Source organism: Anser cygnoides, chromosome Z, assembly GCF_040182565.1.
Source record: "Anser cygnoides isolate HZ-2024a breed goose chromosome Z, Taihu_goose_T2T_genome, whole genome shotgun sequence".
NCBI classification, from domain to species: domain Eukaryota; kingdom Metazoa; phylum Chordata; class Aves; order Anseriformes; family Anatidae; genus Anser; species Anser cygnoides.
The window spans coordinates 67578700-67650286 of NC_089912.1; the positions used below are offsets into that span (position 1 = coordinate 67578700).

Genomic DNA, 71587 nt, shown 5'->3' on the forward strand with positions numbered 1-71587 from the left:
GTTTATCCTTTTGATACAGTTAAGCTGCTGGAATGTGCATTTGTGCTATGTTGCCAAACAAATTACACTCAGGCATAAAAGTTGCTATTGTTTTTTCTTGCACTGCAACAGATTTCAAACACTTCAGGGCATAATGATCAAGGTACTTTTTCAGATAAACTGTGTCACTGAAAAAAGGAGAAAGAACTTGATCGTTGGTCAGAAAAAAGGCTCACAAAAACTGGAAAGTGTGACGACTTCCCCCTAGATCAATTAGCTAGCTTTCTTAGTAACCCATGTTAAATCATTTGCTGCTCTCTTGTCCAGTGAATTTGACTGGAAAAAGAAATTGCTGAAGTTTGACATTTAGAGCATTTCTAAATCCTGGCTGTTCCAGTGTAGCAGGGTTTCTTTGGTATAAATAGAAAATTAATTTGTAAATAGCTGTGAAGAATCAGAAACTAAGGCTATTTATCAAGGCAAAATAAACATTTGTCATGCTGAGAAGAACATAACTATGTCTTCATGTTCGTAACACAGACAGCCAGTGAAAGTATGCTGGAAAAGTGGAGCTTACATCTGGAAACCCAGTACTAGGCACTGCTGGAAAACCTGAACTCTGTGTTTGTCAGAACCTTCAGGTCCCTTAAACCTAAGTACTTTACAGAGATTTTGTGGGTAAGGACAGCGATTAAAAACAAGATGCAAAGCAGCTTGCTTACAGTCATGTAAGAAAGGCAGCCCATATCTCCTAATTAGAGTTGAAGCAAATACCAAAATGTTCAAGGCTTAAATACAACCTGATTTTCTCCCTCTACTCATAAGAAAGTGCAGACAGTTGGGAGGAAGTCAAAAAATCTGCAAAAGGATAATTAAAATCAGACTTTACCTTCCTGTTCAGTAATCAGAAAGGTATTGTGTATAGTTGTCAGCACACAAGAAGTATTAATAGACATATTAAAGGAATATATAGAATAGTTTTATGAACAAAGACCACACTACCACTTTGGATAGATTTGTGCTGCATACTTGGGTGTATTTCTTTCATGTTGATATAGGCAAGAAAATTAAGACTTAGAAGAAAAGGAAGTTTTTGTAATGCCGACTAACAAAGAAAGGTTATATCTATATGGTCAAAAATAAAATCTGAAGAAAGTGCTTTTAGAATGAAAATACAAAATAAATCTGTGTTTCTAGGGAAAAATGGAAAATAAACACAACAGATATATGTGCATTATTTTTATAATGAGATGAGGAAGATACATGGGTTTACTTAACATGTGGGTCTTACTGCAAAGGCATAGTATCTAGCTAACACTGTAAAATTAGAAAAAAAAAATCAAATTCATTTCTTACAGGAAATATTTTGAAAAAAAATGTTGGCAACATAATTAAAAATTGGTCTAGATGATCTTTTGCCTTTTGCAATGAATGAAAATATTTCCAATATGTGTTTTCTTTTCTTTTTTTTTTCTTATTTTTCAAGAAAAACAATAGGAAAAGAAAACCAAATTCTTTTGTCACCATTTTTCCTGTATGAGTCCCATACAGTATTCCTGAGTCTCCTAGCTGACTGCCTACACGCTGCCCTTCAGGAGTGACCACTTATGACTGGCTTACAAATACTGGTGTGAAAAAAATACATTCACTAAGGACATTCACTCCCTGTTGCAATGCTCTAGGCCCAGAAGATTTTTTCTTTTTTTTTTTTCTTTTTTTTCTTTTCTCTACTCTTTTAGTAGGTTTTAAGATGCTGATAGTATCAGAAATATTTTCTACTGTATTTGGGAAGAGTGGCAAGCCAGAGGATTTTGGCTAATTAAACAAAAGCAGATCACGAGGATGCCAATTATGTTTTATCATGAGATCTGCTATTTTAAAGACAGACTGTGATTACAAGGGACACTTCAAAAGGCAGACTGCATCTCTCAAACAATGGAACTGACTCATGCTGAAAAAAAATCTGCATTCGTAGCTCAGCCCCAGAAGAGACACCAATGGTGTGATCTCACAATTGTTGATGGTGAAAAATTCTGCATCATAATGCAGAGCATGCTTAAAAGTAAAAGCAAGCTGAATAACTGTACCGCTGCTGTCAGAACAGGGCTGTGAGAACACTTTGTCCCACTGCAACCTCAAATCTGACATACAATTCCCAAGCATTATATACACTTTTCCTCCACATGCTTCTAAAAAACAGCTCTAGGTATTACAGCACATTGAAGAAGAACAATCGTTACAAAAATCAGCATTTGCAAACCCATTTTCCAAGCATAAAGGTTGGACAAATTAAGCACAGGACAAAATCAGTTCTGTGCCACATGCAGCTCTCAGAACTTGGGCAGTTTAGGAATGGCACTACCTGTTCCCTGTTCAACCTTACCCATCCCCTGAGCTGGTAAGGTCAGGGTAGGTACAAAGAGGCTACAAACATTTCATCTTGTGCTGAGCACAGATGACAGGAGATATGCCTTTCATGTCTGCACATTGGACTTCTACCCCTGGCTTTCCTGTCTGACTGTGACTGAAACCTTATATAGAAAAATAGTGGAGGCTTTTTCTTAGTACTGGAGAGTTCTGTGCTGCTCTATGTATGGAACTGTATGGAAATTAAACAGCGAGTTCAGATGTACAAATGCACTTTCTCATAAAATTGAAATTCTAAATGTGGGTGGATGCTGAACTAGGTAGCCAAAGACCTGCTGTGGAACAGCAAAGTATAGTAGTTACTATTCCTGACTCTTGCGTGTCTGCACCAAGCTGCATTTTCCTTAGCTAAAATGATAGAAAGGCTGTGCTATCCATACTGGGCTGAAGTAAAGACCTGGGCACAATTGCTAGAAGTCTCCAGAACACATCAATCATGCTGAGATTGGACAACTTGTGACAAAGCTGCTGAGTACACAAATGTCACACAAGATAGACAACTTCTGGCAGCACCACTCTTCTCTCTTAAAGTTTTCAATTTAGGAACAGCCACAGTCATATCCTGTAGCCTCTTCAAGGTCATTTTTATCTCTCCTGCTTACACATGCACACGCAGATAAAGATGAGACTTGACATTTGTGCAGGGGAGTTTTATTGCAGATGAAAAATTCAATTATTTCTGGCAGGCTGCACTCTTCCTAACTTCTCAGAAGATTCACAGGTGAACTATTACACTTCCTTCAACCCTATTCCAGCAATTAAACTGGCGCTGTACTTCCCACTTTGTCCAGGGATTATTGAGTATTTGTGCTGCTGATTAGCAGAGACAGAGTTGTGGCTATTCATGCCCATATTAATATCTCACTTGAGAAGCACAAACAAGATGCTGTATGTATAGCTGCTGTGTTGGATCAGTTTGGATTTTCAACTCCTGTAGAAAGTTGATCAGCTCTGGTATCACTTTCCTTCACTATTACCAGGCTGTCTGTGTCAAAGCACACAGCCATTGAAAAACTCTGCTTCTCTTGTCACTGCATCTTTGTAGTAAAAGGACAAAAATACAGTATTTATTTCAATTTACCATCTCTAGTCTCATACAGTACAATCAGCCCAGTGTTGGTAAGATTTTTACTATAGGCATTTTTTGCTTGGGCTTGAGTTTATAATTTCAGGGAACCTGGCTTCCCTGTACTTTAATATTCCTTCAGTGAAACCCGAACACTTTTTCCAATGTGTTTCTTTAAAATCCTTCTTGTTCAAGCTGTTGGAAGCACCTGATATGTTTGGTTACCAGTGAAAAGGGCAGATGTAGAGGATGAGAAAAAGTAACTAAATACTGTCTGTACAAGCGAAAAATCTGTATTTAATAGAGAAACTGAATCTATGTAGCAAATGATATTAAGAAAGTCCTGAACTAATCACATGCTAAAGCAGGATCTCCAGGTTACTAATAAACAGAACTGGAAATTCTCCTGGATAAGGGAATTGCAGTCTCCAGGGTTGATTTACATGACTGAAATGTAAAGTCACCTGGTAACTTTGGTAGGGCCAGTGGAAAAGTCCTGTACAGAAGAGATTAACTGCTCTGGAATTACTGCAACTTCAAACAGAGGAATATGCATATGAATCAGTTCACTAATATAACCCCGAAGAAAGTACCACTGAAGGTCCATAAGGAGTGCTCATCCTAGAAAATTATAATGAAACATTTTGTAAACATTCAATTTAGTGGGAGACTGTTGCTAGAGATGTATGCTGTGTTAGAAGATGGATGCTAGATGCCTTCTGCAGATGCAAAGCAAACATTGTTAGAATTTAGGAAGTTTACACCAAACTCCTTTCATCACATTTAAAAAAAAAACAATAGAGAGGATTAATCACTGAATTAGAAGCTGAGATTAGAAGTCTTTGCCTGACCTGCTTATTTTCCATTATGACAAGCATTTGTCAGACAAGAAGAGTTCTAAACTTGTATACATACATAGACCCACACAAGTACTCATTTACCAGACTTGAAGAAATTATTATTAGGGAAAAAAATAAAGAATAGGGACACTAATTAGAAAGTTTTTACAATGTATTTATTATTTAGTCATTGACTGGTGGTAGGAATATCTCACACTGAGGGAGTTGTTACACTATTATAGAGCCACTGAAAGCAGCCCAGAATATGAATCCATTCACCTCTTCCAAAGGATATGAATACAAACTGTGACTTTTTAAGATGCCATGAGTACCCATGGTAGTAATAGCAGCCTAATGGTTTATTCATACTAGAGTAACCTGAAGGGCATTCGAATGACATGGGAAAAACAACACAGAAAAGATCTTTTAATATTCTTAGATTGCGACTGGTGATTGTGATAGATAAAGACATACTTTAGCCAAAATACAAATCATGCTTCAGTAAAACTTGGATCAGACGAGGTTAAGAGATTTAACAGGTTTTCATCTATTAGGTCATACAGATTTTGAAGTCTGTATATAATCCTGCAGATATACAATTTTCTGGATATAGAATATAATTCTCCTTATAATTACTTGTTCAAACAAAGAAGCAAACAAACAAACCAGATGTTTTCCTCACTGTTTGCTGGTCACCTTAAAATGTCTTTATTGTCTCCTGTCTCTCCTGCATGGTTTCTTCCTTGCCCATCAGTCACACAACTACACTCCATTTATCCATAAACATCTACTGTTCTGTGAGCTACTGGGCAGATTTCATAGTAGCTTTCAAGGCATTTTATTACTCCAAGTTACCACAAAGAAATCATGCAGCCATGGGCAACCACAACAGAGTTATCATGATCTTGTGATCCCTTTCTGTTACTCAAAATGAACCAAAGCCAGTGCAACCACAAACTCTTCAAAGTAAATCTAAGCACTCACTTGAAGCTTGAAAGATTAAAAATGTCAGCTACTTGAGAAAGAGATGACTGGTCTTTCATCATTGCTATTTTTCTTTCACATTGCATGTGTAGGATAGCTGCAAGGTAACATTCATCAAGGCCAAAACAACAACAAAAAATTGATAAGATCAAGTTGACATTCATGTATTTTCACGTAGGGTTTATGCATCCTGCAGAAAGCTTTTTGGGTGAATAGAATTGGTGAGAAGGTAGATGAGGTGGCCTTATGGTAAGAATTAGAGGTAACATAGGTTTGCTCAGGAGTATTTCATTCTCATGAGGACTGATTACGTAAAGTTCTTATACTTACCATTCTTATACTTACCATTTCTTCTGGGATAATGCTTCACAAGAATGATTAAGCAAAATAAATGTGTTTTTTATACAAAAGGTATGACTTGCAATTGCATAAAAGGAAATTTACATGAATTTGAGGGCACTTCTTGATTTCTTCTCTATGCCTGCTAGGCATAAGAACAACAATATTATACATATCAAATTACAAGCTGGTAACTGGGTGGTCATTCAATGCCTGGGACAGGATATAGAAGTTGATGGTAAAACAGTGGATTGGTAAGGACGCAGAAGGGATTGCCCTTCTGCTGTTCAGAGAATCACATGAAGAAACAGTGTAAAGAGCAGAAAGATGTTGAGTGGAAGTGAAAGAGCATTTTCTCTATGATTATGTCAACACGGAGTTAAACTTTGTACTTTAATGATTTAAATGGGTTCAACAGGTAATTCTGAGTCATAAGCCATGGTAGCAAACCTCCAGTAATGATGAGTTCCCTGGTATAATCTTGATGCTACCATATAACATAGGGTATGAAGAATAATCCCTAAAAGGAGATTCCTAAAAGAATGAGCCAATGCCTACTACCCAATCAGCAAAACCAAACTCACTCTGTGACATTAATTCAGCAGAATAAACCTAGATACACTAATAATTTGTCCAGTTCTCTTAATGGGTATTTGATTCATATCACCATATCACCCATAATTTTTTCCACCTGTAAACCATTTGCTGATAAATTTGATGATGCTCTTAACTTTCTCAGAAATCTGCTATGCTTCCCACACTCTTCTTTTCTAAGATATCTCCACTTAGTCACTCAGATCAATAACCTAGAAATTATCATTGACTGCACTCTCCAATGTCTTTACTGGCAGGCTAGGTCTAAATTTTAAATATCCTTTCCACATAACTTTCCTACAACTTACACTTTTCTATCCACATAGCTAGCTAAACATCTTCTGAAGGTTCTTATCTCTCATGTCAGTCACTAGCGAATTCCCCTCTCCGGCCTTGCACAGTTTGACATGCTCATATCTATCCAGTATGCTATTGCCAGCATCTTGTCATTGTCTTTCATTTTGACTGGTTACCCTTCTTCCTGTACCACACCACTGACTTCCCTTCTTTGTGATATCAAGCATCTTCACTTTGAAGGTCTTCCTTGGACTATTTCAAAGACAGGCAACCTTGTTGACCCTTAAACCAGAGGGCTAGGAGCCACAAGACACTTACCATATCCCTCAGAGAGTTGAGTAGAGAAAGAGCATAGTTCACACAAAGATGACAGTGGCTCCCCAGAAGGCCCACAGTTCTGTCTGTGGTTTGGGGTTAAGCTGGGTCGTAGGATTACCTCACAATGCCAGCTCCAGAAACCCCTGCTGGCTTACTGTCTCCCACAGACAGATACTCCTTCAGAATACTCAGTAGCTTGCTCCAGCTTAGCCCTGTTGACATGGCATAGACCTATCATGGAAGCCATAGTTGAACGGTTTGAGAACCAGATGTACTCTGTTTGCTTCCACAGAGCACCTTCACATGAAATATCATAAGGTCACTGAAATTTCATTGTTGAGACTTCCATATAATCCTGTTACTGTAATTTATAACAAACATTGTTTCTTTGTGTTTCCCTTTCTGCATATCATCATCATCTGTCTTTTATGTTATATTTCCACAGATGTTTGGGGTTTACACTTTGTCCAATATTTGTGCAGGACCTAGCACGGAGGAGATTAAGGGTTCAGGAGAGAGATCTCTCAATAATTTAATCACCTATTGCTGGCTTTTTCATCTGAGTGCCTTACTACTCAAACTTTCTGCATGTATCTCTTATTATTACACTGTACAAAGTGTGTGGACACTGACTCAGTAAAACTGGTTCAGTGGATCGAAGTAGGAGATATTTGCTGTTCTCAGGCAGCATCACCTTGGTTCACACTTCTATATCCACCTAGTTCCTTTCAGTTGTTTTCCTGCAGGATACTACTATCATTTACCTTTTTTTCTGGTTTACTCCTGCCAGAAAGAGTTTTGCAGTATACGAAAACACCACATAAAGCTGGCATGGCTCTGGCAATTTCAAGAATAGGTATCCTAGCAGAACATTACCAAACTGGACCTAAAGAAGCCCCTTTCATAACCCCATGACAGGACAAGCAGCTTAACGTGGAACAATTTACAAATATGAGCTGTGAGACTTGAAATGAGCCATGTGCTGTGATTCTTGAGATTTCTGCAGAATTAGCCTGCTAAGCAATTGCACTTCTAGCTCAGAGCAGAGCTTGGCAGCAGAAAGCTAACACCAATGTGTCTGCACACAAAGAAGTAGGCCACTTCAAACTGACATGCATGAAGATATCCTATGGATAACCTATAGGACATCTATCCTCCTATAGGACTAAATCGTGGTGAATGGTGTAAATCCACCACACAAGGTTTTCATTGCCTCTTGTTCTGTGCAATTTCTCTGTGTTGTCTATAGCTTTTGCTCTTATTCTGTGTCTTAGGGCAGACAGAAGGTATTTTGCTTGCAGACACTCAGCTCAGCCTTGTGTTTACAGAGCATCGGTAACTTCTGCAAGCCATTTCAGGAGTCGAAATCTTAAAAAAAATAAATAAAAAAATTGAAAGAAGGAAACTGATTTTTCCTACTCTCCATTACTGCCTGGATGCTAATAGCTTTATCCTGCCAGTGGCTGAGAATCTCCTGCTAGGAAGTGAGTTTCCTCATTATTTAAATGTAATTTGAGTGCACTCAGTGCCTTGCTGAGGCACTTGACACCTCACAGGAGCAGATGCTAAATGTTCAGTACATTAACCATCTGACCGTTACCCTCAACCTTTTTGATAATTAGGGTTATATAAAATTCCACATACTGCTGCTCAAATATTGATAACTCATCTCCTGACCTCTTCTAAAGAATATAAATAACTCATTAATCATCACTTAGTTATCTTCTGCAAATAACAATACATGAGACAGAATACATGAGACAGACACTTATCTTGAGCTTTTTATGTAAACACTATTCTCTATCTGAGACACGAACAGTTGGCTACAACCCAATTTGGAAACAAAAAATTATTCCATTTAACACTAAGTATCTTCACAAAACTGTCCAGGTAGTTCCCATTTATTTATTTATTTATTTTTATATTTTTTTTTCCAATCAAAATGGCTATTTTTTCACTACTAGGCTCAGCTTTTTTTTTTTTTTTTTTTTTTTTTATGGTAAGAGGCAAGAGTATTGAGGGCACTCTAATAGTGCATTTTCAGATTTTTTTCCTTTTCCATGGGAGAAAAAGCTGACATTGAGGCTTTCTTTAATGTTTTGTAAGTATTTGGAGACAGTGGTTTATTAGTATACAAAACTTCTATAAACACACCCCTGCAGTGCTTAAGAGGGCAGTGAGAATGAAATAAACTCCAATTTTCCCAAATTAGAAGCAGCCAAACTCTGTTTACCCTCAGCTGTACTTCTGCTTGGAAGGCACCACACAAAAAATGAGAGCGGTTTTTTCGGGGGGCAGGAAGCATCTTGAATGCTTTTCTGTGTGGACTTTTACTTAGATGAGTATGAAAATGCATGAATCAGGAAGGCCACAAAAAGCAGTGATGTTCTTCCACATTAATCAATGTATCAATGCGTCAGTAAACATATGAGGCTGTGGAAATTTACAGGAATTTACAGACCTTAAAGCAGCTGAAAAACTTTAGTGTATTAGCGTACTGCGCCACCTAGCATTGGCTGGAGGGTATTTACTCTTAGAAACTGCTGACATTGAACAGCATATCATCCAAGAAGTGCATTTAAATACTGAGTACACACTGAAATACCTCTCCGAGTGACACAATCTAGCATGAGGGTGATATTTTTCTAGCCTGTGTTTCTTGCATGAAAAGCATTAGAACTAAATCAGAAAAGGTACTCTTGTAGAGTAAGACCTGATCTGCACTATACATATGTCAGAAGAGGAAAAAAAAAATCATACTGCCAAGTGATACAAGTATTGCAACCTTGTGCGTGGCACACAGCCACACACCTTACATCAGCAGAAAAGCCACCAGTCGGCAGCACTTACTCTTCTCTGAGAAGCAGTGTGAGCAATGAAGAGAACAGAACTTTTCTCTAGTCTAAATTGTACCTGCCTCAGAGTATTGCTGATTTAACACCAGGGCTGGAATAACTGGTGTAGGAACGACCATAATCCCCCTAAACATGGACACCTGTGAGTGTAGCCACAAACAGCTATGCTGACATATTCTCAGGGTTGTTTCTTCCAGAGTCTGCATCCCCACTATTAATGATTGTTACCAGCATCAGCAGCTACAGAGACCTCAGCTCCCAGTACTCTACAGAGTAGCTGACTGCTTTGTGTTCTCAGTCCACTGCTCCATGGTCTGCTTCCAACTGCTCTTATTCCGCAAAAGCTAGGCTTTTCCAGCCTTGCCTAGAAGCACTGCTAAACCCAACAAGGGGATGAAAGAGTGGACAGTGAGGTGGATTGAGAACTGGCTGGATGGCAGAGCTCAGAGGCTTGTGATCTGTGGTGTTGAGTCTAGTTGGGGGCCTGTAGATAGTGGTGTCCACCAGGGGTCTGTACTGGGTCCAGTCCTGTTCAACTTATTCATCAATGACCTGGATGAAGGGACAGAGTGCACCCTCAGCAAGATTGCTGATGACACAAAACTGAGAGGAGTTTTATAATACAGCAGAGGGCCGTGCTGCCATTCAGAGAGACATGAACAGTTTAGAAAGTTGGCCAGAGAGGAACGTCATGAAGTTCAACAAGGGAAAGTGCAGGGTCCCGCACCTGAGGAGGAATAACCCCAAGCACCTCTACAGGCTGGGGGCTGACATGTTGGAGAGCAGCACTGCAGAGAGAATCCTGGGAGTCCTGGTGGACAGCAGGGGCGTTGGACTAGATGATCTTCAGAGGTCCCTTCCAACCCTGCCCATTCTGTGATTTTGTGGTTCTGTGATGATTCTATGATGACACCACCACTTCAGGTAACCAAGAGATGCTCTTCGATTCTACCGTCCTCCTTGGACAGCCAATAGCTGATGATGTTCCTGATATTCTTTAAACATCTCTTGATTTCTCATGCATGTTTCCACTTTCTCGGGCCAACCTCCTCATGCCCAGGCTCTTTCACCTTCCCAGACGATAAGTTGTTCCCCAGTTTCTTATCGTGTCCTCCTCGACGGTCTCTTCAGGGCATCTCCCATGCTCATGTGTCCAGCTGCACACCAAGGATGTCCCTGGCTCCCAGGCACAGTTCCCAGGACGAAGGCCAAGCTCCTGGCCTGGACCCCAGCATGGCAGACATTGCTCCTCTCAGTGTGGAGAACCCATTTCACATCAGCACTTTCTCACAACAGTCATGTTAATTCCCTAAGTGCTGCCACCAGGGGCACCCCAAGAGCCTTGTGATGTCACCAGAGAATTGCTGTCACCCTATGGCCTCACAAAAGGCAGCTGGCCATAAGTGCCCTGAGCATCCAGCCTGTGTCCAGTCCAGCTGGTGGCACTCGAGAGGTCGAGATCCTACTGCTGGAGCGTGAGAGTTGGAGGTGTTGCTTGTGGAAGGCACGACGTCGCGGTCGTTCTGGTGGCACACGAGACGTCAAGGTCCTTCCCGTGACACGAGAGATGCGAGGTCCTTCTGGTGACAGGTGACGCACCCCAGTCCTTCTGGTGGAACACGAAATGTCAACGTCCTTCTGGTGCCACGTAAGATGTTGAGATCCCTCTGGTTGCAGGCAAGACATCAAGGTCTTCCTGGTGGAGCGTAAGGCATCAAGGTACTGCTGGAGAGCTGCGGCTCTCTGAGATTCTGCCAGCGACCCGCAAGGGAGGTGCTGAGGACCGGAGGTGCTTGATACCTGCTTGTCATCAGAGCAGCGTCCCGCAGAGGACAAGCATCTCCCCACCAGGACAGAGGCAGGCACCATGAGCCAGCCACGCCAGGAGCTGCGAGTGGAGGCGCCCAGAGAACAGTCATGCACCATCTGCCTGGGCCCGCTGGCTGACGCAGCTCGGCTGGACCCCTGCGGGCACTCCTTCTGCACGGAGTGCATCCAGCCGTGGGCTGCCCACAGAGCCTCCTGCCCACTCTGCCAGTGGCCCATCCTAGCCATCATGAGGCTGGTGCCACGCTCCGTGTGGGACACCTTGGCTCGCCGGCCCCGGGGAAGGGCCCAACGCAACGCAGGGCTAGGGCGACGGCAGCAGCAGGGGCGGCGGAGTCCCTCCAGCTACCGGTCCAGCAGCGTCTCGCCCAGGTGCAGGGAGCGCAGCCCCTCCATGCCACGACAGCTCGTCCGAAGCTTCTCGTGGCACTGAGAGCAAGACGGGCGCAGACGGCCCCGGTCCCCACTAAACACCAACGCCGGGGACACGTCATGGCTGCATAGGGTCCAGCAGGAGGAGCCTGGGGCTGGCAACCACAGAAGCCGCCAGGCCAGGCCCCGCATTTAAGGAAAAAATAAAAATCCTAAAAAGCAACACAGATGGAAGTCATTTGGGGGATGGGAATTTATCATGGGACTCGGTAACTGGGTGAGGGCAGAGTGCACCCTCAGCAAGTTTGCTGACAACACAAAGCTGGGAGGAGTGGCTGATACCCCAGAGGGCTGTGCTGCCATTCAGAGGGACCTCGACAACCTGGAAGGTAGGACTGAGAGGAACCTCCTGAAGTTCAACAAGGGCAAGCGCAGGGTCCTGCACCTAGGGAGGAACAACCCCAAGCACCAGTACAGGCTGGGGGCTGACCTGCTGGAGAGCAGCTCTGCAGAGAGAGACCGGGGAGTCCTGGTGGTCAGCAGGCTGACCATGAGCCAGCAATGTGCCCTTTGTGGCCAAGAAGGCCAACGGTATCCAGGGCTGCATTCGGAAGAGTGTTGCCAGCAGCTCAAGGGAGGTGATCCTCCCCCTCTACTCAGCCTTCGTGAGGCCATACCTGGAGTATTGTGTCCAGTTCTGGGCTCCCCAGCACAAGAGGGACATAGAACCACTGGAGCGAGTCCAGAGGAGGGCTACTAAGATGATGAGAGGACTGGAGCACCTGTCTTATGAGAACAGGCAGAGAGCTGGGCCTGTTTAGCCTGGAAAAGAGAACACTGAGGGGAGACCTCATTAATGTGTATAAATATCTGAGGGGAGGGTGTGGAGAGGATGGAGCTGGTCTCTTTTCAGTTGTGCCCAATGACAGGATGAGAGGCAATGGGCACAAACAGATGCACAGGATGTTCCGGCTGAATATGAGAGGACACTTCTTTACTGTGAGGGTGACAGAGCACTGCAACAGGTTGCCCAGAGAGGCTGTGGAGACTCCTTCTCTGGAGATACTCACAACCTGCCTGGATGCCATCCTGCACAATGTGCTCTAGGTGGTCCTGCTCAGCAGGGGGGTTGGACTGGATGATCTTCAGAGGTCACTTCCAACCCTACCCATTCTGTGTTTCTGTGGTTCTGTGATGATTCTATGATGACACCACCACTTCAGGTAACCAAGAGATGCGGTTCGTTTCTATCATCCTCCTTGGACAGCCAATAGCTGATGATGTTCCTGATATTCTTTAAATATCTCTTGATTTCTCATGCATGTTTCCACTTTCTCGGGCCAATATCCTCATTCCCAGGCTCTTTTTCACCTTAGCAGGTGATAAGTTGTTCCTCAGTTTCTTATCGTGTCCTCCTCGATGGTCTCTTCAGGGCATCCCCCGTGCTCAGGTTTCCAGGACTAGATTATCTTCAGAAGTCCTTTCCAACCCTTCTAATCTGTGATTCTTTTATTTGGCATGGCAGATAGGAAATCCTGCACTAACTCACTAACTGATTCTGATTGTTGCTGAGGTACTTTCAGTTGTATAACATCTGAGAATGCATACCTCCTCTTCTAGATCTCGATTCTCCTTTCCATGAACTTTCTACTGAATAAGATTCCCCAGGAAAAAAATGCTGAATACAAGTATCTAAAGCCAAAGAATGGGACAAAATGAAGTTGTTTTTTTTTTTTTTTTACATCACCAAGGGCCCTACGAATCTAATTTCTGATTAATTTCATTGGCTATTGTTAACTGACATATAAGCAGGTTTAATAATAGTACCATTTATAAAGGTAGTGTTACCATTTGGAGATACTACTTCTAGTTCTTTATACATTTCAGACACTCTTTTGGGCTGGAGTTTTCTATGCTAGTTATCTACTGTAGGCTGCTGTATTTTTTATTAAACTTCAGTCCAAATAACTTCTGAGAACAATTTTTAAAGGAAATCTGGGGACTGTTCAGAGTTGCTCCAATACCCTCATGCTTGCTACAGTGGAAATACCCACTCATTATAAATAACTAGAATAGATGTCTCAAAGCACTGTGTCAAACCCACTTAACCACTATTTCAGATTTCTCAATTCAGTCTACAGCTCATATTCTGAAACTGTGTGTGAACTGGACAATTCTCTCATGGGTTAGAATAGCATAGCACTAATTCTGGAAAATGAAACACCTATAGAAACAAGTATTTTCTGCAGCAAGCCAATACTCACCCTGTGGAAAACTGCTCTTTGCCTCCTTACTTGTGTAACCAGCTGGCAGAGAAGCCTGCCAGTGTTACATCAGATCCTGTCAGTTGCTCTGTGTGTCCCAGAACTCAGGAATGGCCTCAGGCTAGTATCATGACACCAAAGAGACTTCAGAGAAGTAACCTTTGTGTCATCTCTTGCTAGCTGCTGTCTCCTACTGGAATACTGTTTTTTGCATCTGGAAGCATCAATGTCCATGCATTGATCTGATCTTGGAGTATTCACTCTTAAATTCTTGATTTTTGCTTTGCAAATGTTGGTCAAATTGGGACCTCATTCTTACCTGGATCTCCTGTGGTTACCCTGATTCCATCCGTTCTATGCTGGACAAAAATGCATATCAACTAAAGCTCTTTTACTGTTATTGGCTTCAGTGGGAAATAGACATGATTTCTGAGTCAGATACTGGGGTTTTAACTGTTCTTACATTGGGGTGGAAAGTCCATAGCGCAGCAAGAATCCACAGAGAATCTTCTCTTCCTGCTTCTGGGTATGCCCACCTCCATTATACAGTCACTAAACATGTGCTGTTGTATTTGGACATGACAGACAGTGGAGTAGAGATGACCTGAATAAGTCCAGTGTAAAGGAAAGCAAGCAGCTCTGCTAACACTATAATGTTTTGATCACACACACACAAATCCTGGGCCCTGTTTTACATTCTAGCAAACTTTTTCACAGCAAAAAAGCATGAACCCATGATTTTTTGAGCACGCAAACTCTATATATGACAACTTTGTCTCAGCACCCTAAGTTCTGTTTACTCTCCTGTCCTTGAGTGTTCCATCACACTCTCCATATTTTACTAGTCTAATGATCCAAATATGGAATGAATTTTAACCCATGACACCCGTACAAGAAAAAAATGTTTGCTCTTGATGTATCTTCCTCTAGTTTACCACAAGATGGTAGCACAGAGTTTCTCCTAGGAAAAACTAATGGAAAATATCCTGTGTCCCAACGAATAGATGTTTTTGAGCCGATTCTATCTGGGATGATCCAGTAAAGCATATAGTCATCTAAAGAGGTTCTTAGGCAAAAAAACAATTCTCCCTCTGAAATCCCATCTAGTTATACACTAATCTGGAAGTCTGAGTACAACTGGCGTCTCTTCATTCAAATTCCTAGAGCACTTAGACTTCACACACACAGAATTCAGTGTGAGGTGCATATAGCCTGCAAAAACAATTCTGAGGTCAAAAGCTAGGTGGAGGAATGCCCAGGAGGTCCATTTCTAAGGGTATGAATATTTATGATTATTGCATGTTGCACGTATTTGTCCCTCACAGGAACATGTTGAGGACACCCCCTATTAAAAAGTAAAGGCACACAGTCCTTTTTTAACAGCCTACTGGCCACAATGCTCTACTTGTAAGTGAAGAGTGTGATTCAATTCTATCCTCAGCTGAAAGACGTTCAAACGCTTGCTTGGAACAACCTCAAAGGATGACTAAAGGACTGAATTTAAGGATTGTACAGATGGAGACTTGAAGTGACATATTAATTCTTAATAAATACCTTAATAAATATTGTTTAACATCATGAATTTTGTGCCGTTATTAGTTAATGGCAAATAAATGATCATTTTTTTTCTTCAGCAGTCCCATAGTTTACTTATGCTACTGTGCTTTTCATTTTTAGAACAGACGTACACTTGTTACATGTTAGCTGAGATTGTTATCAGATTACACACATATAACACTTGCACCATCTCTTGTTAAGAACCACAATTATTACTTGATCAAAGAAATATGCCTGGAGGAGAGAATGTTGCTGGAGCCACACAGGTTTGTGTACCACACATTGCAATTTGATACAAGCTCAGGCCCTTTACAGCAACCTCCCACAGGCAGAATGGAAATGTCTACAGAAAGCACAAAGTTTATTTATGTAGGATACTCAGGGTACACCAGCAAAACAAGTGCAGACCATTCCTCCTACATTTCCAGACACAGTTCATGTTGGCAGCCAAGAATCCCAGCTTGACTCCAAGATGCCTATCGAGAGGCAAAGAATATTAGCTCAGTCCACCACTGATATAATTACACAGTTTCACTGACTTTCCTCTGCAGCTGTGGGATGACCAAAATTACTCACAGAGGAACTCCATGAATACTGTTGAAATCCTGTTGGCATTCTGGCTGCACTACATAGTACACCTGATTCAATACACATTCTTCAGTCCAGTACAGCTCAGCTTGAGAACACAGTGCTGTCCTTTGCTCCAAATCAGTACCAAATCTTCTGCAACTACTGATGTCAAATAAAAGTTGTTTCTGGAGGAAATTAAATCTTGCATGAGGAACACTGTTTACGGAAAATAGTAGTTTGTTTTATTTGGGTTTTTGAAGTTATCACTGTGCAGGCAGAAAGCAGTTAACAGTGGTTCACTGTTAAGAAGGAACAATGTCTTGAGTGGAGTTGCAAAGAATCTGTTTTGTCTGTTAGCACTCAGCAATCTGATAAAACATAAGATGCTTATTGGATTTCCAAATGGTATGAAGCTATGAAAGATTACAAGCACATTAGAAAACAGAATTAAAATTGAAAATAGACAAAATAGAGAAATGGTGTATCAATAGGGACAGTGCAATGTTGTAGTGTTAAGCAGAAATAATCAATTGAACAATCAGGATAAAGAGAAGCTGACAACATGATCTGTGGCTTACAGAAAATCACAGGCAGATCTTCAGTCAACAACATCCTTCTTCTGAAGAAAGAGCAAATAAACAGACAGGTAGGAACAGAAGTGTCATCTGTAAGAAAATACAGTGTTGATGAGGTGTGAGTGTTGTGTCCTTTATTTCTTCTTTTAGAACTGGACTTCGGGAGTGATGAGGATAGTAGTGATCACAATCAGTACTCTTTAAACTACTGAAAGAACTGAATTTATTCAACCTAGAGAGGGATGAGCTGATCCTGTGATTTACCTTCAATACTTCAGAGGCGTCTGCCAAACAAGAGAATAATTTGGTCTTTGGACTTTGTAGGCAGAAAGTGGTGGGGATAAAAAGCTAGTAAGGATTTTTGGTTTACATATTAGAGAATTTTCTACTGCTAAGGATAGTTAGGTTCTAGCTCTAGCTAGACTGTCTTGGAAAGCAGTAGAATTTCGGGCAATGAAAGTTTTAAAGAATGTTCCAAGAATTAGGATGTGGGCATGATTCATTCTGCTATAGGGTTAAGGATGGTCTTTCAGACTCTTTCACACTATTTTAAATATAGATTTACAACTGAAAGAACTTCAAGCTTTTCCATACAAGTTACTGCATAAGAGATTCAACATATGTAGCAAATCTCAAGGAGATTAAGTGTCATGACTGTTTTTCTACTCAGTATCAGAATTGTAACCAAGCTCTTCTTCTCTCTTAGAGCAGGTTATTTTTTCTGTCCAGGCAAACATCAGCAAAGAGGATTTGCAAAATATGCAGAAGGATCTGAGTATTTTCCTGACTTGTTTATTTTTTACCGCAGAATCATGCCCACATGAATTCTTAGTGAGTTCAACCCTACACGGCCTGAATATGTAGGCAGACAATGTGAAGAATTCCTAACATTAGTACTTATTATCAACAATCCCTGTCTGAAGAAAGACACAAAAACAAAGATGCACACACACAGAGGAATCTCTTTATGCCTTTTACTTATCTGATGCATTTAATCTTCTAGTGTTATATATTCCATGGACTTGCTATTTAGAATCCAAATTTTGGTGTGTTGCCACTTAAAGTTTCTTACACAAGTCCAATGTAGGCTGCTGTAGTATCCTAAATAGTAATCATTTCAAAATTTGCGTTCCTAAAGCATAAGCTCAATACTTCTCACCTGAATGCTCCTAATAATGAAACCTGCTTATATTAGTATCTGCAGAAAGCAAAGCAAAGGAAAAGACATGACATAACAATGACAACTAACAGAGGCAACCAACAGACAGCAGTTTACACATCAGTTTCCATGCTCTGCCTGTAGATTTTCTAGACCTTATGGAAACTTCCACTAGGTCATTGAACTCTCTGATGCCACACATCCCAGGGTCCTGAGGGAACTGGCAGATGGTGTTGCCAAGCCTCTCTCCATCTTATTTGAAAAGTCCTGGCAGGTGAAGTTCCCAGTGACTGGAGAAAAGGAAACATCGCTCCCATTTTTAAAAAGGTTAGAAAGGAAGACCAGGGGAACTACAGACCAGTGAGCCTCACCTCTGTGTCTGGGAAGATCATGGAACACATCCTCCTGGAAGCAACGTCAAGGCACATGCAGGACAAGGAGGTGATCTGAGACAGCCAGCATGGCTTCACCAAGAGCAAATTCTGCCTAACCAATCTGGTGGCCTTGTATGATGTAGTGACTGCATCAGTTGACAAGAGAAGACTGACTGATGTCTTCTGCAAGGCCTTTGACATGGTCCCACATGACATCCTTTTCTCTAAATTTGAAGAGTGAACTATTCAGTGGATAAAGAATTGGCTGGATGGGCGCATCCAGAGAGTTGTAGTCAATGGCTCTATGTCCAGGTGGAGGCCCCGGTGATGAGCAGCGTCCCTGAGGGGTCCATCTTGGGACCGGTGCTGTTTAGTATCTTTATCAATGACATAGACGTTGCATCCTCAGCAAGACTGCAGATGACACCAAGTTGAGTGGTGTGTTTGATACAACAAAAGGAAGGGAAGCCATCCAAAGGGACCTGGACAAGCTTGAGTACTGGGCCCATGTGAACATAACGAGGTTCAACAAGTCCAAGTGCAAGGTGCTGCACCTGGGTCGGGGCAATCCCAGACATGAGCACAGACTGGCAGAAGAACCCACTGAGACCAGCCCTGCAGAGAAGGACCTGGGGGCTCTGGTGAACAAAAAGCTCGACATGAGCCAGCAGTGTGTGCCTGCAGCCCAGAAGGCCAACTGCGTCCTGGGCTGCACCAACAGAGGGGTGGGCAGCAGGTGGAGGGAGGGGATGGTGCCCCTCTGCTCTGCCCTTGTGAGGCCCCACCTGCAGTGCTGCGTCCTGGTCTGGGGCCCCCAGCACAAGAAGGGTGTGGGGCTGTTAGAGCGGGTCCAGAGGAGGGCCACAAAAATGATGGAGCAGCTCTCCTATGAAGACAGGCTAGGAGAGCTGAGGATGTTCAGCCTGAAGAAAAGACTCCAGGGATACCTCATATAAACCTTTGAGTATTTAAAAGGTGCTTATAAAAAAGATGTAGAGTGACTTTTTACATTGTCAGATAGTGATAGGACAAGGGGGAACAGTTTTAAACTAAAACAGGGGAGATTTAGATTAGACATTAGGAAGAAATTCTTTACTAAGAGGTTTTACTAAGAGGTGGTGAGGCACTGGAAGGAACACTTTGCCCAGAGAATTTGTGGATGCCCCTTCCCTGGAAGTGCTCAAGGCCAGGTTGAATGTGGACCTGGGCAACCTGATCTAGTAGGAGGTATCCCTGCCCATGGCAGGGGGGTGGAACTAGATGATCTTTAAGGTCCCTTCCAACCCAAACCATTCTACTGTTCTATGATTCCATGAACTTCAGGGTGCCTGCTACTGCCAGAAAGAGAGAGCTTCAGGACAGAGAGAGCTTCAGGGTATCTTGACTTTTAAAACGGTCTATGAACTTCTATAAAAGGGTGTTTTAAGTTCTTCTTTCCAACATTCCTCTGAGAGGAAGGATGCTAGAAAGAGGCCTGTTTAAGTGCAGCTCACCAGAACTTCTCCAAGGTCCTACAAATTCGAGAGCCTGAATCCTCAACTGAAAGGAGGGCAAGCAGCATGTGTGCATTGGGTTGGAAATGGAGACTCTCATGATAGCTGGAATCTTCAACTTCTGGCACCAGGAAGATGGCTCCTTCTCTGCCTGCAGATGTGCAGCTACAGAATAGGCTCAGTGTCCTGGATGCAGATGAAGGCCTGGGAACTCTGTTTAACAAAGCATCAAAACATCTTGGGACTTGAATCCAGGACATTGTGGAGAGAGAGACTGCTAAGGCTTGCCTGGTACTGACACTAGTATCTCATGCTGATCTTGCATGTGGGCACCAATGATGCTATGAGAGGAGACCTTGAGTGTATCAAGTGTGAACATTTGGCTTGGAGGTGATGCTTAAGGACATGTGAACTCAGATGGTGCCTCCCCAACCCTACTATAGAAGGGAAAAGGTTCCTTCAGGAAATGGAGATTTCTGAGGGTCAATATATGTTTGGACAGCTGGTGTCAACACAAAGGAGTCAGATTTTATGACCATGGGACACTTGTTGAGGACTGAGGACTGCTGGGAGATGAGAGCCACCTGACTAACTAGGGCAAAAACATCTTTGCCAACAAGTTGGCCATCCCAAAGTGATCTTTAAACTAGAATACTGGAGAGAGAGATGATGACTGACAATGAAGTGAGGGAATCACAGAATGGCCAGGGTTGGAAGGGACCTCTGAAGATCATCTAGTCCAACGACCCTGCCAAGCAGGATCACCTAGAGCACATTGTACAGGAGGGCACCCAGGCGGGTTTTGAATATCTCCAGAGAAGGAGACTCCACAGCCTCTCTGGGCAACCTGTTCCAGTGCTCTGTCACCCTCACAGTAAAGAAGTGCCCTCTCATATTCAGCCAGAACATCCTGTGCTTCTGTTTGTGCCTGTTGCCTCTCATCCTGTCACTGGGCACAAGTGAAAAGAGACCGGCTCCATCCTCTTGACACCCTCCTTTCAGACATTTATACATGAGTGGGAAGTGGTGGACTTGTTGGCTGCCACCCCAAGCTTATGCACACATAAAGGAAGCCGAAAGCTTTATGGGGGGAGCTCTCATACTTTTGGGAGAAATCATCATGCCTGGGTGCCCACCTGAAGTGATACAGCATGGGGAACAAACAGGAGTCATGATAGAGCCCTGTGTGCAGGTGCAGAGCTATGATAGTCCCTCTAATTTGCAGTGAGGAAACTGGAATACTGTGTCCAGTTCTAGGCAGTTTAGTTCAAGCGAGATGTTGAGAAACAGGAGAAGATACAGCAGAGGGGTACCAAGACTGTCAGGGGCTTAGAGCATATGAACTGCAAACCTGCTTAATTTTCCAAAGCGGAGACTAAGAGACCACGCAAAGGCAACCTATGTCTATCTGAAAAACAGTTACAAAGTGGACAAGCAACATTTCTTGGAAATGGCAAATAACTAAAGATAGAAAGAGGCAACAGTCAGAAACTGCTTTGAGATGCTCAGGATGAATATTAGGAAAATTTCTTCTCTAGAAGGAAAGCTAAAACAGGTCACCCAGGAAGGTTCTGAAATTGCCATTCTTGAAGGCTTTCCAGACTTACCAGACAGGCAAAGGCCTGCTTTGAATGGGAGTTGTATTATGGTACTCCTTGGTCAGTTTGTTCAGACACTTTTAGGCAAGTGCAGACACTCTGTAAAAAGAATATACATAATTCAAAAAAAAGCAGTTACTTATTCGCTAACACACACAAAAGCTAGCTAGGGTTTAATGAGCTATTAGACTAGGCATTACTATGCCTGCCACTTTTGTTAATTTACCCAAGAAGCCTTTGCAGGGCAGGAAGGCATGAAGAAGAATGGGAAGGGTCACTTCCCATGGCTCCCCTGGACAGGATTCTCAGCATCGCCCAGTTGCCACCCTCCACCAGCTCCATCAACAATGATGGTAAGACATATTGATTCCCAGCTAGTCCCCAACTAGACTGACTAGCTTGACTAGCCTTCCCCAGGTGATTTTTCCTTCTGGGATTTTATAACTCTTCATGCTGGTGTTTTCCCTCCTAAATCCTTGAAGTGCCATTGATCTCATGTCAACAGCCCTTCTTCTATCTGTACTTCTTCCTTATCTCTCTACAGATGTTCTCACAACTATCTCGTAGCAGTCTGGGTTAAGGTTATGCAGCTGTGTCATACCTGAGCAGGGCCTTGGATACATGTATGTGAGCAACTATACATCTAAGGGGGGGTGGGGGGGAATTCAGAGCTGAAGTTAAAGAGGATCTCAGGCTGGAATGGATGTCTTTGTCTATGCCTTTACAGTCTACATTTCTATGATTCAGTATATAAAGATCTTTGGGACCTAACTTGGGACTTAAAGTTTTTTAGACATTGTAACACTGTACATCGCAGTGCCCAGTTCTCTTTTAGATTTATCTGTGTGTTTTTCTATTCTATTTCAGTTTTCCTGCCTCATATATGAAAAATCTGGCAACTTGTTTTTTGAAACACTTTATAAATTCTTTATAAATATTATTCCATAACTTCTTAGGTTTTTAGATACTAAACAGTACCCTGAACTGATCAGTACCTAGACAGCAGTGAGAAGCCAGTTCAGAAGTATGGTGCGTTCAAAAACGATAAGCTACTACATTGCTTATGCTGGAACTGCTGGATTATGTGGATCAGTGTGGAAAAGCAGCATCAGACATTACTGCTGCTATCCAAACAGTCAGGTGAGAAGAGGCTGAAAACTTGTAATCCACAGCAGAGTTGAAATGATTAAGAAGCCTTTAAGTATATTGGCAGATTTTTTAACATGTATCTCCAGTAAATGCCTAAAAGAAGAAATGCTTTCACACACAGACAAGGGGTCTTAAAGCAGAAAATAACATATTTTATCTTTAAAATAGTATGTACAATTTTTTCCACCCCTACACTAAAAGGCCAAAAGGAGTTCAAATACCCCCATTCAAAATTTAAAAAGTGCTAGAACAAAGCTGTCTTAGTTTATTCCCTTTAGTTTTCATTACGTGATATGTCATTTTTCCTACCAGATTGTTTAATGTATGAACCTCCCACGTTATATTTATTGCATATTATTCAAAGCCTACTCTCACATATAGAACTGATAAATTTTCAGTATGCTTTTCTGATTATACTGTCTAAACACATCAGAAGACAGAAATTATTAACATATTACAGTGAGTTGCTAACGAGCATAAGGAAAAAAAAAGAAAAAACATGTCACAATTTTGGCATCTGATCTTTAGACATCTGTGACTTGAATTTTCAGTAAAACTATGCAGCTAGATGACCTTTCATGTACTTAACCCCTCTGCATTCTGATGGAGCTGTAAATGTTTAGTACTAGTGCCTCCAAACATCCATGTGGGCAATGCAAAATGAGTAACCAGTGACCATCTATGAAAAGTTCAGTTTACATGACTCACCATGCACAGGATGGGTGAAATAGATGTAATTCTCCAGGGTAACACTGAAGAATAAGACTATTCTCTCACAGGAGATCATTTGCTTGACTATAAAGTAAAAGCATCATGAAAAAAAAAGGAAAGAAAACCTGACTAAAGCAGCAGGGTGTTACTTAATAGAGGGTGGGAAACATCCGTCCAGAGAACAATTCGGAAGAAAAGTGTCAGGGTGCCTCAGTGCAACATGTTGACAACATTATGCTGTTATGAAAAAAGGTAAAATATGTATAAGGAGGTAGAAAAGTAATACTGGCTGTGAGGACTTCTCAGTCCACATCCTACTGAGAGAAAAGTAACCAAGCTCCAAGAATTGGCAACAATCAGGAGGAGAGCAATGAAAACAGACAGAATGCATGAATAAAGTTTAACATGTAAAAGCAGCTTAGGAAAAAGGAATCATGAGACAGAAGACTTCTCTTACCTAAAACTGCTACGAACTGGGGAAACCTTCACTTTGAACACACTGAGAAGGACAAGTGCTAGGCTTGAAGGAGGCCTTCTGATGGTTCAGTCATGCAATGGAAGCAGTGACCCAATAAGCCTGGGGCATGTCCTTCCCGGAACACCTCACACCTCACCAGGCGTGGTCCTGAAGCACCGGGAAATGGATGAGGAGAAAGACTTGTCTTCCTCCCATGGTGTTGAGAGAGTAGAGTTCGGCCTGGCGAACCATACCCTTCATCAACCCCTGGTTCCCCAGCGGGATTTTGGGCGGACAGCCGGAGGAACCAGGCAGGCTGCTGCCGAGCCCCCCAGCCCTGGCCAGCCCAGGGAGGCACACGAGCCGCGGGGACACAGCCCCGCATGGCGCCTCGGCGCCATCCCCTCGAGGAGCGGGAAGATGGCGACGGGCCCTGAGGAACTGAGGGAGGCGGGACCCGACCGCCTCCGGGAGGGCGGCCAGGGGAGCCTAGCCGTGCTTCCCGGAGCCGGGAGGAAATTCCTGAGGCGCTCCTCACCCAGCCTGCCCGCGGAAGGAGGGGCCGCCCTGCCTGGCCTCGCCGTCGCCCTTCCCGGCACGTCCTGCCGGGGGTAGACGTGTTTTCCCCCGGGTTCCTGAGGGAGCTGCAGGTGAGTTGTGGCGGGCTCCCCCCCTCCCTCCCACCGCCGCGGTGTTGTCCTAGCAGCCGCCCCCTCTTCCCTCTCTCGCTGAGGGGGTTCACCCCTTCCCCGCCGGCTTTTCGGGAGCAATTTCATCATTTTGGGGTTCGGTGGCTCCCCGCTATTCCAGCCGCCCCCTCGTCCCCCAAAACGGGCTTCGGCGCTTGCCGCTCCCCCGCCACCGGAGCCAGGAGGAGCGGGGATGCCGCCGCTGCTCGCCCGCTCCCTTCGGAAGTCGCTGCTCCGAGGCAGCGCCGGAACCGAAAGCCCAGGTGCGCCCCGAGCCTGACAAACCCCGGCCTCCGGAGCCAGGGTGGCACGGAGAAGCGCTGCTTTGCTTTGAAGCACCCGTAATCCAGAGGACAGCGCGGTACGTGAGAAAACACCGTGGATTCCTGTCAGCTCCACCGTGTTCGGTGGGGCCGGGCTGTTTTGGGGCACAACCTTTCCATCCCTCTTTTTATGTAGACTTTGTGTGCCAGGGCTGGCTGCTGCTCCCGCAGCTCCTCGCACTGCGAGCAGACCATGCCTGCAGCGCATGGCGAGGTGCGGGCCGTGGCAGCCCAAGTGGCAGCGAGTGCTTACAGCTTCGTGTCCCTGTCTAACACTCTCCTTTAAACTTTTCTGGATCACAGGTACTGAAAAAAGGCCCCCTTCCCCCCGATCCCCCCCCCCCCCCCAGTTTAATTACATTTTTGTTTGGATTTCAACCCTCGTGGGACAAATCATAAGTAATGTTTTCCTGTTTTGGCAAAGCTGTTCGGAAGAACACCATCAAAGAGCTTTCTCTGTATCAAAATACAGGAGATAAAGTTATCCCTAAGTAATGAAGTGATTGTACGTGTATCAGACCTTAATTATATAAAATCCTTTCTTCCATATACAGCTTTTAAAATCTTGTTGTTCACTCATTAGATCTCAAAGGCTTTTTAGGAGCTTTCAGTGTCTTATACACAGTTGTATTTTCTGTAAATAAGCTAAGTGTTGTTGAAGCTATCTTTAAAATTACTTGGAGAAAGAAGAGTTGAATGCAAGGACTAAAAGCACTGTTCATCTGCTGTGGATCTCAAATATGCACTTTTTTTTTTTTCAGAATTGTTGCAAATCACATTTTGTATAAACTGTGTGACATTTATTTTAAAGAATGAGCAGTTTAGTTGCAGGATGCTTTGGCAGATGCTACTTTACCAAAACTCACAAAGTTTCAGACGATTCGACATTGCTCCCCACTTCGAGGGCAAGTAAAGCCGCCTCAGTCAGACGTCAGCTCCGCACTGTTCATTTGCAAGGGAGGATGCAATACTGGGGATTGCAGAGTCAGGAGAGCAGCAATACACTTCAGTCCAGGGTCTTTGTACAAATTGTTTGCTTAGGGCATTCTAGATCTTTTTGGCACTTTTCTATCTATCTGCCTGTTTAAGAGAAAAAAATGCCAGCAGGGGATGAGTTAGTCCTCCTCTCTATGGCTGCCTCTTTCTCTTTGGTGGCTGTGGAAGGAGTTTATAAAGATATGTTTTGATGCTAAACACATCAGCTATGATAGTGACCTAGTGTTGCCTGATAAGAATTGTGATTCCTGTCCTCAGTCTGTTTGTCTGCCAAGAAGAGGGAATAGGAATATATGATGAAAAATGTCGTATGAATCCAAATGTTTATTACTGCATTTGTGTCACTGACAGTCCTCTTCCACATCTGGTTTGGGAAAATTTTTCTGATTGATAGTGCTTACGGCTTAGTGTCCCTGTCTAATATTCTCCTTTTAACTTTTCTGGATCATAGGAACTGAAAGTATTTCTTTTCCCAGCCTGTGTACAAGCTTTGGCTCATTTCAGGATTTGGGTTGCAGGTGGCAGCTGTCTTAAACAAGCAAAGGGTGGCTGAGAAATGAAAATCGTATGAAGCATGATTTGGAATATGTGATGTGACAAAGACAAGGCAGATCAAATCTATGGTGAATTAATGATAGAAATTCATAGCAGGGACCTCCTTTTCTTAGACACACGTGTATTCCAGGCACTGCAGCAGTATGTGCATCGTACAGCTCCAGCTCACAGCCACTGGCTCATGAATACCATGACCCTGATCCTGAAAGAGGTTTCAGTTGAATTTCGGTGCTTTAGTGCCTTGGAAGAGAACTTTGTCAAAATGTTTATCTTAAGCATATTTATGAGATGAATAATTGGAATTTCTTTTTCCTCTTTTCCATGGAATCATAAAAGCATTGGCCAGAAGGGGACTTACAGCAATCATCTAAACAAACTTTTTTCTCTGAAGAAGAAACAATTTAATTGAAGATATTTATTTAGACTATTCACAAATTACCTGCAGGAAGAGATTTTATCTCTTCCCAAGGTAATTTGTTCCCGTGCTGTCTCCACTTCTTGAGTGATTGCTTGTAGTTGTCAGGTCTCTGAACAATTCCTGTTGCTGCGTATTATTGTTGCAGTTGCTGCCAGGTCTCCAAAGTGGTTCTGCGCTACTGATATATCTATCAGGACTGATTAATTCCAAGTTAAACTGGGCAGTCCTGAGTCCATTTATGTCTGTCTTATTACACCTCAGGTTACATGGAAAGGGAATTTTTCCCATAGAAGAATTACAAGTAGAATATGTATTCATGAGTGGAAAAACCTATCAGTGGTGCAGTCTACAGTCCAACAAGACACCTGTCTGCTTTATTTCCTGCACAGAACTTTTAGAAGGGGGAAAAGAAAGGGAGGGTAAAAACGAAAATTTTCTTGTGCAACTAACTTTTGTAGCTCTGACAGACCATTTTGTGTCCAATCATCCTCAGCCTAAGGCTTAGTATTATCACTGATTTTATAGATCATTTCACACGGTGTTCCAGTAATTTGATTTCCTCACAGAAATGAGAACTGGAGATACTGTTGTTAATGCTGGTGAAGAATTAGAGTGGGCTGGGGAAGCTGGCGGAGTACTTAGGTAAACTGTCACTGATACAATACTGCCTAAGAAAGTCAGAGGGGTGAAACAGAAAAGTTTGCTTAAAGCTTGTGTAGTTTTAAGCCAGCAGATAACACTTGAAGATGTGTACTGCAGTGTAGAGAAAGTGCATTGCAGTACAGAGAAAGTCACTGTCAACTGCTTTTGCTTTGTGTCCCTTGAAAACACCAGGCATTCTGTGGACCACTGTCTCTCCTTCCCATGTTAAAGCAAAGCCAAGAAAAAACACGAGCAGCAATATTTTGCATGGTTTGTGGGGAGTGGGCTGGATGCCATCTTGCTTTTTGGCTTGTGTCAGTAAGTTTCATTAGGTGCTGTCATGCTAAATGTCATTTGTAATTGAAATGAATCTATTTTTCTATGCTTTCTTTTGGTATCCAGACATCTGCGAGGCCTGGTGGCTCCTAGCTGAGAGCATTCACATGATTCTCTTCCCACAACCTTCACTGCATAGAGTAAAATCTCTTAGGTCACCAATAGCAGTAATTTAATCTTCTTTTCTTCCATTTGCGTATTTCCCTGAGGAAGGAGAGAGGTGGATGAGGAAAGCAGAGCATAAGCAAGGAGAGAGAGAACTGAATGGAACAGGTGAGGGGGCAGGAAATCATCAGGGCAACTGTAGAATGAAGACCAGTAGAAGAAGTTCTCATAAGAAAATTACAGTTGAAAACAGGTTAGCATTTCATGTATAAGGATGTTCCTTACACATGATCCCCATACATTTAATGCATAAGGATGTTCCTTTTCTTTTTTTTTTCTTTCTGAGAACCACTTTAGAACATTGGTTTGGATTGTAGTCAAATGTATTGTCTGAGTACAAGTATACTTTTCTGCAAGTATAGTAAGTATGTAAGTCAGTAAATAGAAAATAATTTGAAGAAAAATATTTTTTGTATGGAAAATTGAAACAAACTAATGTGGTATTATTTTTCTAAAAGAAACAATAACAGGCTTATCTTCATTTTTGTGTATATTATGTTACATTCACATTGCAGAAGTGGCTGTTAGTGTGGTTTTGTTTATACGTACTTTAAACCTTCTTTACATTGTCTGAGGCCGATGTTTCACTTCAAGTGTAAATACAAAATCTAAGGGCCTGATTGTGTCATCTTTATATTGAGTCATGCTTTAAAGTACCGTGGAACTTTTGTGAAACTGTTCAGAATTCCTCACGAGTGAGACCCAGTGTCCATCTGAAGATGCTAGTTAATTTACATAAACACAGAGTGGTAACTGTCTAGGCACTGAGTAAGACGTCAGAGAGCAGAATTGTAACAGAATCATCAAACGATTCCGTGGTTCTCCTAAGAGTCTGTTCACTGTCTTTTCTGTTAAGAGTTCTGGAGATTGGGAAAAGTCCCTGATGACTGGAAAAAGCAAATGTTACACCCATCTTCACAAAATGGCAAGAAAGCAAACCTAAGAAACTGTAGTCTGGTCAGCCTCACTTCAGTCTCTGGGACTATTGGGAAGCAAGTCTTTCTGAAAGCCGTTTCCAGGCTTGTAAGGGAAAAGACAGTGTTTGGGAACAGATGCCATGGATCTACCAAGGGGAAGTCAAATGTGAATGACACAATTTATTTCCAGTGTTGAAATGGCTGGCTCTGTGGACAAGGGCAGAACAGTGGATGTTAATGATTTTTTCACAGTATACATGTGTCCAAATTAAGGCAATAAATTAGTAGACTACTATTTGGGAGCAAAAACTGTCTGGACTGTTAGTCTTAAGGATCAGTTCTTCAAAGTTTATGTCTGGTAGACATTTGGAGTGATGCCCTATTTGAGCCAGTGCTGCTTAACATCTTTATCAACGCTCTGGACAGTGGAATGAAAAGTGTCTTTAAATAGTTGGCAGATGACACCAAATTGATATAAGTAATTGATACTCTGTCAGGCAAGGATGCAATTTATAGGGAAACAACAACCAGGATGAACAGAGCTGACAAAACTTAGGAAATTTAGCAGAGACAAATGCAAACTCCTGCTGGGTGGAGTTGCAGGGAGCAGGGCAGTCAGGGAGCTGAGAACAGTCACACAGCAAAAAAGGACCTGCTGCATATTAGTCAGCAGTGGGCTTCGTGGCAAGGGTGGCTCACCACGTACTGAGCAAGAACGTGGTCAGTCAAGTAGAGTGGTTATTTCCTTTTGTTTGGCACTTGTGATGCCACGTCTGTGTCCAGTTTGGGGCTCCTGATACGATGGCAATCGACAGACTGGACTGAGTTCAGCAGAGTGACCAGGAGGGCTTGGAGGCTGGAGCGCGCGTAGGAGGAGTAGCTGCAGGACCTGAGTTTGCTTAGGCTTGAGAAAAAAAATCTAAGGGCAGCTCTAACCACTGTCCTCACCTAACTAATGGGAAGTCATGGAGAAGACAAAACTAAGCCTTTTGCAGAAAGACAAGAGGAAACAGTGCAAATTGTAGAAAGGAAAATTCAGTTTGAATATACAGGGAAAAAATATTCACATAGATACACTGGAACAAGTTGTTTAGGGGAGCTGTGTCTTCTCCATCCTCGGAGTTCTTCAAAACTTGGGTGAATGACTCTGATTCTAGAGAAAAGCTGTTGCAAAATTATTTTGATGACAGAAGTAACTAGAAAGGAAAAAGTATTCAAACTGTCTGCTGCCCATATTCAAAATCTCTGGCATGAGAACTTCTTGTTCTTAACCTGCGGTTCATGGAAGCAAGTGTCACAGGCATTCCAGGCTGGAGTGTGGTGACAACACATGACTTCTCTTAGGCTTCAAAGAAAAAGTCAACAGTGATTCATTCCCAGATGAAGAACTGTGGCATACAAGTGTGGCGTTTCTCAAAGAACGTTGCTCTATAACTTTTCAGATTGGCAAATAGACAACCAAGCTATTTGGCAAAACGATGGTTGTGACATTGCCATTTTCTGGTGGCATTTGGTAGTAGCTCAATAGTTCTCAGAGGCAGTGCTTTGCCTGTTTCAGGGTGGTGAATTTAGATACCTGAAAACATTCCCTGACTACCTTACTCCATCTCCTTTGTTGTTCAATTGCTTTCACTTTTGGCAAAGAAGTAGTTAATCATAATATCATCATGTTATTTTTTTTTTTCATTGATTGATATTGATGATGTGTTTTCTACAAATATTTTGATTCTCTTTTAATCTTTTTAACTTAGACACATTTTAAATGGTTGCTTTATAACAGTATTTAATTATTGATATTGCAGAGTAAGCGCTTGACATTTGTTGGTAGCAATTACTGTACATGATTAATGGGCGTGAATAGAAGTTTCTGCATCAAGATGATTTAGGTCAAAATACTACTCATGTATTTCTTTTATGAGTACTGTAAAGGACTGTATTTCTTTTTTATTTTTTTAAATAATTTTTTTTTTTTTAATTTCAATATAAGTCATATTCTCTTTTGTTAGAGAATTTCAAAGCCTTTCCCATGGTAATTTGTTTGACAGCTACAATGTTGCACTTTATCAGAGTTTACTTTACAGTGTTAAATGAGACTATTAGCACACTGAATAGTGAAAAGCATTGTAAAATTCCAAATATGTTTATATTCCAATGGTCATTTATTATAATACACTTTCCTTTAGTAGAGTACCGTATTTGTAGTGTGCAGCAATAGAAATGAGATAGGATGTGTCATCAGTGAACTGGTAGCGTAAATGACCAGACAGAGGTAGTTAAATTAGACGGGTATTTCAGTACAGTAGCTGACAATGCCTCTGTACAGCAGGAAAGGATTTTTTTTTTTTTCCAAATAGGAAGTAGTTTAACAAGTACTCTACTATGTTTTGACTTCCACAATACTTTCCCATTGGATGTAGTTTTTAGGTGATACATGACAAATAGGTCAACCAGATTTGTGTCCAAACCCAAAAATGTTTACAAAATCAAAATGTCCTGTGGGACCACGTTTTCTTCACACTAATATAATTAGGTGAGGAGTTATGCCCCTGAACCTAACTGACTACACTTGCATGAAATTGGTCTTAGGGTACAGTCAACTCAATTGCCTTTAAAGGCAATTTGTTTATTTATTATTATTATTATTGTTGTTGTTGTCCTGAGAAAGGGTGTGCAAGATTTGGCTTTGTATTCATTTCCTATAATTCAAAATAAAACCAATGTACTGAAGAGTTTTCAGAATTTTTAGCACAATCTACTTCAGGAAAACTTTCTGTGCTACTTACTTGCCATTCTGCTGCATAGCAAAGAACCATTCTGCAGTGGTTATTTCAACAAGATGTATCAAATGGTTTTTCCTTTTAGATATCGAATTTAATCAGTTGATCAAAAATAAAATAAAATAGAAGAGTCTAAACTTTGAGAATTCGTGAAGAAGCTGATTGCCCATAGCTCTTGGAACACTCTTAGCTGCAATGTGAATTAAGTGTAAGTACTCAAAACTACGTAGATTCTTTATTCATGTTGATTTTAGTGTTGTCCAAATACTCTTGAGGATATGAGCAAGAAAGGCTGCATAAGCGCATACGTTAAGGAAGGCAACTCTCACTATTTATGTTTGGGGGCCTACATGTGAAGCATCTGTACTTATGAGGAGAAGGTTGGGGCACACTCTAGCAAGGATACTTGAGGCTGCTGCATGGCACTCAACTCATCCCCGTTTTCCCTTTGACCTTCAGAAACTGGCAGAAAAAGGTTGGAATCTTTTACCTCTAGCCATTGGAGAAATTCAGGGTTTTCCAAAACCACAGTGAATCTAAGGCAGGGTCATTTTCTGCAGCTCTGAGGTAATAAATTGGAGGTTTTCTTCCAGGAAGATATTCTGGAGTAAATTCCTGGCACCTCTGAAATTAGTAAATATTCTGTCCTTGGCTTTTGTGGGGACAGAAGGTCATTCTGGTTATCTTTCCTGCTAAGCAGTTTCTACTTCTGTTACGAAAGTTAACTCTCTTTATCAATATTCTACACAGCTCCAGAAATGTAGTATGGAAGCCATAAGTTAAAGATAACTGTATCCAATAGTCCTGTTCCTGTTGTTTGTACTTCTGTACCCTCTGAGTGCTTTTAACCATACTGCTGCTGAATGTTTGCCTCTCCCTTCCACATGGGGGAATGTGCAGGCAGTACTCATGTTTTATGAGGTCTGACATGGCCAGTCCCTCAGGACAACACTGAACTGTGCAAGTCAGAGTTTCATCCTGTCACAGTGTGAAAGCTGGAGACAGACTGCTAGGTAGAGCCCTATGGAGCTGGAGATGACAGTACTTTTAGGAATGGAAGGTGCTAAGACTTCAACGCAGGTATTTCAACTCCAGCCTAAATATAGCCCTCCATATAGTGTCCTGGGTACTGGCAAAGGCTGAGAGGGACCATGCTTGCCAAAGTTTGCAGGATTCATCGTCATCCAAGCTTCTTGGTACAGCAGAAACTGGAAGACCTTTTGCACCTCTGATACTTCTTTTTTCCTTTTTAGAGTGGATCTCTCATTACTTACGCAAGAGGAAAGCCAAAAATACATCAGGACAAACTTTAGTTTTAACATTCTTTGGGAACACATGGAGGAAAACCACATTTGTGTGTGGTTGTGTTTTATTTCTTTAGATTGAATTGAACTTTTTAAGCGTGATGTATTTTTCACTACACTGTAACCAGGTCCTAAAAATAAGTCTTTTTTTTTTTTTTTTCATTCCTTATCTTTCTTTGTTCATTCTTCCTGTATGTCTCATAAACTGCCTGGAGTGTTGTGTGGTTGGGTTTTTATTTATTTATTTACTTATTCTTACATGCAGTAATAGTATCTGGGCAATTGTCTAGCATACATTTTTCCTAAAAGAAACACATAAATAGAAATATCTTCTTTTTTGTTAGGTCGTGTGCAGGAAAAGGCAGATGAATGATGAATCACTTCATGATTCTGGCAGTATTGCTCCCCCTAAGGACTTGCCACACTGCATACTCACAGCAAGGTAAATGCCTTTTTCATTGGGAAGCTATCTATGAACTTTTAAGGACAACTGAAGCTTTGGACTTGCTCATTTGTAACTCTCCTTTGATTAAGCAACATGTTACATGACTAATCAAGTTATTCATTTTGTTACAGAGATGAAGCAACTTTAAAAACTACCTGTTGTAACTCCATGCAAAATTTCCCATTGAATCAATTAATTGCAATGCCACAAAGCCTGATTATATTTGTATACCTCTTCCCACTCTCTCATATGTTTTTGATCTGTGCTTAGTCATCTTTAAATAATTCTTCTCTGACAACTTATATGCTTTCTACACCTTCCCTTCACTTTCGCTTTCCTGTCTTTCTCATCTGTGAAAACATTAGGACTTACATAGGCTCTTTCCTAGTCGTGCCTTCAAATCTCAGGACCACATTTTTATTTCATACACTTCACATCTGCATGTAATATGGAGAAAAAAAATACTCATTTATTCCTATTCTGAAGGAACAAAGATAAATGTAAGGAATTTTCCAGAAGGTTGTGTATTTTAAGGTAAAACTCTTGCTTGCATGCTTGCTACTGGCAGTAGTATTGGTCATTTTCCATTTAAAGGAAAAAAATAATGAATATTTTTATTGGATTTCTATGACCACAATTAAGAGGCAGAACTTAACAAACCAGTCCTCACAATAGAAATCATATTGTCTTAACTGAGTTGTTTAAGGATGGAGAGAGTTTTTTGATATATATATACAATTATTTTTTTTGTATGAATGTACTCGGTATCATACCAAAGAGGTGACATATGTATTTCAGATTTTTTCCTCTCTCCATTGTTGAAATTCACATGTTCACACTGCATTCCAACAAGGTGCCAGTTACTTAGTTACCAATATCCCTAGGGTGGCAAACCATTGCAATGCAGGCAAGTCCAAACAGTTACTGTGTTACAATAGCTAAGTCACTTGTTTTCACATGCTGTTTTTCAGGAGTAGAATTAGTCTCTGCTGTTAATCATAAAGCTATTCATGTAGTCTGAGTTAGCTTTCAGTTAGAACAAGTCATAAGATGCCTTGATTATTTAAATTTCCTAGGAGGAGAAGGTTGCAACTGTGAATGCTACGAACATTTCTATATGCACAAATATATATTATACTGCAGGAGTTTTTATTTCCCAAATTGCAATTCAGTGGTGTTCAAAATCTTGGGCTCTAGAAGAATCCATAGCTGTATTGTTTGTGTTTTTTATTGGTACTGTGTGTGAGCCCTGGCTGGTGATGTAGACCATCTTAAGTTCTGTGAGGTTATCCAAATAAAAGGAGATAGTGGAGGGACACTTGTACAGATGGAGAAAAAAAATAAATAAATAAAAATGAGAGCTTTGTTTTGGGCAGAGTAATTAAACGTGGCAGGTAGGTCTCCATGGTGAGAAACAGGATGAGATTTTTAGCTAGAACAGAAAGATGCAGATGGAGAGAAAGAGGCAAGCACATCATCTGTGTAATAAGCACATTAGTGACACTTACAGCTAGAGTTGCCCAGAGGAGAAGAAACTCAGTAGATAAGCAAGTCTTTCTTTTAATAGTGCACCCTGAAGGGGCAAATAAAGGTGTGAGGAAACTGCATCATATTTAGTACTTGTGGAGTCTTTTACAAGCAACCAGTAGTTGCAATAGCTAATTTTTGATCTGGTATACAGTAACTTTCTTCTGCCTGACTTCAAGGCATCTTACATTCGTTAACAGATGAACTCTGGTATCTTAAGTCATTATGTTCTTTAATATGACCTCTGGAGGTCATGCTGTCCAACCTCCTGCTCAGTCTGGTTACCTAAAGCACACTGCCCAGGACCACATCCTTGTAGCTTTTGAATGTCTCCAAGGACTTTCAATTTCTCTGGGCTTCCTGTTCCCATGCTCTGTCTCCCTCATAGTAAGGAATTGTTTCTTTATGTTGAGGAGGAGCCTCCTGTGTTCCAGTTTGTGCCCACTGCCTCTTGTCATGTCACTGGGCACTGCTGAAAAGAGCCTGGCTCCATCTTCTCTGCACTCTCCCTTCAGTTACTTGCATACACTGATAAGACTCTCGCTGAGCCTCCTCTTCTCCAGGGGTCCAAGCTCTCTCAGCCTTTCCTCGTATGACAGATGTTCCAGTCCCATAATCATTTTAGGGGCCATTGGCTGGACTCTCTCCTGTACCTCCACTAAGTGTACATCTGCTAAAGGAGGAGTGCTCAGCTATTTTACTAGGACAAGACAGAGGCTTGGTTTCTTCCCTAGGGTAAGGAAAGGCAGTCTTGTTCTGGATCAGGTGAACTGTCATGAAAGAGCTGTTGTGGAGACATGGGCAGATTATAGAAACCTGTTAGGTTTCAATTGCACGGCAATTGCACTCATCACAGCATCATGCCAATTTGAGTTCTGTGGTAGGAAGAGTTTTAAAACTGTCATAGAAAAACCACGATTTACTTTTGTTTGAGGCAACCATAACAACTTTGTCAAACTTTGGATTGTATGGATGAGTACTTTCTTGAAAACTTTTTAGGACAACAACAGTCCTGTTTCTGAGACTTAGTGGTTGAAAAATGAAACCTTGAATTCTCACTCATATTTCATCTCTTCCAAGAATTGTTTATGGTTTTGTTTTTGCATTTGCTTTCATTTTTCTAATTTTTGTGTAGTGGTGACAGAACAGATACCTAAAAAGAACAACCATGCATAAGCTCGAGGAGCCTTTCCTTTTCTGACAAGTAAAAGGACTTTAGTCTGACTTCTAATCTGTAGTTTATCTTGGGAATTAAACCCAGGCCCCCAAAGTCCATTTGCATTAACTAGTTCAATCTTCATTACATCACAGAGTGAAAATGAGTCTGGATTTTCTGCCCTAACATTTAGAGGTTTGCTGTGTGTTGGAATTTCACGAGATTTAGTCCCTGTTAGTGTACCGTGTTGTTGCTCTTCATTGGACTATAAAGAGAAGGATCGATATTCTGATAAAGTAGCTAGTAAACTGAGGGCATAATGAAACTAAATAGCACACCCAAAATAATGGTGGGGGGCTATTGAGTAGATTCAGGAACCTTGTTTCAGCCTTCTGATGCCTTAAGATGAAAGATTATAACTGGTTTTGATATTAAGAGCATTGGCCTTGATCCTCCTGTGTTCCAGTTTGTGCCCATTGCTCTCCATTGTATTCCTTTGCCTTTACTAATGACTCCCAAAAAAGGGTAGTGTGGAAATTTTTAGTCTCTTGTAGCTTACCAACATCTGAAGGACTAAAGCATACATAAACATTAATATTTTTGTGTCCTTTTTGTGCTCCTAGGATCCCTTATATTTCCTGTAACATACTTTAATATTTCCAAGGATTTGGCTCTTCAGCGTCTGCTTGTGGAATGGGATGTTGACAAGTCAGCACATGATGCTGAACTAGCAATGTCTTTTGAAATACAAGTCCATCGAGCAGATGAAGCTACAGTGTGGACAGTAAGTGTTTTTTGTGTTTTTTTTTTTTTGTTGTTTTTGTTTTAAAGATATATTATATATTTACATTATAAAAGAATCTAAAGGAAAAGCATATGCTCAGGTGCATATACAGATCTCTCTGCCTCATAGGTTTGTGACTTACAACGTAGTATCTCCAAAACTGTACTAGAAGTACCTCCATATTTCACTAGGTGACAGACTTGGTTTAATGTTATGTCCAGTTTTTGTGAAAACAAAATATTGTCTCAATAGAAGAGGTAAAGAATGTAGATATGCCTAGTATATCTTTATTTAGAGGCTGTGGTGGGCAGACTTAGGAGATCTAGTTCCCTTCTGAGGTGCAGGTCCCCTAAGCAGTCTCCCAGAAAAAAATCTTTCTTTGCTCCTGAAGGCAGGCTTTTTTGTAGCATGATTACTAAGTGTCACTGGGGACAAATTCAGAATGAGTCATGTGTTGCTGCAACTCCTCTCACCTTACAAACCAAACAGCATAGTCTCAATGTGTCTGAGGCCTTTTAAGAACTTGGCCCAGTACTTGGCCCTGTCAGCAATTACCTTATATTGAACCCTTCTGTTTAGGGAAGAAGGTAGTTATGTCTCCTTTGTGAAATCCCTGTCCTGGTAACTTTCTTTAACACCCGAAACACCCGACTTTTCTGAAGAGATGGAGATACCATCACCCAAATCGTTATGGCTTAGGCCTGCTCTGGATTTTTTTCCGAAATCTGTCACTTCAGTGTGAGAATTTTTGTCTCCCAAGAGAATTTCCTCTCCTTGGATCTGGCAGAATCTTTTGGGAACTAAGTGCATGTCTTAGGGATGTTACAGCTAAATGTTACTCCTAAAAAGGAGTCATCTGCTGATTGAACTATGGAATGAAATTAAATTTGTTAAAACTTAGTAAAAACAGAAAACTGCTTCAACTCTTTCCAAACTGTTATTTTCGAGAAATTATATAGACTTGAGAAGGGCTTTTTATGCTGTCCATATTTTATTTTATATTTTATTTTATATTTTATTTTATCTTATCTTATCTTATAGTATCCTTCCAGCAAACTCTTGTTAACTTGTTAGAGGAAAGTTTTTTGAATCCAAGGACAGAGTTTGTAATGTTACTCATAATAAAGATGACAAGGAAAATAAACAGAATATTTTGAATGTCATTGCAACACAGGAATGTATTTGTTTCCGTGTTTTTCTGAAGACAGTGTGCCAATAAAGAAATCCTGAGAGTCTGCTCATACCAAAGTGCATACAGTCTGTCTAACTTTCAAAGTTAGACTGTACAACTGTCAACACTCTTCAAATGAAAAATTAAATTGTGTAGTGATTGCAGAGTTCTTCTCAAAGTGGCGCTATTATGAAAGTGCAGGTGTTGCTGATGGAAAGCAGTGATGGGGAGCAGTTGTCTAGCTGTCAGGGTGAGTCAGGGCTCTGGTACAGTTCACTGGAGCAGCACAGATCTGTATGCTCAGAATCTGGTGTAGTTGCTCTAAGAAGTACTGAAATGTATGTTCTGTTCTGAAATGCATTTATAATTACAGGTGACTAATGCGATTTTTGAGACATTTTTTTCCTGCCTCTTATGGGCTGTTATGCCAGCAAAGATTCATACTCAGGTTATCTTTTAATCTGTCTGTGTTACTACCTTGTGCCCTGGTTAGTTTGAATTGCGGTGCTCTGTGTTAGTGCAGCCCACTAATACACAGGTAGGACTTAGTAGGTATGTGCTGAGAGAAGTTTGTAGGATATTTTCACTTAGAGCACAGCAGAACTTTTTTTTTCCTCTTTGCCTGCATTTATATAATTTAATATAAAAATGTTTGACAAGTTACAGCGTGTTTTGCTCTGATGATTTTTGAACTCTGTTTTGCATATTAGGCCATCCTACTTCTATTACCTTTGTGGAGCTCTTAACACTTTTGGATGTGTTCTTTCATGTTTCTTGCATATGTTTATTACAGCAAACACTGGGGGGGAATCAGCAGGTATTTTCCTACTCTGCCTACTGATGGTCCTCAGACACTGTGCCTCAGAACTACAGTTAAATAATATCTGCATAATTCCTTACTGACCAGTGCAGATGCTTGCTGTAATTCAGAACCAGAGACAGGTAATCCAGAGCATTGGACAAAGTGCACCTGCAGGCAGCAGCATGTGTGCAGAGTGATGTAACAGCGGGCACATATAGCCCACTGAAAGTCCCTGAGAGTGAATCTGTTCCTTGAGAAATGGGGCCTGACACACCACACGATTACATTGTTAGAACCAAGTAGTCTTGCCAATGTCTCCATCACTCCACCACTGCTAGTGCAGATTTGTAATCTATCATTTAGAGTGAGATCACAAGTATCAGGTGGGATTTCAGAGACTTATTTATCAAAACCATTTTCTTCATTTAAACCTTTTCTCTCTCTCTCACTCTTGAACATACTTCCAGAGTATCTACATACTGCTGTGTTTTCAATAATTTGCCTTACTGGCCTCTCTTTATAGGATTTTCATAATGTGACACTTGATAAATCTGGAAAGCCTCTTCATTGGATATGGGATTCAGACTTACCTTTGGAGTGTATGTCACACTCAGTGAGAATCAGGAGTAAAGCAGAGGCGTCAAAAATCTGGAGTCGGTGGAGTCCGTGGGAGACTGTTCTGGGTGAGCAGAACAAGACCTTGCAACATTGGCTTTATTTTTTCCAGTACAAAGCTAGATTTTAATGTGTGGATGACTTTAATAATCATGTCCAACTCAGGAGAGACAACATCGAAGCAAGAATGCATTTGAACTTTTTTATATCTAAGCACTAACCAACTCTATTTAGCTGGAAATAATATTAGTGTTTCAGCCCTTGTTCTAATTTGCAGACTACCTTCCTAAGCTAGTAGATCAAAAGTTTTAGGGCTTCTCTTGCTCGCACATTACAACAGTACAGTACATTGAGCGGTATGGGAACTTGGATTTAAGAAGAATCTGTCCTGCTTTCTTGATGCAAGCTCTTGCGTAAGTCAGGGGCCTTGGCTCTAGCGTAGCCTTTCACCAGGTCAGACACAACCCTGGTGGAGAGGAGAGGAGAAAGTGCATATCTGTGACTACTTCATCAGATTCATCAGCCTTTCCTTTGTCTTGGAATCATACCTTTGATTAGTATTAAGGATGTAGAGAGAGGAGCAAGTCAGCTCCTTATGTCACTTGGAATGAGTTGTGAATTATACGAGAGTAAACAGGAAGTGCACCAATAATATAATCAAATGATGCTGAAAAAACAAAACAAAACAAAACACTTTTCAGATTATAACCTGTTTTATTAAAGCAGTTTGCTATGCAGAGAATTTGGGTTAAACATAATTTGTAACTGTTTTAGAAAAAAAGATAAGTGATTTTGTAAAGAAACACTCTTCTTGTTTGTATTAGCAAGGGTTTTTATTTATGGGAGAAGTTACTGTTAGTAGAAGCAACACAGGTCTGTATGCTTGGATTGTGGCCAACTAATTGCCCATCTCCTTCACATTTAATGGGAGATAAGACGCATTCTTTCTTACTAATCACAGTCTTGGAGACTTAATTTTTTTAATTGAATTTGGATAGGAATCAAAAAGACTATTTCCTTGTCAGAAGCAGATCCTGCATTAGAGACATGTTTAGAGGTTTCTGAAAGGTGATTCTAAATTTCTTCAGATTTTAGATCAGATCCTTGAGAGCAGATTTAACTGCAACCTATTCAACAGTGTGTGAGTCACTTAAATATTACTAAATTTTGCACCCAGCAGGGAGTCCAACATTGAAAGCCATAGAAATCTCATTCTAATCTGAGTATCCCCTTATCAGTTTGATTTGTTCCATGTTGGTTTAGCTTAGCTGAGTTCTGTGTGAGGTTCAGAACATGTTTGCTTTTTTGTTTTGTTTTGTTTTGTTTTGTTTTTCTAGTCCTCTGCTCAAAATCTGTGAAAGCAGGCATTTTGGCTGTAAGCATCATCCTGTTCATAGGTGTAGGAGCAGTATTCATCTGTAAAGACAGTTCTTGAATAAATAATTTGTTTTCCCCATGTGAAAGGCTGTGAGACGGATTTAGGCCTCCCTTAGGTTGTTTGTTGTACTACATTATATGTGGATGGGTGTTAACAGAAATCTACATGTCTAATTGATCTCTGTATAGGAAAGAACATGAAATAAAAGAACATGAATGGTAATACAACAGCAGATTCTCATGTAAATGGTCAGTTATGTGTTCTGGTTGAAGGCTGCTCCTGTAAGCAAATTTTGAAATGGTTTATTATGTGTTAATTTACAGGCCTGGATGCTTCAGATAGTTATGGACCAAAAATCTTTCCAGAAGAAAAAGTTATAGAGGAAGGCTTTGGCATCACTCTTTGTTGCATTGGAAGGAAAGGCCAAATCATAAAGGAATTCTTTCTGGATTCAGATGTTCATTATTTCAATAAAACAAACAGACAAGTTGGACTTCTCACTGTGAAAAATGTGACAGTTCGAGGAGCGTCTCGACATGTCAGTGTCTACTGTAAAGAGCCTTGCAGTGAAGAACCTTGCTATGCTCATGCACTTTTCTTTGTGGGTAGTAAGTGAATGCTGTATTACAATTCTGTTTTCCTATTGCTATTAAGTCAAAAACGGCTGTAAGGGTTATGAGGAGAGAAATAAAAATAGCTAGCTGTAATTTGGCATTGTCCTGTTAGGGCTAGCTGAACTGTGTTTAATCTCTGACTTAAGGTATGCACACTTGCATGTAGAAGGCATTACAGAACAGAAGCCTTTGTTTTAAACATTTTTAGATTCATCACGTCAATCAATCCCAGTACAGGTCAAAAATTTTTGAATATACTTACCCATTTTGAATTCAGCTTCATTGTCCGGGTGCATGTGGTAAAATTTCAGCACAGTCCCCCTTTCCAAGACTGGTAGTAAGCTTTACAGATAAAAAACAATACAGATTCAATTAATTAAAGTATTAGTATAACAAAAAATAAAAATATAGAGAAGTGTTTTGGTTGCATTTAATTTATGGTGTAGTCCTGATTTTTGCTGCAGAGTTGTCATTGAATAAGTATAACTGAAATATAATTACAACATCTGTAGTAAACTAGGCTTTGTACACATCCATTATTTCTAGTTTGTTAATGTATAAAGAACATTGAAGGTTTTTGTCTTGACTGCCATGCTGTTGGCTTTTTATCGTTATTCCCTCTGACTAGGACCACCTGATACACCTAGTAATTTTTCCTGCCAAACTCGAAACATGACAACAGTGACATGTACTTGGAGCCAAGGAAGAGACACCTACCTTTATGGACGTCATTCATCAAAACACACCTTGTTTGAAGAGTAAGTCTCCTCACTGTTATATTAACTCTAGCCTGTGTTGTACAAAACGGTCAGGTTCTTTCTGCCCTTTAAGATTCGTGGGAATATTTTTATCCATGTTGCAATTAGCTGCTTGCCTCTTTCCAACTCACTTATCAGCTTATTTAACAAAGCTTGAGTAGTGCAGAATTAGACTACCTATAACAAAGTTGTTGCTCTGTTAGACCAGCTCCTGCTTGATAAAGCCTGCTGTAACAGCTCTTTTGGGTTAACTTGTTCAGATAGCTTTAAGCTATATGAAGATACCCTGCAAGCTGTATATGCCCAACTTAAGTATAGTGTAATTTATGGGGTGACACAGAATAAATAGCTAACAGATAAAGAGCTGGTAGGCTGAGTATTAGTGTGTTCACAATCTGCTGACATTAACGCTTACTGAAATTGATGGTACCCTGCTAGCCCCCAGTTAGCCTGATTAGCCTCGCTAGTTCTTTCTTTATGATTTTATAACTTCCTATGCTGGTGTTTCCCTTCTTGAATTCCTGAGCTGTCTCAACAATCCTACTTCTGTCTATAATTTTAGCTTCTTTCTTCTTTTTAACTTTTTTTTTTTTAAATCTCTCTGTAACTTTCTCACAGCTCTTTCTTAACAGTCTGGGTCGAAGTCAGTGGCATATCAGACCTATGCATTGTCTCCTTGCCACAGAGGCATCTAAACCCATAGGAGAGGAGGCAAGGCAAAGCTTTACAGAAGGGGCTGCAGAGAAAAAAGATTAAAGGGAACTCATAAAACAGTACAGAAGGCTCATATCATCACCACAAGCTTTCAACAAAAGATCTCAGAAGAAGGCAGATTATCATTGCATAGTACCTTCATGGTCTCTGGATCATTCACTTCTCTGAGGATACAATGATGATTTAAAAATGGAAGGTTAGAAGATGCACTGAAATTACTATTTAATTTAAAAGCATGACTGTGGACATGTGAAGGCTTTAATTCTCAGTAAACCAAGTCCTTAATTTAGAAAGCTGCAACCCCGTGATGAAATACCTAAAAGCAATTTACCTGTAACTTAAAAAGATAAACTTATTTAAAGAACGCTTTCGTCTAATTGTAACGATACCTATATTCATCTTAGTGAGGGCTAGGGGAAGGAACTGGGTAGCTTCCCATACTAACATTTAGCCTTGTTTTCTGAGATGCTATATTTTAGTTGGGCATCAATGATTTTGACATCTATCTTGATTCTACATTATGGAAAAATGCCTCTCTCTCTCTCCCCCTCCCCCTCCCCCTTTTCCTCCCTCCCTTCTTTGATAGGTTTTCCCAAAACTTGGTTCCATGCACAGTAACTTGTTCTGAGCAGTCCTCGCAGTGCTCATGTTCTTGGGATATAGGCCAACAGAGGATTTATAATATCACACTGACTGTTGTAAACGCACTGGGAATGAAAACTGCCACGGAAGCTTTTGATGTAACTCACAGAAGTAAGGCCATTTCTATTTCTTTGTTGAAGGTCTTTGTTGAAGGCCTTGTCCTCCTTCTGATCTTAGAATCTGGATGCCAGTTTGAAGTAGAAGTCTTTTTGTTTTCTCAGGTTTTATTAGTTCTCTCTGTGCTGTAGTTTTCTGCTGTCTCTTCAGTTGCAGGTTATTCTCTGAGTAGTAACTACGGCTGTGGTTCCTTGTCGTGTACAGCAGTGTGCCCCAGGTCCCTTAAGTTCTTGTCTATTCCTACCTAAAAACACCTGGGTATTTCCTGCATCTCCAGTAGTCTTTCCCGTTCTCTTCAGTCCTCTTTGTGTCCTTTGGCCCCACCACATCCAACCCAGTGCTGCCATGGTCCTTCAGCCTCCTTGCCTGTGTGAAGAAGCAGGAGGCAATGTGCTCTGCCAGGTTCGGAAGCAAAGAGCCGCATGGGCCAGGAGGCTGCTGGTGTAACTGATGCGTTCTAGCAGTGCTTCCTTCCTCAGAGACACTGATTTCAGTTTTGCAAGACACATTTTTTCTCATGACTTCTACGAAACTATGTTAAATGTCCCCATCTGTTAAGTGTCTCTCAGACACGCAAGTTGATTATTTGATTATTTGAGGAGGAAATGGAGCAGGAAGAAAGTGGAAGAGTATCCAGGCCCTGGATTATAGAATTTGACTGCATTTGCAATAAAAGTCTCTGACTGTTTCTTTTGTTCATGATGTTCTAAAATATCTCCAAGTCGGCACAAGGTATTGTTGTTGTTGTTGTTGTTATTATTATTATTATCATTATTTATTTATTATTATTATTATTTTTTTTTTTTTTAACTGGTATAACTTGTATAACATTTACAGAGTCACAGAACATTTTAGATTGGAAGGGACCCCTGGAGGTCATCTCGTCCAACCCTCATGTTCAAGCAGGGCCACCTATAGAACAGGCTGCCCAGGACCTTAGGAATTACATTTTAATTCTGAAATTAATTTTTACTAATTTATATCTGCTTTTTCTAGACTGGCAGAGAAATTTTAGACTGTATTTCATATTTGCTTTTATTGCTCAGCTGAAATACCTTAAAATACATTTGTGTATATTGTGATTTACAAGAGCTAACACAGACTTTCTTTTGGCAGTTTATCCCCTACCACCTTTCCAGCTGTGGGAAGAATGCACGGATACAGAAATCAAGTTACATTGGAACCATCAGAATAAAGGAATTGAACTCTTTTGTCAGACTGAAGTGCTCCAATCCAATGGGAAAGCAGAACTGGTATGAAAACTGCATTTCATACACAAAAACATAGCAAGAATCTTTTTGACTTGAAATACAAAAATAATTCCTCAGCAATATGAGTACACTGTAAATCTTGTGAGCATGCTAATGTGTCTGTTTTTTGTTTGCTTCGAAGCTTGATGCGCATTGTGTGGCCCACATGGCCAGCTGTTGCTGGCACTAGTTCGTACTTCCAACACTGCCTAAGCTGCTGCCTGAAGTGTGTGGTGTGGCTGGTCTGCATACATGGCTCTGTCCTCTGCCGAATGTCCTCTAACTCCAAGATCTGCTGGAGTAGATGAAAACAATTATAGGCTGTATAATTGCTGTCGTTATGACTACTGCAGATCTTTTTTTTTTTTTTTCTGTGTTTTTATAACTGATGTCGTCTTACACACACAAATGGTAGAGAGGTTTCTTCAGGGACCACACTTGTTTGATATTAGTCCAGGAGCTTTCTCTGTACTATTGGCTGCACTTAATGGTAGCGTGTATGATTTCTAGTGAGGAAACCCCAGAACAGTTTTTCTTTACATTCTCTTCAACCTCCTTGAAGATTGTTTCAGTAGGCTCCTCATCTTGTTCCACCTCTTTTACAAACAATGAAGTTGACTGACTTTTTGCATGTGTACTGTGGTTTCTTTGTAGCCTTTTTCTTATGAGAGTAGCTTGCCTTTAGTGTGTTAAAGGGCATTATGAAGATCAGGAACAACCTGTGCTCTGTCTTAAGTATTGCCTAAGAGCTGTTAGATCAAATCATTGCTGCAGATGGCCATTGCAGGAGACAGTATAGATGAGAGGCTTAAAAGCATACTCACTTCTTGACTCTTACTGGAACTCACCCTGTTTCTTAGGAGAGAGCAAGCAAAAGGCTGGGAGAAATGGAAAGACAGGCAGCTGTGCATATGTCGAGAGCAGCATCCTACTTAAATAAGCTGAGTAAGAGACCCAGATAAGATGAGAACAAAGTCCCAGTAAATTCCCTCAGCTTTAAAGTAAACAGTATTAATTTGACTGGTGGTGAGTGCCTCATACTCAGATGATTACATACAGCCAGCTTGCAGAACTCTTTTTGGATCTTCCAGTCTTTGGATCTCGTGTATATTTTTTCTTTCTCTTTCTCTTTTCTCTCTTTTTTTTTTTTTTTTTTAAACTGTTGTTCCTCTGTTATCTTCTCCAAGTCTAGATTTACTGGCTATTGTAGTATCTAGAAGTAGAACTAGTTTTTCAAACAAAAGCCTGTTGCTTATGAAGCCAAAATGAGCTGTTCTGTTTTGCAGTACAATGGTACTGCGCAGCTACATCATACCAGCATCACCTTGGATGGACTGCAGCCATACACTAAATACACCGCTAGAGTACGTTGTGGGGCAGCAAAGAACTTCTGGAGATGGAGTGAATGGAGCAAAACCCAAACCATCAGAACAAAGGAAGCAGGTATGTCTGTTGTATTGAGAAGGGAAGCTTGAAAGATGTTCTTCATTTGGGACTTGTTTGTTATTTTCTACTATTCTGCTGTGTTGCTAAAGCAGAGGCCACTGCATACATGAGAGCAGAAGCACACTAAGCAAACTTTAAAAAGGTGGCTTTGTAAACAACTCTCATTGTATGCACTGGTCTTTGCCATTTCATCCACTGTAGACAGGGGGAAATCCAGATGACTGGGAGGATGGATGGACTGAGTAACATTGTTCTGTGAGGGCTAGAGGAATGGTGCAGTGATGGGAACAAATATCTGGGAACTGAAAGCAAAGAAAGTTTTTTTTTAGGGAGACGAACCACACATGCATTCAGGAAAAAAAAAAGATTTGAAGACAACAAGAAGTTACAGGATAATGTTTTGGCAAGACCTGAGAGTGATTGGGAAAGAGAGGTTTTGGGGGCTGAATCTGTTCAAATGGGAGCAAACAATTAAATATTCTCTCTGCACCTAGAACATCTTTGTTTTGCTGTATTTATTCCAGCTCCATCAGGGAAAGTGGACATCTGGAGAGAAATTACACCAGTTCTGAGGGGGCGGAACGTGACCTTGTTCTGGAAGGTATGATATGGGTACAGAAATGGAAATAAAACTCTTAATAAATGGGTTGGAAACTTCTCCCATGGACTTCAACAAGTCTATGTACACTTAATAGCATTTCAGTATGGAAATGTCATCCAAGACAAATATTACTTATAACCTATTTCAGGATGTTTTTAGCTGTATGATGGTGTGCTTTCTTGTCATTTCAGGCATGTATACTTCTGTTTTACCAAGCATTATAACATGATAAATGATATTACTGATACTGCATTTCCATTTCAACCAGTATGTGTTATGCGTGTATGCAAACAAGTGTCTATATTGTTGCAGAAATATTACATTAAAGTAGTTACTTAGAGTTCTAATTGTTCCTCTCATTTTTTTCTGCAAAATTTGCTACATAATTTGAGTCTACTCACATATTTTTTTCACTAGCAAGAACCAGGATTTCGAGCAAATGGAAGAAGTATTTCATATGAAATAACCTGGGAAAAAGTAGAAGACAGATCTAAACCTGAATGCATCTCCCTGTCATCGGTCTATAATAGCACAAGGATTTTCATTGATAACCATCCCTACAGAATCACTATCATGGCAAAGAACAACGTTAATTATTCACTTCCTTCAATACTGATCATCCCTGGAGCTACAGGTAACAGTAGGAGTATTTTCAGCTAAACCTAGATTTCTGTTATCAGAGTTTTATGTGCACTTGTTATAAGTGAAGAGGTAATTCATCGTCTTGGGGGAATAAATTAACCAGGCCTGATAACTGAAATCACTGCTATCTGGAAATTATTACTGTATTTTGACCTGTATGGTGGTAACTGTGTTCATATTAAGCTTAAGTGCTTTGATCCATCCCTCACAACAGAAAGTCTGTTTTCCACAGAGAGTCTCTGCAGAGCAAGGTGTGGTTAGCCTTCAGCTACATCTCACACCTTCAGGAAGGGCCCCGAAGGAGCAGCCTTCCTTGCAGGGAAATTTGTGCATGCGATTAGCCTCTTGTGACTGCCATTTATGACTCCAGGTTTATGCAGCTGAGTTCTTTTTCTGATAATAATAATTACTGGATGATTTTTGAGAAGTCGTTTTTCACCGTATGAAGGGATCAGCTTTCAGCAGGTGAAAGAGCCTAAATGTCTGATCAAGAAGGAGCACCACCCTTTTATTATTATTACAACTGCTTAACACAGGAACTATATTGACCTTCATTTCTGCAGGTCTCCTGCAGGAAAGTAATAAAAACTCTGTTTTGTTTATTCCTAGGCATTGAAAAAATGCTCAGTGGTTCAGAGCTTAAAGAAGAGAAGGTTAATGGTACAGAGGATGGCATTTTGATTTCCTGGGAGCCCAGACTTATGTATGACAGTTACGTTATTGATTGGTGTAACTTTCTGATGTCACAGCATTGTGATTTGCAATGGGAGAGATTTGGGCCCAACACTTCCAGTGCTCTAATCAAGTCAGGTGAAAGCAGAATAATTTTTCTTTCTGATGCCTGTGGAGCAATTCTTTTATGCTGTAGATTTTATTTGAATTTAGGAAACCCGTGGAATATTGAAGTCTGTGCAGTGCAGGTGCAGTTCTGTAATAGCATGTGACATCACGTTTTGCCCCGCAGCTGAAATAAACACCATAAATGTGTCAGCACCACTGAGCCCTGGAAATCAGAACAATATTTTAGCAAACCTCTTCTGAGTAGCTTGAAGTAACGTCTTGAAGGGGCATGGTGCTGTTGATGAAGGAGTTCAAAATCTGTTTCAGCAGAAGAGAGACAAAATGGAGCTCTGCCTTATCTATAAGATGGGTGAGAAGTTTAGACTCAGGCAAGGTAACACCCACTACACAGTGAGAGGTTTAGTGCTCTCAGTGTAGCACAGAGAGCATCTCAGCAGCAGTTGGGTGTATTTTATCTCAGTGCTGGCCATTTGACCTCAGTCCTTTCAGGCCATGTGAAAGCCACCATGATATACTTCTGCAGCTGCGGGAATACAGCCTTCCCAGAGTCTCTTGCAGATGAGATTTCACTTTGGATAGAAACACATTTGATCAAAATTTGACAGAACACATTTCAGTATGCAATAAAGAAACTGCACCTCAATTGATTAAAAACAAACAAAACAAAACAAGCCATCAGGGTAACCTGCCTCCTCACCTATTTTTGTAATCAGTTCTACTCTTTTCTAGCTGCTTTTGTTCCGGGGGTAAGATACAACTTTCGTGTCTATGGATCAGCTGCTAATAGAGCCTCCTTGTTGGAGAAGAAGACTGGTTATCTCAAGGAGCAACGTAAGTTGGCAGTGTATTTAGGGTTTGTGTATTTGCTAAATTTGTCTGTCACAAACAGAGCGATTCCACAGCCCTCATCTGAATAGATGTGACATGTAATTGCTGTGTTGTTTCTGTATCATCAGAGAAACATTTACAAGTTGTAAAACAATCTGCATGCCCAATACAGAAGATATGTGACTAGTGCAGTTAACATGTTGAGTCCCATCAGACTAGCGAAACTAAATGACGATTAGCAGTCACTGTTTTGCATATAACGTGGGCTACGTGAACACTCTGAAGGTGGCAGATTTTTTGGAGCACTTTGGCTTTGTTCATATTTTAAGAGTGAGATAGAAACACCACATGGGAATTTAGAACTTTTTCAAGTGGGACAATACACATTCATAAAGGATAATGACAAGTGTAATATGAATTTCCATTCTTCCAGCTCCCGAGTTCTGCACTGAGGTGAAAAACATTGAACTGAGTAACCATGCAGTTACACTATTTTGGGATCCTTGCCCCACAAACAAGACAGACCGTGGTTTTCTAAGAGGCTACCACATTTATGTATCACCCGTGCAAGAGGATTGCAATTTGAAAGGATCCAAAAAACATGTTCATTCAGGTAACTGAGCCTTGGGATTTGATTTAGGAAGTTCTGTCACTGAGAGAGGTGAAGAGACTTTTGTGGCTGATACTGCAGACTCTTGGCAAGTTCACATTAGGCAGGCAAATTGGCCCATAGGTAAGGCATAGATTTCAACACCTGCTGTTTTCGATTCCTCCCACATGTTTGAAGTGTTAGTGGGCAGAAATAGGGTCCTGGCTTTATACAGACCTGTAGCCTCCTGTCCTGTTTTCCATAGATCCCTTCAACTTTATTGAGAGCTCCAGAAAGGATTCTTGTGGGAAAAGATTCTCCTGTGCAGGAGGAGTCAGTTTCTGCCTCTTGCAGTCTGAGTTCTGGAGAATTCCCAAAACATCTGTTTGTGGTCTGCTTGGATGAGAGTCATAAGAAGCATGTTAGTTTTACTAGGCTTTTAGAAACAGATGGAATGCCATTTATGTCAGTCAGAATTGGATCACAGTGGAAATTCCCCATTTAAATTTCTTTATAATGAAAGTATTTGTGGCTGTGCTCTACCATGGAGTTCCTCAGGCAGCAGAACTAAGCCATGGGGTGGCACAAAACCATGTTCAACTTTTTATTTCTGTTTTTCTTGCTTCACACACAAAACTGCTCCAGATGAATTTGCATTAAAATTTCCAGATGTTTTCAAACAAAACCAAAGGTGTTTTTTTTTGTTTGTCCCCCCCCCCCCCCTTTTTTTTTTTTTCCTTACCTCTTCTTTTAGTTGGGTCATGTCCTCTCTGATTCCTCTGTTCGGCAGACGATTACCAAACTGAAAAACATAGGTTGAACTGGAGCAGTATTATGAAGTTCTTGCCAAAACTAAACTAAATACTGAAGTACCACAGTTCTGCAAGTAATCCCACTTAGACTTAAAGTGTTTAAATCAAATATTTGCTGTTTTCCAGTTGCCTGATCTGGCAGATAAAGAGTGTGACTGAAAACAGGAAATAAGCTAACCCTTCTCTCCCAGGGGTCTAGGAGTTGCACAATAAGGAGTTTTTGTTTTCTTTTGTTTTTGAGGCAGATTTTTCTTGCTTTCAATTATCTTGAAAAAACTTCACCTAAGCTTAAGGGCTACCAGATTCCAGGAAAAAAAAAAAAAAAAGCCTAAAAACCAAATCAAGCTATAGTAAGAGGAAATGGAAATACAGTTGCAGCTTCTGACAGGAGGTTGTTAGGTGGTCTACCACAGGACGGTCAATGCTGCAAGAGTCCAGTTAGGAGGGATGTGAGCCCAGCCCAGCAGCACTGAGTCAGGATGACTATCTTTCTCAGAAGAAAGTGTGCAGATTACAAAGAAAGCAAACTAAATGTTCTGTTATTTCAGTGGTTTAGCAAACTCGGTTAAGCTGATTTGTAACATCTGTTTCATTTTAGATGGCTCAGTGCTATGTAAATACACAATCGAAAACCCAGAAGAAAGGAGATACACTGTGAAACACCTAACGTCAAACACGAAATACAAATTAGCAGTTGTAGCATACACTGGAGGAGGAGAGTTTCCCGAGCTTAACTTCACATACATAGACACACCATTTGACTGTAAGTATTGGCAGTAAGACCTTTTTTCTCCTAGAAGAAAGGTCGGAGGATGTTTGAGGTTAGAATGACCTTCCTTTCTCAAGGGAAAACCATTTAATTTTCAATGCACTTGAGAAAGGATCTAATTGAGAAATGAAATACGCGTGCCATCATGACATTTTGGTACTTTGAAGTAGCTACTTCTTTAATTTAGAATAAAAAGAAATTTACGATGACATTTAAATCTCATATCCTTCTTGGAAGCAGCATAATGCATGCAGATTTGCAGGACTAGTGAGTCCTGTTTGTTAGATCATTGAAAAGTTGCATTTCGATTTAAGTCGTTATCTGCTATGGGAAAAACTACAGACCTGAGTGCAAATAGAGAATTTCTGTACAGACTCTTGAACTTCTAATGCTGGTTGTTATTCTCATCAGTCTTTAAATCCCCTGCCAAGCTAATTCCTTCATAAGCCAGTAAGAGGGCTGTTGGTTTGAGTATTGTAGTTTACTGACTGGGCAGATAAAAGCAGAGCAGGAAATTACATGGCTGTAGTTCTGTTCTCTTGAAAACACCACTCAGTAGTCTTAGCCGTGAGACTTGTAACCCAAATTGGAAATATCTCATTTTGAAAAACTTGCCTGGAGTGAAGGTGGATGGGGAGGGAAAGATGAGGTGTTGACTCATGCAAGGACACTGTGTGTTTTATGCTAACCAGCAAAGGTGTCTAAACGCTCATGGCTCCCTCACAGAGGCAGTTCTGCCTCTTGCACCTGTGTTCCAGCTTCCATGCTCCAGCCTTCTTTTGTGCAGATACAGACATTTGTACTGGCTTAAGTAAGTCAGGAAAGATAAAAAGGAGAATGTAACATGTTTCTTTTCCTGCTGTGGTTTGTGGTAGGGACACACAAGTTGGCTGACAGGCCAAGATGGCAGGAGCCAGCGCAAATGGGGAGAGAGCACTTGTTCTTTGTACGGGCCTGCATGTAGTGGCCTGAAGCATTTGTGAAAAACATTTTCTAAGGCTGTGTTTTATAACCAGAATTAAAAATACAGAGATTATGTCAGCATAAATCCTAGAAGAGGAACAGTGCTGGTGTCTATCTTGTTATAGGTACAGAGTTTATGTCAACCTTGCCTCACTGTAAAAAAAAAAGTCTTTGGAAATCTGGGAGGAAACCAGATTTAACAAATAGTTAAGTGAGATTACTACTGCTTTAGCTCTTGAAAATTTACAGTTACAATTAAGAAGCCAACTTGAGTGCAAAATGAAGGAATCTAGTAATACTTAAATTGTGGTAATCAATATCCAAAGACATACAGTTGTATCCTAGACCTTACAGCCAAAATATATTGCAACCACAGAACACATAATTTCACTGCTGAGTTTGTGGCCCCATATCCCATATTGATGGTATTTTTGTTCCAGAAAATCAGGCTGTATAGACTATAACAGGTGAGAAGTAGAAAACAAGATTTTAAAGTATTTTTCTTTCACAGCAGACGTGATGTACCTTCTAGTCCTGCTAGTGATAGTGCCTTCACTAATAGTAGCTATATGCATCTGGAAGATGAAGTGGTAAGTTACAATGCATTTTATTTCTGTAGCCAGAGAACGCAACTGCTGTAATTCACAAGCCGCAGCTGCCACTTGTTGCTCCCAGCCTGTTGTAAGGCCCCATTCAATTTTCATTTGACTGTCTGTCTGTGTGGACATTGGAAATATTTGGCTTGCAGCATTTATGAGACACTCATCATTTACATCTGTTCCTGTGCACATCTGTGTGTTGCTTCTGCTGGTAGAATGTGCTTTGATGAGAAAACAAAACTCAGTTGTATTGCTGTCTTATTTCCAGGGTGAAGGAGTGCTGCTGTCCTGTAATACCTAGTCCTAACAAAAGCAAAGTGCTGTCATTCAAAGAGTTTAAGGTAAGGCCACTAAAAATATTTTTAATTTTTGCATTCTTGATTAATGAAGGTTTTCCTTTGATGGCTACATACAAAATGAGTGATACTCATTATACAGAAATTAATATAACTTATCATAATTTAGTGGAAAATTTAGTGATCAGTTTATATTCTGCAGTCTGTTACTGCAAAAAGTGAAACCAAAAACATAGCTTAGTCTGAGTTGGAATGGACCCACAAGAGTTATTGAGTCCAACTCCTGGCTGTACATAGGACCACTGAAAAATCAGACCCTATGTCTGAGCGCATTGTCCAAACAACTCCAGCAGCTCGGTGCTGTGACCGCTGCCCTGGGCAGCCTGTCCCAGTGCCCGACCACCCTCTGGGTGCAGAACCTTTCCCTAACCCCCAGCCTGACCCTCCCCTGTCCCAGCTCCATGCCGTTCCCTCGGGTCCTCTCGCTGTCCCCAGAGACAAATCAGAGCCTGCCATCATACAAATCAAACAGTAAACGAAATTTTTTGATAGAATAGGTGCTTCTTCAGTATTACTGTTCAAAACACAGCACTGTCTGAACTCAGCAGACCATACCGCATCATGGTGCACTTTGCTGCATGCAGCCTGTGAATGCTGTCCGTCCACCCATCCTGCTGCATGTGTCACCTACTGTAAGGTACAGGAGAGCGTGGTAATTGATCCACCTGATGGTCCTTGAGAGCATCTGACAGGCATTGACAGATCTGGCAGGGAGGAAATGGCAGAAGGCCATCATCTTCCCCTGCAGGCCCTTGAGCCAGGAGCTGCTGCCTCAACACCGTGTGTAAAATGAGAGTAACAAAACAATGAGTGTGCCTCACCCTGGCAAGTGTGGTGGCTGCTGCTGCTATTCATTCCACACAACGGGAGAAGTCTAAAACATAAGCCATAGGCTGCTGCCTTCCCCTTTTTTCACACTTACTTAAAAACTGCACAGATTAAAAACACTGACAAAGTCTTTAAAATAGAGGGACATAATAGATTCATCTAGGTTGGAATAGTTTTTATTAAGTTCAACCATCAGCCTGGCCTGCTAACTGCCATCACTAAACCCTGTCCCTTCAGTGTCATGGATGTGTCTCTTAAATGCCTCCAGGGCTGGGAGCTCTGGCACTTCCCTCTCTGCCATTCCAATGATGTTTCCTTCTGTATCAGAAATACTCTGATAAATTTCACATAAAATCCATCTTCCATCAAACATTTTGTACATTTTTCCATTATGTTGGTTTATATGAAAAATCCAAACTCAGAAAATCTATAAGGTAATTTTAGAAGTGCTTGAAGTAATTACTCACTTTCCTTTACTCTAGGCTTATTTCATTAAGTAATTTTTTTTGTTATGTTTCTCCTGTAGATTGGGTCTGAGAAAGTTCTAAAAATAAGTGACTGCACGCCTGACACCCTGGCAGTGGATAATAAGGTTGAAGCCCAGAAATTACATCTACAGAGCCTGATGTCTTCAACGCCAACAGAAGATAAGACTGACATTCACAATTCTTCCTGGGATTATCATAATGAAAATGAAAAGAGGAACTTTACATCCACACCTACACCACAGACTCATACTTGGTTTGAAAATTTGGCTTATTCTTCTCATCTTGCAGTTGAATCTGACCCCTATCAATTGCCAGAGACACTAGAAACCAGCAAGGCAGAAGTGTCAGCAGTGCTATACCAGCCCCAGTACTACCTCAGTATTTTGAATGATGATGCTCCCTCATCACCCAGAGAGGCAGCTGGCAGGAAGACCAATTTGAGATATATTTCACAAACAGATGTACACTGCATTGGGAGGAGGCTTTGATGTACCCTCTTTGATCGTCTATCTGATGTTTGGGTTACAAAATGAAAACAGGAATTTCTGAAACCACTGCAGCTTCTCTTTTTGACAGAGGCTTTCACAAGCCCAGATGCCTTACTTCTGTTAACTGTTCAAAGCTGTTGGTTCAGGACTAGTTCAAAAACACCAACTTTGCACTGGAGTGATGCATACTATAGTTTGAACACAAATTACTGTTATTATGTAAAATTTGCAAGCCAATGTTGCATGGCCTATAACAAGCAGAGGGAACCACTTTTCTAGCAGAGCAGCTGTTTGCAGAGGTGTTACTAAGGCACATAACCTTTTCCAGCATTAACACTTGCACTTAGCAAACTCCAGACAAGTAGGTAAGTAGACACAGTAGTCATGCATACATAAATCAATCCCCTTTCTGAAGAACATCATATGCAGGATCCCTATCAGTTAGATCTTCCACTGCTGTTTGCATGTTTAAAAAAAAAAATCTTCCTCTAGCTAGCGCTGAAAGACATGCTAGCTGTAATTTTAAAACTTACCAAAACATTCCTTTTGATACTTACACTTTTTATCTTGCAGCATTTGCAGAAAAGGAATCGAGTACCATAGATTTGTTATAACTCCCAGAATCCATACAGTAGGCTGAGGTAAACTTGGTCTTCCATTATGATTTTTAAAAACTGTACATTTCTAATGAAGCAGACTAGATACTATTGTATCTGAAAGACCTTCATTTCAAAAAGTAGTATTAAAAAAGGCTTGAAAGATATTCTATATCAAGAGCTACATGTGTAAGGAATTCTGATACAGAAACTCAAGAAGTCAAGATTAAGTTTCATTTTAAATTTCAGCATGGTGCAGGTTAGTCATGCCAGAGGGGATGGCTCTAACAAGGCATGATTTCCTACATCTGAGCTGAGCTGCTGTAGCTTGGCTGCAGTAATTCAGCAGAGTGAGTAAACGGGCGGGATATTGGGGGTGGAGGTGAAGCAGCCAGCACTGCCTTCATAGTGCAGTGAGACACTGTGGCCCCCTCAGGAGTTCCCATCTCAGCTCCAGCAGAAGTGGCTCCCCTGGTCACTCCAGGGGAGATCCTCCACTGAAGGCATTTTATAATCTGGAGGCAAGGCAACAGTTTACCAGGTACTGCTCTGCTTGGAGACATGAGAAGAGGTTACCACCTCTATCTATAAAATGTTCTACTTGCTGGGCCTGATGGCTGCTGTTTCTTGAAACTGCCTGTGCTGTAAAATACAGGAACAAATTGTTCCAAGGGGGATAAAGCCTTTGTGCAGGTTAAAGGGGGCAGTCAGGGCACTAGCACTACCAATTACAAAAATATTTTTGACATAAGGGTAGAGAGACATGTATTTTTTTTGTTTCTTTTAAACACCTGTCTTGTACTAGTGCTTGAAAAGGAATTAAAAATGAAAGATATAAAGTTTTCTGTCTTGTTTATAATTCAACTTTTGCAGCTGTTGTTGAAATGCTAACACTTAAAATGTATGAAAATCACAATGGAAAGTAACTAAGTCTCTATCAGTACTCAAAATTTTTAAATAAATATGGTTACAAACTATTAGAGTCCCCTCTATTTTTACAAGACATCTTAAAGTAAAAATGTAAAATATACTTTTGACAAAAAAATGTTTATTTGGAAAGCTTCAGGTTGTTCTAGTTAATTAGTAACTTACAAATATAAATAAAGTTCCAACTCATTCCTAGTGCTGAGACGTACATATGAGACCAGAACAACTATAAGAAGTTTAAGTACATTTTATTAACAATGCATCCCTTTGATAAGATTACGCTTCAGAAGGCTTCTAATGCCCATAGACATGAACTGTACACACTATACAAAAAAACACAAAAAAATCAAGGTGGGCAATACCATTTTGGGACAAGCCTCTGTTTAAATTATACACAGCTCAATGCAATATTCTTACGGAAAATATATAAATACTTTTTCTTTCTATGTTACAGGTATACAATATAAATCAGATTTCAATGTCTGTTCAGTGACCTACAAACACTAGAACCTCCCAATATGTAGCAGCGTATTACTAAATAAAAAAAGACAATGTGAAACAGGGAGAATAAGTTTTGAGAGTTTCCTTGATCCCCACCCCTCCTCAGAATGATTAATTTACATTATCTCTTGTAATGCAGTTTTAGGGATGCTGACAGCCCAGTATAGGAACAATTTTTCAATTAAATCTATAAAACATCTGCCTTTACCTCCTAAGACATTGCATCTTGTGCTGAAAAAACTCATTCAGTGGCGAAATGGCATGTTACACTTTTTGGCATAAATTACATTTCTCAAATTAAATAGTGTAGTTTACAAAGCAATTCAAGCAAAATGTGCAATTTCTGCATGCTGTGGCATTGCTATCAATCTACGTTACAAAAATAATCCAAAGAAAATACACATTCTTTACTTGAAAAGAACTATCCAGGGAACCAGAACTGAGTTAAACAACAACAAAAAAAAGATGGAGCTTCTACCAAGATACAGACATGGTTTCTAGCATGTTCCCAAAGGTCTCTTATAGTTCCCAGATTTTACTCTCACCTTGTACACACCTTTAATATGCACATGATAGCAGTAGATAGAACTTAAAAGTAAAAAAGTTAGAAGCTTTCAACTGGCTCCACAGCAAAGCACCCAGTAACAGGACTTTGGTGCAGCCCTGTGGGAGGAGAACAGAGAGCTTGGAACTGCTCCAAAGCCTGACATGAATTCCTGCACCTCAACTCCACAGCTTGAGCTCATACTCACAAGCTAACATAAGATTCCTGAAGTCCAAAAAACCAGATACCAAGACAAGAACATAGACTAAGAAGCAGGAACAACTCTTTATCTCTCACTGTGCTTTAATTATCTACCCTTTGGAAGCATTTCTCAAAATAGCTATCCTTCTCTTCAGGCACTGTGAATCAGTGACAGTGCTATACTTTTTTTTTTTTTTTAAATCTTCTCAGTGCAAGTTAGAACTCCCTCATTCAAGACATATTTAAAACATAACAAAAAGATGAGTGGTAGTCTTACTCCTTTTAAAATGTTTATAAGGCAGCTTACCTCACTGTGCCAACCACCTCACCCTTAACTACTGAACATTGTGACTTGGGAGAAAAAACATCCGACAACGAAGAAAACAAAGAGAGCACCTTCCAGGTACATATGTCAAATCGAATATAAGAACTGTCATATGAGGAAAAGTGACTGTCTCCAGTACAAGATGCCAGGGGTCCAGCACATAGGCTAAGTACCTCAAAGCCTGACCATCTACAATTTATGACAGCTGGGAGCATTCAGCATCTCAATTTCAGATACCAAAAACATCCCTTTCTCCAAAAGGATACTCACACCACCTAGCTTTGTTCTCCTCCCCACTCAGTGGAGAGAAACAGGTCCTCCAGGAAATAATTCAGAGTGCTTTAGTAAGATCTCTGCCCTTTGGAAAGCACCATCCCTTTTCACTGACTGTAAATGACAACCAAGAAAGCAAGCCAGATAATTTAGTAGGCTAAATTCCACTGTTTTCATAGTCAGGCTCTTCTTTCTGCGAAGGCTTTCACCTCAGACCTGTCTGAATATTCTGTATTAGCATATTCCATCAGTCAGGAGTTTTCTTTGCCACAGCAAACTGAATTTCTATACAGTGTCAATGAGCACTATCTGCTTTACCAATTGTCTGACCATATCCCAAACCATTAGGACTGGAAAAATATGAAGTGGGTGGTCTGTCAGCTTCCCTTCCTACCCTTTCTAGGAAACATGGAAGAATTCTTTATTAGGATTAATATATGCACTTATTTTTTTGGGAAGTTTTATCATGAAGCAAATAAAGCTCCAAACTAAGAACTTTAAAAGGGATATTTTAAAAAAGAAATTGATAGAATTAGAAATTCACAGTTTATAACTAGACCAATATCAAATTCCTTCAATAATAGTATCCCTTCATTTGCCAATTAAAATGAAACACTAATGTGAGCTTAATGTAAATTAATTCTAGAAATGTATGTTATGTACAGACTTTACATCCTTTATGCGTACATGTTGAAATCTACTGACACTCATACACTTTTAGAAAAAACATTTAAACTGTATTTGCAGCAGTAATTCCTACATCAAGTTTCTGTTGTCATAGATCCCCAAACAAGCGAGTATTTCAGAAAAAAGTAAGATGAAGAAGCTTTCAAAAGTATATTGACGTTGCTTTTGCTTACCTTTTTCAGAGGCCTTCCTATTGCGCTTTCTACTTTAAGTGCTATTAAACTGGTAACAAATGAACAAGGGTGTTTTATTCAAATACCGGCGATAAAACTTGTTTATTTTGCTTAAATGCAGAAAAATAACATGGAGTTGTTTGATGTAACCCCATCTAGTTATTAAAACAAATCTCATACTCTAGCCTAACTGAGGTAGTGTTTGAAACTACGGTATAAGATACACCAGCCCCATTTTTGGGAAAACTACATTATTTCCTTTGGAGTATATACCACTATTTGGTCTACTTTGACAGATTTTGGTTTTACAGAAGCATTTATTCCTTATGACCAGAGAAGTCCAATAGTTACTGGTGTGGTATGTTTTCAGAACATTTCAAACATGTCTTGACATGTAGACATTTATTTGTGTCACTGACCACAAAAGATCTGAATAGGTTTCTTTTTGCTCCTTCTTTCAGTGGGAACTCGTGAAACGACAGTCTCAGGAATTAGATTTTGCTATGAGCAGCAACTAAACAGATCTGCTTTATGAGACCCTGATGGCATACAGTGCACATAAAAACTCAGTGAAGTGATATCTGCAAAGCAGTGCCTATGTGGCAAGATAAAATTTCCAATAAGAGCAAGTAAATTTCCTATTTCACTGGGAATAATGTTTTACTGTTCACAAGACAACTGACTGAAATCTTCAGTAGCATAGCTAGTAAGAACGGGATTATGAGTATCAGGATAAATTTTTCACTTATGTATTAATCAACGATTATAAAAAATGGTAAAAGTGAATGGATAAAAATACGTCCTACTTAGTACAGTCCAGCTGAGTTATTCACCTATATCAAAATCAAAGGGCAACCCCTTCTATTACAGGCATTCTAACAAAGGTGGCCATGCTACTGTATATATATACACATTTGCATATATTTATATTACCCTTTGTACAAAGGCTTCTGAATCTTTAGATGCATGATGAGTGATGGGGACTTCTACTTTTTTCATTAAGCTTGCACTCATTACTTTAGAAACCTCACTAGTAGCGTAATAGTCAACTGTTTTACTCATTAACAGTCACTGTATTATGTAACTTTTTCAACAAGTCTCAAACACCAATATAAAATTTTAAGTTCTGCTGCTTCAAAATTTGTACTTAAGGCTTTTCACTACAATTATTAGTACTATCTGATGCTTGATTACTCATCCACTGAAAATTCAATCAAGCCTTTGTTTTTACAAAAGGCTCTTTCCATGGAACTTCGAAAATTGCTCATATTACATCTTTTCACAAAAGCAGCAATGATTAATGTCTTCAAGTTTAGTTTATACAATATTCATTTATCTGATACAAATCATGCTTGTTAAAGGTTTTTAGTTAAGAATAAGACCAACATTCATACTATATGAGCATGAGTGTAGTAACTGCAAATACATGCATATCATTCAGGAAAAACAATTTGATTCCAGCATTTTAGCTTTAAATGATTTGTTATTTTTAAATCAAACTGTAGTGAAAATCCTTAACTGGTTCAGATAAGATACATATATGTAAATGCAATGAAATTGGAGAGACTGCTAATAAAATGACTTACAACTACAGTAATATTAAAATAACTTAAAGGAAACCTCAGATTCACAGAGGCTTTTCTTTCTGTCTGAAGTTACAAATCCCCATAGTAGTGTTACAAACAGTACAAAAGCCAACAGAGAAGAGCTAACATTTATCCCCTGGTGTCCATGATCACAGCATGGCTCCCCATTGCTGACAACGGAATGCACCCTCATCTCACCAACTCCTGGTATGCTGGGGTTTAAAAAAACAAAAGCAAAAAACAAAAAGCAAGGCATCATTCTGCTTCTCCGGAACAGAATTAGAAGTCAATCAAGTCAATCATATAAGATGTCTGTGTTTTTTTGTTGTTGTTGTTTTGAATTTATGGTAAAAAATGAAATGAAAACTTGTGGAGGTGTTCAGTGCTCGGCTCTTGCATATTCTGGTAATTACTATTATTAGAACTATGGTAATGTTTAATATATCCCCAAAGGGCTCAAAAGACTGGGGCAGTTGGTTGAGGAAGAAAGTTATCGGTTCACTCTTCAGGTACCAGTAGCTTCTGGAACGGTCTAGAAGATGATACTCCAAACTTTATTTTCCAGTCAATCAGCGGTTGTCTGAGGATTTCAGAAAGTCTGTATGCAATGCACTGCGTGAGACAGACGTCAGGATTCAGCTGATGCATCAATTACAGGTTGTTTTGTTGGTGTTGCTAAAATAGCCTCTGCTTCCTCATGCATCTAAAAGACAGACAGATGAAGTATTAATGTTGTTAGAGATTTTACCAGAATGACATCACAAAATGGTTTTCTTTAATACATGCCTGAAAACATTTATTACTCAGAACATGAAACCTGCACCCCTTTGGCACATTTTGGTGAATTCAAAGCATCTCAACCCTCCACTTACTTGTAAGAACTGCACATCTTGAAATAGCTCCTGAATGAACCTTCGAGATGGGAGTCGAAATGTACAATGTGCTAACAAGTAGGACACCTCAGAGTAAAGGCATATGTCATCAAATGCTTGGGGATACTTCTCCTTAATTCTGATCAACAGGAAAAACAGAATTTTAAAAGTCCTGAGCAGATTTCCATCATATTTTTAAAAACCGTTCAATTAAGTTTTGATTGTCATCATTAACAAACTAGAACTCTTCACTAATAAGACATTATAAATTCTGGATCTGGTGAATGAAGAAAAATCAGAATAGACAGCATGATTTTCTACCTAACTGGAAGAAATCTATATTGATGAGATGAAACAGAACATATACTTTGAAAGTTGTACAGAGTATCTGAGATCACCAAGGCTAACAGTAGAATTTGAAAGAGAACAGCATATCAAAAACAACACACCCACATGTACAACAATACTAAAAATAAATATGGAAAGTCTATCTTAATACCTGTATTTTATAAGTAAAATGAACACTACTGAATTTTCTTTTAGCAGCTGTCTGATGGTTTTCAACATCACTAGTCAAGAAATTTACACTTATTATACTGTTTAGTACATATATATTATTCCTGTATTTTTAACATTAGTTTTGCCTACAAATTAATGCCAGTAGTTACACTAGTGCTTAAAGCAGATTTGTGTTTCTCAAGAAGTTACTTTCAGATTGTCACTCTGGTTACCTGATATATCTTACTTGGCTCAAATAAACATGAATTAGTTACTGTTTCTTTTTCAAAGATGCAGGACATACTGAGTTTACAATGAAACATCGTTACAGTTAAATTACTGATTTGAAGAAGAGTGGGCAAGAGTAGGACATTGAAGATAGAGCAAAAAATATAAGGAAAATAATTTCCTTAGCTTTTACACTACGTTCAGCTATCTCCAGTAATCCACAATAATACCTGCTTGACAGGATTGTGAAAAGTCAGAATAAGGTGAACCACTGTCTCAGAAGACTTAGAAAATACATACAACTAAATATTGACAAAACATTTGAAATATATTTAACTTACGTCAGGAGTCCAGTTTCATGGCCCTTAGTTCCCACTGAACTACTCAAATTGATTACTAAACGTAAGACTTCTTTCCGCAGAAGTATTCTGCACACTGGTGTATCATCTGGGATTGATTTTACTCCTGGAAAAATAAATTCAACCATACGAAGTTCAAGCAGGAAGTCTTTGATTATGCTAATCTTATGCCACACAAGTCTGTTTTGGCATTTTATATACACGCACATACATACACACGTGCACAGATTTACATATATATTATGAACTACCAATAAATATTCTAATTAAAACTTAAAATTAAAGAAATTAATATAAGATTTTTTTTCAAGATAAACCAGCATTTCATAAATTCTGTGAGACGTGGAAGAACTGAAGACTCACTGTGAGATTCAGCTACAGCACTGTCTCTATCACTAGAGCATGTTGCTGGGGTAAAAAAAAAAACCTTCTGTTTGTATCAAATCCTAGAAGCTAGCAACCAGCTACTTCATAACAAGTTATGATAATTCACAACAGAAAACTCAAGTCTAGAAACAAAATCTCTCTCTAACAGAAATTCGGTAATTTTGTTTTTAAAAACTTTTTCCTACAGTTAGGTAAAATCATTTTGATTGCAAGGTAGGACACAGAGCTGTTTAATTACCTGCAAAATGTTGTACGGCATAAGCAGAACAGTTTTAAAGTATGTCCTTCCATCTGCCGTAATAACAGGCAATGCATCTATCTTCCTGGATAATGATTAGGGCATCTATAGGTGGTTTGTTTCCTGTTATTTGGTGTTTGTTTTTGAGTAATGGACATTATTGCAGTAAGTACAAATAAAGTATGATTCTTTCATAACACTTAAAAATACTTTAAGAGCTATAGCTTCTAATAATATAAGGTTTTCAAACTTACCTAGTACAAGTTCTGTACTTTTGGTGCTGCTAGCCGAACCATGAGATACTGCATCACTACAGCCTGAAATTCCAGAAAATTTGGAGGAATGCACATCTAAGTGATTGTGTATGGTCTGCCCACACCAGTCAGTATATGGAATGTCTGAAAAATCTGACAGAAATAAGATGTCACATCTTTGTTATTTGTATTTTTCCTTACCTGAAATGCTTTTCATATTTTTCAGCAATGTTAGGTATGCAATACTCTGATGTACTAAGTATGGTAAATGTCAACATATAAAAGAGATGAAAACTAGATTTTAGACAAAGCATGCTAAAAATGTTTTTAAATCACTTTTTGAATCTTAAAATTCTTTGGTAAAAATAACCAACTCTTATGCACTGACAGAAGTCTAAAAAAATGCATTCACATGTAGAGCTCTTATTGATATATCTATGCTTTTTTGTATAAGAGAGATGGTTTTTGTATATGATCTAAGAATTTGTGCATATAATTGTCACAGGTCATGCAGAATGAGCTCTGACTTCAACAGAAAGGTGTAACAATCAAGGATTATTCTGGGAAGTTTCACTACACAAAGCCTTTGACATTTTGGATGCAAAAAGATGAATATAAAATCCAAACTTTTAAGTTTTTGTGCATTTAATGAAGCCACAAAAAAAAACACATTGGTTTGACAGGATTTTGGGAGACCACCTAGTTCAACCCGTTTAACAAAGAATGGCTCACTTCAAAATTAGATCAGGTTACATCGTGAAGAGTTTTTCCCCTTTATGTTCAACTGAAATTTCCTTCCCTACAGCATATGTCCATGACCTCCTGTTCTTTGGCTTTGCAACTCTGTCAAGAGCCTGGCCTTGGCTCTCTTGTAATCTCCACATGGCATTTGAGGACTAAAAAAGATGAACAAGCCAGAGCTTTCTCATTCAGTTTTATCACACTTCCCCAAAAGAAGCACTAACCTGTACGAGTATATGAAGAGTTCACTTTGTTGTTAGGCTGATAACCCAGAATTTGAATGCAGACACAATAAAGGCAGTTTTCATCTGTGTGCTCCTGTAGCCCAGTATCCTCTGTATTTTCTAAAAACTGGGAGGCATCAGAACGGCTGGTGTTCATTATTTCTGTGAGACTGATCTGCTGTCGGAGCATCTGAAAAGGACTTTTGACTACATCACCTGTACCTGATGGAAGACCTGTAGATAGGCAGATATCAGGAAAAAAACACAACCAATAGTTAATAGAACACTCTTTAAATTAAATTTCCCCTGTTAAGGCGAAGAGTGGAAGATCTAGAAAGATCTAAACCTTTTTTTTTTTAATAGTTAAATTCCCAAGATTCGCCATAGCATTCCAGAAATGAACATCGTGTTTTAGTCTCAGCTAAATACTATATAACAGAATGTTGCAAAGGATAGACCTCAACCTCTAAACACCTACTGTACGAAGGCACGGTCAATTCCAACATTGTATCAACAATAGTAACACCCATATGTTATAAATTTTCATTGTATCAAACAACACTGGTAGAATATACCAGGTGTATAAATGATACAAACAAATGAAAACAAACAATTTAAAAACACTAACTTAGTGCCTGTAACAGCAGGAAACTCGACCCAGTAATGTAGAAACAGGACTAAGAAACTTCAGTGATGGGCTCTTTCTTGGATGGAAAGTACCAACATACACAATTTTGAATGAAAGTTATTTTACAACAAAACTCAAACTACAGAAACACACTTTCAGGAAAATCAGCTTTATATATTATACTGAAAACACACAAAAAAAGATCTTCAAATAATCTTGTAATAAAAAGTGCAGTTAACTAAGAAGTAGGACTACAGTTATTCTGTACTACTTTAGAATCAGTATCAATGTTTTAAGTTGCCCTACTAAAAAGACACATATTGATGCCCTACAGATTTTTGTCTGCTCTTGAAGTAGAAAGAAAACCCTTTCCAGAACAGACCAAGAATAACAGAGCACTTGCACTTCTGTTGTACTATGTTTCATCATCTCCACTGATAAACTGTCTTGGAAACAACACAGAAAGACAAAATTTACTTTCCAAAATATACGCGACAGCTTTATTGTTCCTAAAAACTCACGTGTAATCAAAGGGAGTCAAAATGTAATAGCTCAATTTCTATTTGACATTATATTTTTCTTTCTTAGCTTAAATTTTGTTTTTTTTTTCTCTAATGCACTGTTGCTTCCAGTCTTCCTTCAATTAGCATTAGCTCATATTACAGTCAAAGATACATAGACATGCTTCAATTTATTAGATCAAGTTCATGTTGAAACAACAGCGCATTATCTTGAACTACACAAATGATATTAATGGTCCAGTATCCCTAAATCCAGAACACAGCTCTCAAATAACCTTCTCTGTAAAGAAAAACAGACAAACCAACATCCCACCCCAAACAACGCATGTACAAATAAAGAAAGGTACAAAAGAGGAACAAAAACAATACCTCCTGCATCAGGTGCAAAGACCCTAGCTCCACGGTCATCAAATGGAGGTGTAGTTTTCTTCTGGAAATATGGAGTCTCCTTTACCTGGTATAGTCAGGTGATAATAAAAATTAGCATGGGTGATAATCATACCCAGAGGAAAAAGATTTTGTGAGGACAATTTCAGGAAAAAGATCAAATTAGAGGATGAAATGAAGAAGGGGCCTTGAGTACTAAAGAAATGCCAATGAAAACAAAAAGCATACATTTGTGAATGAAAATGTAATAATCAAAGCTTATAAAAAGAAAGCAAAGAGACAAACAGTGGTGACAGGCTGTAAGAAAATTAGTGACCCAGAAGTGACTATTAATGATCTCTACAATACTGGAGATCTCAGGAGAGCAAAGTAAGAACACCCAGGCCATTTAAATGTTGCCTGTAAAATGCTGTAGAATTGAAGCAACATAAATACATCATAAAGAGTGAAGGAAAAAGAGAAAGTCATTTCACAGAGGAAACAAACCAGTATGATAGAAGATCTTGCCTTTGCTCTATCTTCGGAAATTTTTACAATTCGTAAAACGGAATTGAGGTATGAAATGCAAAGATTAGATAAACTAAAAATGAGAAAGACACTAATTTACCTGTGACATTGACCATGTCCTGTCTTTGACAATTATGTAACGGAATATTAAAATGAATAAAATTATCATGCATCACTGTTAAACTGTAATGTATTTAAACTAGGCAGAGAGAGAAAGGCAAATGATAAGACATCGAAGTAATCAGTTTTTAAGTTAAAGATACATACCTGTGAAGTTAAGGCAATACAATTTAATACTATGATGATATACATACTAATAGAGTCACATTGGATCAAAATCACTGTAGCAGAAAGTTTACTGTGGGATTACACACACAATTTATAGTTGACTAATGAACTGGTTGGCTAGTTGAACTAGTTATCTACTAGTTGGCTAAAGAGATATTAAAAATGCCCATAGACTATGTTAATTTCAGTATAAAAACTAGCTGCCAAAACTAGCTGCCAAGTAAAATTCCATGCAAGTATATTCATGCCAATATTGTTTAATGCTCTTCTAACCTATTCTGTTGTTATTTGTCTAATAACACAAAACAGACTAGCCCTTTTCAGACTACTGCTTTTCTGTTAACAGGGTTAGAAAAGAAACTCTTGTTCTCCAAAACGCATTCCTTAAGAGTACCACATCCTGTTCTCTTTCTATATATCTGATCTATTCTAATGGAAATGCAACTGTTCATTACCTTTCAGTAAGAAAGTGTGAACAAACCCACTATGTTATCACATACATACCTGAAATATTTCATTGATATCCACTGGGAGAGCAAGCCCAATGTAATCATCAGAGCTTCCATATGTAGCATTAGAAACCATGGAGCGAACAGAAGAGGAACGCTGAAGTGTATTTTGATTAATAGGACTTAATAAATCTTCTTTGTCTAATGAAGCATAACTTAAAGCTTTCATGAACCTGTAACATTAAAATAATAATAATCTTGATCTGCCATTTTTTGCACATTACAGATTAGAAGGACTGCGGTCACAAAGACTACCCCTCACCTTCCCATTGTGGAACCCAGAGCCTGTTACTCTTAAGCTTTAGGCTCATTTTTGTACTGTCTCATGTTGTATTGCATCATTTGGCAGTTCCTAGGGTAAAAAACTGTGATCTTTGGGCCCTGGGACATGGACCTGAAAGATATCTGGATGAAACTTAAGAAGCTGCCAACCTTGTAAAAACAACCCTGTAGAAGTCTTCTCCAGCTTCAGTCTTTGCAAATGTATAATCCAGAAACAAATCAGTGAAGACGTAGCCTTTTGAACTGCTAAAAGTCTCATTTTTAGAGCATACCTATCTATACACAGAATGTACCTTTACTGGATATTCACAAACTCAGACCTAAGCAGGCACATTCCTGCAAATGCAAAGAATGGACATGCTAGGTACCAGAGACACAAAAAAGGAACATTTTTTCCTGTACTCTAAAGGAGACTCAGTAGGTGACTTTTAAGTGTGGAAGATGAATTTAGTCAACTTAATAGTATGAAGAACAAACTTGAGGCTGCACAGTGAGCAGTGGTGACTGTGACAAGTAACTGGAGGAACAAACAAAAAAATAGGCTGGGAAAATGAGACAGGAGATTGGAGGTTGGAGAGCATGTCCCTCAGTGCAGATCAGAATCCTGGTAATGAAAGTCTCACATGGCCACCTCTCATTTTAGTTCTCATTGAAGATTAAAGACCTATAAATGCTTTCTTGTTAATTGAACTAAAGCAGATTGTCTATGCAGTGGAATAAAACTTCCTACTCCAACATGACCATATAGGCGCTAATATGCCATGACAAACTTCTCCTTTTCATCACCTTTCCTACACAAAATGGTTTTAAAAGGAAAAAAACAAACTACACCTAGAAAGTCATATTATGGCTTATGTTAAAAAAAAGAATTAAAATTGAAAAGGTAAGAAGACAAATATTAAAAATACTAACTATGCACAGCACATAAGAATTATTACAGCACTGTCATGACTTAGGCTGGGATACAGTTAATTTTCTTCAGAGAGGTTTGTATGATGCTGTGGTTTGGATTTTTGATAAAAACACACTGATGGGTTGGTTGCTGTTCAGCAGTGCTCACACAGAGCCCAGGGGGTTTCAGCTCCTCGTGCTGCCCTGCCACCAAGGGGCTGGGGGTACACCGGGAGCTGGGAGGGAACAGGGCCAGGACAGCCGGCCCGGGCTGGCCGAAGGGGTGTCCCACACCGTGTGGTGCCATATTCGGCAATAACTGGGGGAACAAAGGAGGAAGGGGGGACGTTCGGAGTGATGGCGTTTGTCTGCCCAAGAAACCATTACAGGCGACGAGCCCTGCTGTCCTGGAGGGGCTGAACACCTCCTGCTGATGGGAAGCAGCGAGTGGGTTCCTTGGTTTGCTCTGCCTGAGCGCCTTTGCTTTCTTTACCTGGTAAGCTGGCCTTGTCTCAACCCCGAGTTCTCACACTTCTACCTCTTTGATTCTCTCCCTCCTCCCACTGGGTGGGGGATGAGCAGCTGTGTGGTGCTGAGCTGCCTACCAGGGCTAAACCACAATGACCAAGGCTTAATTACAAAAATCACACATTATTTATTCAGCAGAATTACTGCCTCATTTAATATGTAGTACACGACTGAACTGCACTGAAAAAGACTGCATGTATTGGCCAAACAATTGTCCAAAGGAGCACTGCTTTATTCACAGCAGAAGTGGAAAACATTGAGTAAAATAAGGCAATAACATAATTATAGGCAAAAAAAGTCAGGGAAAATGAATTTGGAGAAGTTGATTTTATCACTAACTCAGCCACAAATTCAGTGTTACTGACAAACATACTGACTTTTTAATAAAAAGAGTAGCTTACAAAAAAACATTTTCTACAGGAATCTCTACATGCTTTCCAAGTTTCAAATTTTATTTGCAGAGCAGCTGAACGATCCTATTAAAATTCAGATTTGAACAATTCTATATAATATTTACAAAGGGAGAAGGAAGGAAATTACTTGAAATTATTACACGCTAGGAGCTAAAGTACAGCAAACTTTTGATTTCTTAGGCTGGACATGCTACCTCAAAAATAACTTCCTATAATTTTTTGGTTTAGATATGCAATTAGAGTATCTTCCCATCCTTAACAGTTTAACAAATTTATACTGAGATAAGAATCAACTATTGTGTTTTGACACTGTGATGCTCAAGACACTATTATACAATGGGAGAATGTGTAACAGATTAGAGACATCACTAGTTTTCCCGATATTACCTAATTCTGACCCACGTTAATTACAGTTGCAGTGACTTGCCATTAAGACTCAAGCCATACTTCAAAACACACATAGTTACTCATTGCACTAGTTATCTCATAATAAAACATTCAACAATTGCTCTCATTACAAAATTCCAGATCTAAGTATTAATCCTAAACATTTGCCCCTGCTTCTCCTAGAAAAGCAACCGGATACATTACAAATAGTGGCAAGTGCTGGTAAGTTTTCATGAAATCACGTCTGCAGTTAATTGGGGGAGAGCACTATGATAGGATTTGACATATGCACCTTGACATTTTTGACTGGTCTTTAAAAACAGGTGGAAAATTTAGCCTTACAAAACATATGCAAAGAAACAAGCTTTTCAACCTTTTGACAGAATGAAACAATTAGAAAAATCACTGAAGCTAATTGACCGCTATGATCATCTGAATTTGTGAATAAAGCATGGAAGTCTTTCATAAGACTGACAGAAAGTTGGCTTTGGAAGACAAAAGGGACAGAATCTCTTTCCAATTTACTACTTGCACAGCAGTTAAGGACAATATTTAACTGGAAGCAGTAATTTATGCTAAAATTAAACAGAACACAATGATTCAGTGGATAGACTATGCTGTTACCAAGAAAGGAAAACATACAAACCGGTTAAATTAAACCCTTTCCAATCAATTATATCTGTAGCTAAGTCAAGACAACCATCTTTTGCAATATGTATATCTAATTTTTTTAACCTTCTCAGAAGGATGACAACTTTAGTCATTTTGGTTCAATGGTACATAGGTCAGCTCAAATCCTTGCACATGAGATATCATGACCAGCTAAGCACTAGGAATACTGAACACTGGAATCGAGGGCTACAGGCTCTTCAAAAGAGACAAGCAAGGAAGGAGGAGTGGGGGTGTTACCCTCTGTGTTAGGGAATGGATTGATTGTGAAAAGCTGCCTCTGAGAAACAGCCACAGACAGGTTGAGAGCTTGTGGGTAAAAGTTAAGGACCACACTAAATAAAGGACATCTTATGGTCGGTATCTGCTACAGGCCACCTTATCAAGGGAAGCCTGTTATCTACCTGGACTTCTGTAAGGCCTTCGACACAGTCCCACATGACATCCCGATCCCTAAATTGGAGATACATGGACTTGATGGGTGGACCATTCAGTGAATAAGGAATTGGCTTGAAGGTCACACCAAGAGAGGGGTCAGCCAACAGCTCTATGTCCAAGTGAAGGCCAGTGACAAGTGGTGTCCCTCAGGGGTCTGTCCTGTTTAATATCTTTATCAGCAATATAGACAGGGGGATCGAATGCACCATCAGTAAGTGTGCAGATGACACCAAGTTGAGTGGTGTGTTTGATACAACAGAAAGAAGAGCTGCCATCCAGACAAACCTGGACAAGCTTGAGAAGTGGGGCCAGGTGAACCTAAGGAAGTTCAGCAAGGTGTTTTTTTATTTTATTTTTTTTTACAGCACTCGGTAAGTTCTCATTAACTTATTATTCTCTTAATATCAGTACTGCTC

At 39.9% G+C, this 71587-nt stretch overlaps 2 protein-coding genes and 1 long non-coding RNA gene across 9 annotated transcripts in view; 1 reads left to right on the plus strand and 2 right to left on the minus strand.

Moving 5' to 3' along the window:
- Window positions 1-16060: 16060 nt before the first annotated feature.
- LOC125182011 (uncharacterized) lies at window positions 16061-24432 on the minus strand. 4 transcript variants are annotated; one of them, XR_007160860.2, is made up of 4 exons: window positions 24343-24432; window positions 23805-23972; window positions 21497-21586; window positions 16061-16953 (listed from the first exon to the last, which is right to left on the minus strand). It is a non-coding gene; the product is annotated as an uncharacterized lncRNA (long non-coding RNA). The 4 variants fall into 4 exon arrangements; XR_010827960.1 differs by lacking the exon at window positions 24343-24432 and having other exon boundaries at window positions 16061-16656; window positions 16867-16953; window positions 23805-24137; XR_007160859.2 differs by lacking the exon at window positions 24343-24432 and adding an exon at window positions 23345-23431 and having other exon boundaries at window positions 23805-24137.
- On the plus strand, window positions 24316-55809 carry LOC106036327 (oncostatin-M-specific receptor subunit beta). 3 transcript variants are annotated; one of them, XM_048057491.2, is made up of 19 exons: window positions 24337-24454; window positions 31708-31830; window positions 33271-33368; window positions 36678-36838; window positions 39335-39494; window positions 41128-41412; window positions 42047-42176; window positions 43477-43643; window positions 44766-44902; window positions 46186-46342; window positions 46870-46946; window positions 47364-47580; window positions 48198-48398; window positions 49119-49220; window positions 49651-49830; window positions 51217-51381; window positions 52862-52940; window positions 53218-53290; window positions 54660-55809. In XM_048057491.2, the coding sequence occupies exons 3-19, from the start codon at window positions 33296-33298 to the stop codon at window positions 55107-55109; spliced, it is 2814 nt and encodes a 937-aa protein (XP_047913448.1). In that variant the 5' UTR covers window positions 24337-24454; window positions 31708-31830; window positions 33271-33295; the 3' UTR covers window positions 55110-55809. The 3 variants fall into 3 exon arrangements, with proteins under 3 accessions (XP_013037087.2, XP_013037088.2, XP_047913448.1); XM_013181633.3 differs by lacking the exon at window positions 31708-31830 and having other exon boundaries at window positions 24316-24454; XM_013181634.3 differs by lacking the exon at window positions 31708-31830 and having other exon boundaries at window positions 24316-24454; window positions 52865-52940.
- A 1054-nt stretch (window positions 55810-56863) lies between these two features.
- The window catches only part of RICTOR (RPTOR independent companion of MTOR complex 2), an 80969-nt gene continuing 66245 nt past the window's right edge, over window positions 56864-71587 (minus strand). Inside the window, exons 32-38 of one of the 2 annotated variants that reach the window (XM_066988988.1) lie at window positions 67559-67736; window positions 66242-66326; window positions 64724-64957; window positions 63759-63911; window positions 62862-62985; window positions 61795-61933; window positions 56864-61625 (exon numbers count right to left, since the gene is read on the minus strand). In XM_066988988.1, the coding sequence (XP_066845089.1) occupies window positions 61551-61625; window positions 61795-61933; window positions 62862-62985; window positions 63759-63911; window positions 64724-64957; window positions 66242-66326; window positions 67559-67736 (988 nt within the window). In that variant the 3' untranslated portion in view covers window positions 56864-61550. The remainder of the gene's footprint in view (window positions 61626-61794; window positions 61934-62861; window positions 62986-63758; window positions 63912-64723; window positions 64958-66241; window positions 66327-67558; window positions 67737-71587) is intronic. The other variant, XM_066988989.1, reaches the window with a different exon arrangement.

Coding starts and splice junctions, on each gene's coding strand:
- LOC106036327 (XM_013181633.3), top strand. CDS start 33,296: ATGATGAATCACTTCATGATTCTGGCAGTATTGCTCCCCCTAAGGACT. Junction 41,413..42,046: donor TGCACTTTTCTTTGTGGGTA/GTAAGTGAATGC, acceptor CCCTCTGACTAG/GACCACCTGATACACCTAGT. Junction 46,947..47,363: donor ACGTGACCTTGTTCTGGAAG/GTATGATATGGG, acceptor TTTTTTCACTAG/CAAGAACCAGGATTTCGAGC.